This window comes from Diadema antillarum, unplaced genomic scaffold (assembly GCF_040938485.1).
Source record: "Diadema antillarum isolate AM-2024a unplaced genomic scaffold, OU_Dant_1.0 scf00000072, whole genome shotgun sequence".
NCBI lineage: Eukaryota > Metazoa > Echinodermata > Echinoidea > Diadematoida > Diadematidae > Diadema > Diadema antillarum.
Window position 1 is genome coordinate 217,499 of NW_027270961.1, and position 72,089 is coordinate 289,587.

The window sequence follows — 72,089 nt, forward strand, 5'->3', positions numbered from 1 at the left end:
GGTGAATATAAAAAGGTATGAAGGATGTTAACCCAAGGACAAATCCCGAGTATACTCGGGCAGGTGTCTATGAGAAAATGTGTTGTAGCAAAATCAGTCCGTCCTCAACAGATTAATGTGTATGCCCATTAAATGATTCGAAAGCCTCATGAAAATTTCACCATTGTAAAATAATTTGATTTAAACAATGCTATGTAAAAGCGAACTTTGGTACACATTATCAAATTGAAGTTTGCAATTGCATCTAAATGAACACTGTACAACTACTCATGTGCAATGTAAGTATTTTTTTCACATAAGCCCCACTTTCTTTCCATCTCTCTCTCACTCTCTCTCTTTCTCTCCTATCTGTCCACATATCTATTTGCCTTTCTATTAAATACATCATTGCAAATGGCAAGCCTTATTTCCATGATTATTTACAAAATCAATTGATCAGTATGGCTTGGAGTCCCTAAGGAACACCCCACACTCAAAATCAAACTGAAACACTCTACATAACACATAAAACAAACACACTCATATGTACACTAAAACATAGCAATACATAAGTAACACTTATGATTTCAAGCACATCAGTAAATTTGCTGTTAGCAACTAGACCCATCCTACCACAAAATCATTTTCTTATACGCTTTCCACACATGTGGGCCTCATGTATGTCAGTATCTTTGTACACCTACACTGAACATATTAAATACCTATGCCGTCAGCAAACAAGTTACCAGCATATTTCAGACATGTTATCCTAACAATACAGTAAGTACATCTGATAAACTTGTGAAACATTTCTTGTTGATATTACATCCAGAAGCACAAATCTATCACCTTAATTACAGGAGAATATTCCGAGTTACTAAAATCACACATGACTATGAAAATCTCTTTAGAAGTCCAGCTGAAACCAGCACCAAGTATTGAGTATGTGGTTTCACACTGACACATGACATAATTGAGACCAGTCAAGACATGACAATGACTTGACCATACACACCTTTGCTGTTTTCCATACTAGTGCTGTAGTATGGTAGTCACTGAGAAATACACGGAGTGTTATATACTACATTACAATTTGCCACAAAACTTGCTTTTCGTAAAAGTATAGGTAATGGATCATTTGATCATCTTGCCACGGATTTGAAATGATTTTTTCTTCAAAGGTTAAATATCCTTGCTGCTTTTATAGCTACAAAGTGAATGACTTTACCAGAGCTCTTTCCTTCACAGTATGTCAGATACAAAGTCTACAGAAAGGAACCACTGATGGAATTTTAAAGCACTTTTAATATCAAAGCATGGTTGCATGAAACAAACAGGAGTCAGTAAGGCAACCAGGCAATGTGAGCAATGGTCCATTGCACACATAAATCTCGGTCACATATTTTGCTTAAGTTCAGAGAGCAATCTACAATTGGGTGCTGCAAACTCTCTTGCATCGTTGCCCAGGACAACTAAAATTCACTTTGGGGCAAGTTACAAAGTGAATGGGTACCTGCCTCTTATATGATATAGGAAGCTTGCTCAAATGCCTATTTCAGCACGAGGGAAACCATTCTTTTTTTCTTTTTTTTTTTGGTAATATCCTGTAAATACAGATTTGAACATTACAGAAATAAAATTCGGATGATTTTGCCTATAATGTCATTGACCACCATCACAGACTTTTCGAGACAGTCTGCATACTGTAAAGTGAGCAATGTTCGCATGCATTTTAATTTTGCGAATTTCATAAGAGCCAAGATTTGTGAAAATAAAATACATGTGAAAGTTCATGTCTACACTATCTGCATTGAATGTTAGCGGCAACTCGCAAAAAAATTCATGTCACGAAAAAGGCCGTCGGCTCCAATTCGTGAAAATTTCATGCCACAAAAATATTGTGTTCTACAGTAATATTTATCCTACATTCCCCTATTTTTGAAGGTAATCATGTGTTCATTACAGAAGCTGTAAGCTAAATCATCTGATATACTCTGATGAAGAATGTAAGTGTAGCAGCTTCAGTACCTTGTAAAATAAATATCACAGCTTTTGATTTGCTTGGGATTTGATTTGAAAATGATCATCTTTCATCAGAAAACAACATACAAATAAGCAAAGTACTCAAAAAGATAATCACACCACAAAATTCTTTCCATCTTTCCCAGCTTTTACAGTCAGATTCCCTCCTACATGCTCTACATTTACCTCTACAATGCAAGGTAGCTTAATACAGTAAATAAGCTGGTCACATGTCCTTGGTTTGTCAATATCCTCTGTATCAGTCTGTTCAATGTGTACTGTATTAAAAGCCATTTTCCCCTCAAACCACTGTACTTATCTAGCGTCCAACATTGGAGCATCTACTGCAGTGTGCATGTTGAAGTAATGCAATTGTCGGGACCACCGCCTTAGCCCTGTCACTGCAAACTATGCAATGAACTGGAAATTCCTATGAGTAACTGATTCACAATATAACTTGAACAATACTGACCTACACAAATTCAGTACAAACTCTACTTTTGACAGACTCTTGGATATCTGACACCTAATGATTTAAAACGGTAAACAATTAAGAGCTGGTGAATAGCGTTTGATCATTTGATCTATAAATCACAACAGTAATCGTTTTGGATTACATTCTTTCATGGAATGCAGAAATAATGTCACGAAGAGGGTGACATACTGCCTTTCATTTCAGCTCACACCATACATGGCATGGCCCTATGATGACAATAGTTTCTGGTATCCTATTCAACGCAATGTGATACCAGATGTTCATTGCTGATGCCTGGAGATTGTCAAAGGTATTTGTAAATGAGAAAAAAACTCAATCAAAAAATAATAAATTATATCTTAATACTTCCTGGAATGTCATGACAACATGACACACCCCCTTTGTCAGGCAACATCCTTTTACCTTACATCATTTCAAATTAGTGAGTTGTGCCTCCAGGTACAGTCTCCGAATACCGAAAAATGAGCACACATCTTACCCTGATGCACATTTATTTAAGTAGTTGGTATAGTTTTTGGCATACACATTCTAATCTAGTCATTGCACACACTGAGCCTTGCTATATTGTGCATGGCTGCTCCTATCTTCATATTGGTGTGACAATGTCATCATCTAATCTTTTGTCAATTCTCCAAACAATTGTCCTGATTAGCATGACTAATGAATCACTTCACTCCATGACAAAAGACATGAATGAGCCAAAATGTCACTAAGGTTTATAATTTCTACCATCCTGTGGTTTGTCTCCTGTTATAGATATGACATTAGTCTGAGTATCTCATTCCTCAGAGAAGTATGTTCACCAGCTGAGTTGTATTTTGTGCTGCAATCCAAAGGAAGAAACTCTACAATTGTTTCACTGCTACTGTATTGAAAAAGGTCTCTGATGTTTTAATTCATATTTTTTTTGACACAATTTTTGATGGAATGTCATTCAGAGATGACATTTTATAGGCACACAATAACATAACTTAAATGCCTTTTCGTTAATTTCCAGTTTCTTTGTAGCACTATAGACATTCTCACTGTAGTTTTTTTTTTCCCCACTGTTTTTAAGTCTTTGACTTGTGATATCAAACTATTTTGACATCTTCTTTTATACTAACTTCAAGCTTTTGCTTGCACACAGGGAAGTCATCCTGGTCAAAATGAGGAATGGAAGATTTAACCTCAAATGCGCCAAGGTACTTAATAATAACTTGTACAGCTTTTCATTAGTAGTTGGTTAATCCCAGAAAACTAACCTTCAGCTAGACAGCCCACTCAGGCCTAATAATGTCTTAGTCCACCAGGAAGGCCATGGTAAGATTACAAGGATCAGAGGGATTCAGTGATTTTTATTCACTGACAGATAGTTTAGTTTCCAAACATCTGCGCTAATCCACTTGATGTGTCAATCAGTGTATAAAACAAAGTGAGGGTTCACAAACTAAAGGCAAAATGAAAAGTAGGACTGGACCACTCTTCACAAGTAGTCTTTCATTCCATAAAGTTATTCATCAGAATCCACATTTTCATGTAAACCCCAGCTTGAAGGAAAAAGGTGTAGAACTACCCTGCTAAAATGACACACGTAGATCAACTGAGCTTCACTCATGTTACTTGAGGAGCTTCCACCAGGGTATCAGTTCACATCTATACACTGTAGATACACATCACATATTATACACCTACAGAGCCAAAGCCATAGAATGACAGCAAAATGAAATCTGAACTGTGTTTTCATGCATGTGACCAATTAATCTATAATGAGCGGCATTTAGCAGATAAAGATACCAGAAGCAGAGCTTGCCTCAGGCTTTTGCACTTAACTTATCAAAAGAAAGAGACAGGCAGGCAACTAATTTCTCATCCCATTCAAATTTGCTAACATGGGACTACTGCGGCAAATATCTGCAAATTTCAGTCCTCACAGTCCATCACATCCCGGAAAGGAAGAATGTAACTTTTCCACAAAGAAACCATGCTGCTGCCTCCTGGTTCCTCTTGTGTGTGATGTCATCTTGACTCACCTCCAGCAGGTGTGACTGACTGGCTGATTGCCACGGCAACAACCTCCCTGTCTCCATTCATTCCACCACATTTCACTGGCACTTTACCAAGGGTCTCGATGCTGTCAGGCAAAGGAGAGATATGATGACAGATTAGTAGAGAGTTACACACAGACAGCTGAACAGACAGACAGATGGACAGACTGACAGCAACAACAGCCATGGAGAGGAAAGGAGGTAAGACACATGACAGGTATTATGTGGAAACAATTCACCAAACAGTTGCATCTATTACAAAGACATCATCCTAGAGTAGGGAACAGGTGTCTTGAGTGGATAAACAGACATAGTTAAGATTTCTTACACCTGATAGAGGAGAAAAGAAGAGAGCGATGCACTCTGTAGATAACAGGACAAATAATCCTAAGTGATTACTTCATGCCAGCACTTCAAGCTGTTGGAACAAAACTAAACATAAGCATGACTAGCAACTACCTGGCTATAAATCATGACAGCAGAAGAATGGATTAGTGTTGGCTGAAGATACTGTTATCTGTTCATCTGTTGTGGCAACTTACTGAATCTAGCAGCAATCATACCATAAAAGTACATCTACACTAATACATGTAGAGAAGGATGATTACACATGCTTACTTTTTCAGATTAGAATGAATCAAACTGTCTTTTGAATACACAATGCTATCTCAAGGGAGTATTTGGCATTGTAGTCACAATACAAAGGATGTTAATGAAACTCCTGCTAGAAATCACGATTTGCTTCAATTTAACCGATCAGTGCCGTAACAGTCTACACATAACAATGTAATCTCCCACAAAAGTATCAATGGTTGAAAAATGTAAAATTGTCAGCCTCCCAACAATAGCTCGAACCAGCTTAGTAAGAAATCCTGACAGCAGGCACTGCTATTTTTTATATCATACCAGACCATACAAGTCTAATATTAATGAAGCCACTTTTACATTTGTTTGCTGATTTTATCACAGCACCATTTGTTGGCAGCTATCAAACAAACAGCCTCATCAAATTGTATAATTGCTCAGCGGGATGTCACATCATTATAAAAGATATCAAACTGAACATCCCAACTTTTCCTCTAAAGATTCTACACACTCCAGTAAACTACATACTATTTCTTTCACCATACATCAAATCAAATGAACCAGTAATGTACCTGACTTTGAGTGGAGAATCTGTTGTTTCAGGAGTACCCTCATCATGACCGTCAGGTATCCCATGATCCATCAGGTCTGCCTCCACACATGAACGACGATCTCCTTCCACTGTACTACTCTCACTCTCTTGGTCTGTCCCAACTCTCTCTGTCCTACAATCATAGAAGACCAGCACTGTGTGTCAATCAAGTCTCCCAATGAGGAAATATATTCATTATCATAATGGCCCGAATTCACGAAGGTGGTACAATCTTTTCCATGGTTTAAACCATGGACAAAGACAACGGGGCGCCAAGTGTCGCATGGAATATTTCGTTATGAAATGAACACTTTGTCGACAAAATGTTCATTTCGTTGATGAAGTGACTGATTTCGTAACGAAATATTCCATGCAACACTTGGCGCCTCATGGTCTTTGTCCATTGTTTAAACCATGGACAAGATTGTACCACCTTCGTGAATTCTGGCCAATGTGTCTACTCAATAATATTCCACTGGCAACAATAAGATATCATCTTCTGTATCATGACTTACTTCCTGCAACATCATTAGTAATTCAATACTACTTTCAGTTTTGGAAAAAATATGACAATATTTGGGAGACAATTTCCTTTTAATGTGAAAGCACGTTAATACGAATCCTACAAATATGTTCAAAAACATGAAAGGACCTACACTATACTATACACTATCTTCTGTACAGTGAGAGCCAAAGAATAGGTTTCCACTGATTCCCTCTGATGGTAATAAAACCCCTTTACCAATAATGGAATGTTCCTCAGTACTACTTACTCTAATGGAAGTTCTGGATTCTGTAGTTCTTGTAGTCTTGCTTTCAGCCTGGAAATCTCATCATCCTTTTTCTTCAGCATCCTGTCCCTCTCCGCTACATCTCTCCTAAGATTGTAGACTAGTTCCTCCAGGTTGTCTACCATCACCTGGGTTTACAGAAAATGATGAAGACAACATCAACTCCAGGTTTCATTTTCTACACACCAACAAGGCTACAGCCACAGGGTGTTGGACTGACATGGACACACAAAACCATCAATAGGGAGCTTTAGATTTTCACGATAGAGACGTTCAGAGGAAAAAAAAACCTGTTCTGAGCATGCGCAGAATCGCGCATCAAAGTCAATCTATTAATAGCTCGCACTGTCTGAGTTTTCACTACGCGTTCTGTGCTATTTTTACGTCCACTCAATTCACGATGTAGAGAGCTACTTCATGCACCGATCATATGGGGGCGCCATCTTATTTCTTATAGGTTGCGTCTCAGTGTAATCTAAAGCAATTTTTCAACGTGATGCAGGGAAGAGGAGAACATCCAGCTCAAGTTTCATCTCAAACATCCGTGCCGCAAATCTAAAGCTCCCTATTATGAGTAGGAGTTCTCATTTGTATTGCAATGTAGGGTCAAGGACAAGTCCCGAGTATACTCGGGCAAGCGTCTATAGGAAATGCATGTTGCAGCAAAATCAAACCGCCCTCAACGGTTTAAGATCAAGCCAACATGTGATATGCATGTACAAACTAGAAACGTCGCTATGGCGACTGGTATGCCTCCGCCATAATGCATGGTTCTCCTAATAGGTCTACAGTACATGTGGACAATGTGTGATTACGTTTTCACAAAATTGGCAAAATATTAAAATGACAAGTTTGTCACAAATGTGTTGAATGTTCACCTTCCTTGACCTAGGTTTAATTGGATGAATAGGAGAGCATGTATTTGGAGATTTAAGAACTTTAACTTGACTTTGATCCATTCATAAGTTTATGCACTGAGTAATTTTCAAGGTATGGAGAAAAAGTGCAATTTCTGTATTGAATAGTAAATTGTTGCCATTTTCATCTGGGATTTGACCCTAAAATTCATATCAAGATAATCACTGTCAGGCAGAACATGCACAAATATGTAGTACATTTCAAGATAACTTGAACCCTTTCTTAGATATGGAGGAAACAGTTAGTTCAGCACTTTCACTTGATCTTTGACCTTTTGACCTTTGAGGCAAAAAAAGAAAAAAAAAACTTAACAGAGAATCTCTATTGGGTTATACATGCATACACCAAGTGTAAAAAAAAATAATCCTGCTGGCATTGCATAAATATGAGGGAAATAGTAAAATTTTTAAGTGTTGCCCTTGACCTTTGACCCCATGAACCCTAAATTCTCTAGATAATCACTGCCAGTCAGTACATGTATATATACTATGTTCCATGAAGATACCTTGAACAATTTCCAAGGTACAGAGAAAAAAGCGAAATTTTAATATTTTTACTTGACCTTTTGACCTTTGACCTCATGACCCTAAACTTTCACCAGAGAATCTTAATTGGGTAATACATGCATACACTAAGTTTCAAGAAAATATCTTCAGCCAATGCATAGATATGGAGGAAATAGTGAAATTTTACATATTTGACCTTGACCTTTTGACCTTTGACCTTGAGAATGTGCACCCAAAAGTTGATAGGCACAACTTCACCCCCTAATACACATACATGCCAAGTTTCATTAGGATACCTCAAAAGGCTTTTTAGTTACGCTTGCCACAAAATTCATTACGGACGGACGGACGGACGGAAGGACGGATGGACGGACAACCCGAAAACATAATGCCTCCGGCACCATTTCGTGGCGGAGGCATAAAAATCAGTCAATGGTTATAATATTATAAGTATCTACACACCTGTATGTACAAAAAAAAATAGAAAGCGTTTGGTATGAAAATATTACACAACAATCAAGGGGGGTTAACACAGAGCAAGCTGCTCATTTTCATATTCCTTTAAATGCAATTCAAAAGAGCTTGTACTGAATGGATATCTGCGAGAAAAATGATAGGCTTACAATGCCTTATGAATCATATTGTTGTTGTACCAATGTCCCACTCTGCCTAACTTTTTGATATGTTGATGAGCACAGTCCAGACCTAGCTATGGTGCTCTCAGAATTCAATATCAAATCTGCAGCTAAATTTTCCTACAGCATGCCCTGATTGCTCAATGAATGCACATATCCACCTTTTGTGTCGTTTTGATGTCCTGTCATACTTCTTTAGTATTTGTACAACCTAGATATGAACTAATTACCATTATGACTATCATGTGCATACATTTTTTCAGGGGGGGGGGATTGACAAAGTACAGTAATTCATGGCTAGTTTATCTACAATGTAACTCATTGGGTCAATTATGAAAACAAATGTAATTCAATTCAGCAGAAATACAACAAATATTCTGGACATGAATACATTTCACACATAACTATGATTGAATCACATAATTCTATGAATGAAAGGCCATATGTTTTGTTATTATAAGCCACAAAGAAGGCTATCTCTTTCAACATTCACAAAAGATGTCATTATAAATGGGGATTATCTCTCTTTATGTTCATTACTCTGAAAGATTGAATTTGACGTCATCCATGTCTGATCCTAACATCTGGAAGACTCGTCCAGACTGAATGAAAACACAATAATTCTGTCTCCTCAGCAAATTTTGATGAATTTAATTTAGGTTTGGCTTAGCGTGCTCAGTGGTTCAGATGAGTGAACATTGTGGTGAGTGAGAAGGAGTAAGAGGTGACTCGTCACAGGCTGTCGACCTTCCTTTTAGTCTGGAGTGAATCACAAGCTTGCCTGGAGGCCAGTCTAATACCTCAATGGCAACGCTCCATAGAAAAGTTTGTCATCTGTAGATGGAGTCTTATATCCCAACAACCATCTTTCCATGTTCTAACCCTATTTATTCTTTCCCAGTACATGTAGCCTACTGGTGCATAGTTACAGATACACAAAGTAATCCACCACTAGGTATTATCCCAATGTTGACAAAAATCCATCTCAAAACTGCCAACCTCCAGAAATCCACATATTTTCTCGATGAACCCAGGGGAAAGCTATTTCAGATTTATTTTCAATTTGCCCCAAGAATAATCACAGACTGTGTAAGGACTAAGGAGGGAACAAGTCGTACATATTCCTGAGCAAAGATAAGAAAAAGAGATTTAATTCCCATAGTCCCATCAGGTTGCTAAAACAGTGTTTCTTCCTGCCTGGAGCAATAGCATCCGATAGGATGTGATTTCAGAGCTCAGTGACTTGTACTCAAGCATAGAGAGTGGTTAGGGGTGAATTATGTTGCCTAAAATAGCAGCCGGGGTGATTTCCTTGTGGTCTCTGTAAAGCACCTCTAAGGGGTGAACAGATTCCTCCTCAGATATAATCATTTCTGTTCATATTCTCCCAGTTATCTAAAGATCTAAAGTAATGACAAATGATGTTTTTCTTGGACATGGTGGTGATGTTGATAATGTCAGAGGTGTGTGAACCCAAAGACTATACACTTAAAGCAATTTGCAGGGTTAGGTAAGAGAACATGGAACAAAATCATCAAGGAATTCACAGACAGCAGGTGAGAAATTGTTCATATAATAAACTTGATGAAATTTTCTAATACATCTAAGCAATGACAATGAATACATCAATTCACGCTGACCAAATACAGTAATATTTAAAATGGGGGGGGGGGGGAGGGGATTGTGTACTGAGAAACCATAAGCAGCAAGACAGTTAAGAGGTATGAAATATTGTGGAGACTACTACGGTACAGGAGTAAATGTCTTAAAGACATCAGAAGACTTATCGAGGTACAGGTGTATGTCAGGGGACAAGCAGTGGTGTGAGTCACAGGTTGTTGGCAAGACTGAGATCCTGTTTGCTTCCCTCTTGGATATAACATGACCACACTGTGACAGGTTGCTCGACGCTAAACTCTAATATGAGCCCTTCTCAGACAGCAGGGAGTGAATTCCTGGCAAGATTTATCATTTCTCACTCACGTTATTCAGACAGAATAAATCAGACCACCTTACAAAGAGGAGATAGAAAGAGCCACACATATGGACAGTAGGTGGCCTGGGCAGCTTATCGTTCAATATCACCACTAAACAAGTGTATTTGATTTCAAGTGGCACATTTACATGACTAGGGCTCTGTTTTATCAAAAGATAAAATTTATTTTAAATTTCCCATAGACTTACAGTTGAAATCAAATATATAATCAATTCTAACTCTTCATAAAACAGGGTCCAATTGGTGTAATATATATATATAAGATGAATTCAAATCATTTCTCAATTCAACAATCTATTTTCTATGTTTACCAGCCTATATAGTGTATCAGGAGTAGATGGTTTTCAAGTGTATGGATTGGAGAGAGGATGGAGGAAGTGGCTGTCTAAAGCAGGAGAATGAAAATAGGATTGACATTGAGTAGAGCTAACATTTCAGGAGCTCAGACCATGTAAGAGGACAGGAAATAAGACTACACAACATGTCTGAATATTGATTACCAGTAGGTGCTTAATCCAGATCTAGGGAGCTTTGGATGAGCGGACAATGCTGATAGCTAGGGTCAAGTTGACCTTTACACAAGAATGACTTCATTTGAAGAAGAAAACATGAACAAAGAAAGAAGATAAACAGAAGAGATAAGAAGCCAAAGCATAGAAGAGACTGTACCTACACACAACAGCTGACAATAGTGGCCAATGACATGATCAATTCAAATGGTTTGACATGGAATATTAGTAGGAAATAAACCATGAAATTAAAGCAAAAGGGTGTAGTCTAGTGGAAATTGAAAAGGTCAATGTAAAGAGGATTAGCAGAGAAAGGGTGGTTACAGGATGGAAAACATGAGATGATAAAAGAACTGAGTAAGAAGGAAGGGGGTGGGACACACAAAAGATATAATCAGACTGATGTCAAATGTGATGCTATCAGCGACTGGTACCTACCCGACTTTCTTCAAGACTATCATGAGGTCCCGGCGGGTCGTTAAGGCACAGGAACTCCCTGACTGGACCACTGTAACATAAGACATACAACACAAATGTCAACCATGATGTATACAGATTGATTCACTAGACACTCTGAAGAATGTAGGGTACCTACACTATACGTGAGGTCACACAAACCTGACAGCTACATCACATGACTGGATAGGTGCTAGCCTACAGTAAAGGATTCTTGTTATATTCAGAGGGGATATTATAAGATATAAACACTGTGACAGAACTACACGCGAGTGGAGTACCTGTGAGTACTGTGATTGATCGTTATTACAAACCATGAAGTACAAAATAAAGTGCTCAACTATTGTCTTTTATTTCAGCACTGAATCATGGTTTCAAGGAACTTCACATTCACATGACATTTTGGAATCTTAATAAACAGCAATCTATCCACACAAAAAAAGATTTTAAAAAAATCATCTTATACTGTACACATAAGACAGGACACATTAGTACACTTGTATATAGGATACCAAGGAAGACAAAAGAGAAATTAGTGGAAATTTGAACACAACTGGGTTTTGTAGTTGATTTTGGGTTTTTGTTTTGAATGATTTTTTTCTTGTTACAGTTCCACATCTGTGAGTTAACTGATCATGTGAACTGATAAGGGACTTTTGGGGGCATTTTTTTTTTCAGGATCAAATTCAAGTCGGGAGCAAAAAGGTGAACGTTAAAGACCTCACTCCATACAGTGATACTGTTAACAGGTAGGCCTACATGTCATCTGTAGTATTTACTTTATATTCAGTATATGAGCTCCTTTAAGGCAGATAATGAAAGCCTAGATTATATAATCCACACATTGTATTTTAAGAGCTTACTGCTGTAAAGCTTTCACTGGTTGATTCTCCAATGCACACAAAGGATTTCTCCAGTAATGCACAAAGATACACACACACCTCACGTTTTGTAGTTAGCATCATTCCACTCCCATTACTGTCAATAAACTTATCATAACTTGTCCCAGGTCAACCAGAGGAAAGAAAGAGACAGATAGCAGGATGTGATTTCTGTTTTTTTGTGCCCTGGATTATAATGACTTCTCCATGGTTTAAAGTTTAGCTCCGTCAATCCAATTTTGAAAATTGTATGAACATACCATATTGCCTTCATCCAAACAGTGTGTCAAGAAAGAATACCATAGTTAGCCCTGAAAGCAGTCTGGGCAAATTTACTCACATGCTCCCCCACTGAATGCTTCCAAGTTTTAGAGATATGAAGCCAAAAGATTACATCATGGCTTACACGGCAGAGAATTGAACTTTGTCATCAACACTGAAATGACTGGAAAGTCAACAAACACAACTTTAACTTCCTGGGAAGAATAGCATTTAACTCTAATCACTAAAACCTTGACTACATAATCATTATGTACATTAGTTTGTTACAGAATTACATGTAACATAAAAAAGGAAAATGTCTGAGTCATGGTCTCCTTCTTTGTTTCCACCATGATATCCTGAAATCCTCTTCACCCAGACAGAGGATACATCCTAGGTCTGGCTCTAAATCAGGTCTGATCCCTTAGACTTCACTCTTTCTCTGCTTCTTACCAAATTTGGATGAAAGCTGAAACCCACTCCTGATTCTCTCCCCCACATGTTTGACATTCTGATCTCTTTAGTAAAAAGAAGAAAAAAAAATGTACAATAGATTTGAAACCCTATCTACATCATGTACTCTTGATTTTAACCTCATTCAAAGAATCATCAAATGAAAACTGGAACTGAAATATCTTGTCCTAAACATGACTCTCCTGTAAGGTTCCTTGATGTACAGTGCATGGCATTTCATTAGGTAGGGAACACAAAATTATTGTGTCCTCAAATCCTTTATTTTACTTGCTTTTTTTATCTTTTGCATAACTAAAAACAAAAATACATTGATATGATGAATTCCCAGCATTAGAGTGTAGTTAGCAGATTGGGTTTCACTTGAAGTATGGAAAATCTTAATCTTCCTCTACTGACGAGCTCTGGTCTTAAAGGGAAGATATACTATGAAATATTCCTGGTATTTCATCCTTCTGGTTCCACAAAAATCTTTTCTCTCTCTTCACGCTTGAGAGATCTCGTCCCTCATCAAAGCAGGATTTGTATAGCTAAGAAGCTCACTCACATTCCTGGGAAGTTACCCAAAATTTACCCCCTGAATTAAGTACTTCCAACAACTTCTCTCTCAAGATCTGAAAAAAGGAAGTTGAGTTTATGAGAGCAAAAGTGTAGATCAGTCAAAGTTTTTTTCTTTTCCACTGTAAAAGTACTTTTAAAAGTCAATGATTCATGTTCAAGATTAAGATTTATAAAGGCTTATCAAATCAACAACAAACAAAAAAATCCGGTACTTCCTCTATATTTCTTACACTATCTTGTGACGGAAGAAGGTTGGTGAAAGGAAACATTTATCAATATCAGAGTGAAGTGTCTCTAGTTACAAAAAAAAAAGTCTGGAGAAGAGCTCATCTTCACAACACAAACATCAGGGTTCTAAGTTCATATTATCATAAATTGGCCAAAGAAATCCTTAATTAACTAAAGAAAGTATAAGTTTGAGGAGATTTATCATAATGTAAAATGTGGAAAACAAAAAGGGATCCCCAGTAGGTGAAGGAGCAAAATAACCACTTTGTGTACCAGTGGTTCCTAAATCACACACAACTTCACTGATATGTTAACTGGCTTGTTCAGTCAGATAGAGGCAGCAAAACATCACATGATAAACTTCAGTCTATGTATACTTTAGAAACTTCTTTCTATTCATTAATTATTTACATCATCTTTACGGGAAGTTTTCACATATTCTGTTCTAATTGCCCATTTCAAGAATGAAAGACATTCAGGAAATGATTCAATGCCAGCACTGTGAAAATTGATGAATCGCATGACATCAGTTTAAAACATTATCATAAAAATGCTCTGAAAGAACAGGCATGTGTTCTGCCAAGGAGACACAAGAACCTAGAGTTTATATTGGTCTGTGCTAGTGAGCCTTTCAAATTCAATTTTAATCCATGAAAATCAGGGATTACCACACATATTTTGTCTAATACATGAATATTTTTAGAATCACATTGGTGTTCAGAACATGCAGCTAGGCAGAATTTCAAATCTGGGACATCATATTATAAAATACTGTTGCTTTTTTCTCTCATTTGAGTCATCCTGTAGTCATGATTTATCAAACTGAAATCAGTTAATCTAATGAGAGCATGCTTCATAATCTACTTGGCCTTTACCTTCAGCGGCTCTATTTCTCACTTCTACTCCCTAGCCACGTCCCCTAACATGAATCTTTTAGTGTTGGATTTTCCTAGTTTGCTAGATGAATGCTTCTAGATACAGTGTTGGAGCAAAGAAACTGACGGGGCAGAGAGAGTGGTCAGGTGTACCTGGTGCGGACATCCTTGTGACCTGTGATGTTGTTAATGAATGCCTGGAGACCAAGGGTGCGATCCTCTAAGAAGATGGGGTCAAAGTTATTACCAAACCATCTCTTGGGGGGTAGAGAGAGCCGGAACCCAGGGAAGAGGATTTTTAGCTGGATAAAAGAGAAAAATAAATTGGTCAACTGTGAGAATGCCTGCTGTGAGGCCACAGTGCAATGACACACTATCTTCAACAAAGGAGGTCATGAATTAAGCATGTTTCCATTCTGAAATTTTGGCAGACAAATTTAAGCTATGCATAACCTCTAAAGCTCTGGGGTGGATTATAGATTTAAACTGTTCAACTTGGAAATGCAAATACAACTTCTATTTCAGGAAATGCATCAAACTTTGGCAAGGTTATGAAATTTGGCTTAGCACATCATCTGCAATATAGATATTTTTTTTTACTTTTTTTAAAATGAAGAATGAATATGATGTCTAGCACTATGATCATGCTTACTGCTTTAGCTAAATCATACAAACATTTTCCCCTAAAATAATACTGAAATAAGTAAAAAACTAAATTGTAAATGTCACTGCCACAGCATGTAGTAAGTAATGTATACCAGATACTTATTTATGAGTCGATAAAGTACACAGAACATGAAGCATATTGTATGGACGTTACCTTGCTGTTCAATCGAGTGAAATCTGTATATCGACGGAATATGAAGTAGCCCTCGTTTGGTGACTTTTTGACATTGAGTTTGAAGACCTGTAAAGACAAAGAGTAATAAGAACATATCAGCTTCATGTAGCAGTTTTAAAGTATAAAAGTGACATGTGACTTCTCACGAATATAATAACATGCAGAGAGGTGACTGTCATGGAAACACTGTTTGAGATTTGCTACAGTGAGATTCATCTGTTGCTTTGCACCACAGAAAACATATGGACTAAGATATAAAATGTAGAAAACATACTGCACCTTACACCATAATGAATACTCGATTGTGTGCATGATTCACATCAAAGGTAGAATTGAAACAATGAAATAATGCAAGAAAGAAGGGGGAGGTAGAATTGAATTTAAAAAAAATCAATTCAGATAAACTGTTGTTACTAAAGTTTATTTTTCTTAAAGTGAACTGCATATATGACAGAGATAATGTAACTGTCATCATTCCACTATCACTTTCCTAAATTTACTAATCAACTTGAAAATGTGGTGCATTCAACCTAGTAGGTGTAAGATCACAAGTTATATGTAAAGATACAGTCAAGTGTAACAAAGCATCTCCTGAAATCCATTGCTGTATGAAATTTTATCAAGATTTCATGAAATCAAAAATAAATGGAACATTTCCACTCAGGAGTAATGTGTAAACAAATTCTACCTCAAGAAGCAATGTATTATACATACTTATACATTTTATTTATTTTCATTCTTTTATTACTTTTATTGTCTTGTGTGTTTTTCTTCAAAAACATTTACAAGACAAAATCAAAATGACTTCAACAAGTTATGTCACCAATGCACCTTTTCTGCTCTATGTCCAGACACATGAAACTGTGTAAACTCAACAAACTCATATAGCTTTCTTGTGTTCTAAACTGTTGAATCAACTTTTATGTTAACAGAGGTATTCTTAAAACTTTCGTAAGATTCACACCAAAACCCTCCAATGAAGCCCACCATAAGTTGACAGACATCAATTAGTGATCTGAAGATGTAAAAATCAGGATTATTATAGAGGTGTAAGTTATCATGATGGTGCCAAATCTACATTTCATCCTTAAAATAGTCCTATTCTTAGAATTTGATGTATCCCACGCTCAAACTGTAGATCATGTTATTTGCGATGCTGTACATCATTCTTAGAACATCCATAATCCTTGTCAGTCTTAAGGCAAACCCTACATCTCACTCAGCAACGCCTACGATCTCATAGATGAGAGAGGAATCCATGTACACAGCCCATACAGTAATGCTACACTCCAGCACAGTGATTCCTGACATATCTCTGTTGAGGCATGTACCAGCCCACTGTATCAGCTCTATCACCATCTTCCTGGTTTAGTGCCTGGGATTGGATATGGCTGAGATTAATAGAATCTCATTAAAGATCCCCCATAGTGGGAGATGAGGCAACTAACAGGGCAATCTAAAGAAACCAATGATCATGTGTGAAGTGACCTGATATGGTGTGTACAAGGAATGGAGCAAAAATCCTAACAAACTCAACAATCATGATACGAACTCATAAAGTTCAATGGATGTGTTACTGACTGCACTGGGAGAGATGAGGATCAACTGTCATTACCTCCATCCCTACCCTTTACCCCCCCCCCCCCCCCACACACACACACACACAAAGACAAAATGAAATCAAGTGATTGTATGAGGTTCACTAAAATTAAATTAGCATTCATCTATTTAACACTTGACATAGAGTCAATATATGCATACAAATTGAAACAACTTCTGTTTCAATGACACGTTTCTTAGCAAACTGCATGTTCAAATTATGGGTAATGGGTGTACTCTTGAACTTGAGGACACATGCTGAGCCTTTTGGCCATACATGGAATCAGTCTAGAAAACTGGATGTGCCTCAAAAAAAGTTTGACCCATGTCATATAATATCTCACCACAAGCCTTCTGCACTGTAAACTTAGTCCTTCATCATTGAAGCCCCTGTTTCCTTCACGGAACTTTTCATCTAGGACAACAAGCTGTACAAAGACCAATCCAGCCAAACCGCTCATTTCCTTTTTCCTTTTCTACTAGATTTATGCTACTGATAGGATTCACTAACTACATCCTTAAACATTAGTGTGCCCTGACACAGGAAAATTGTCGAAGCAATCCCTTCTGGATTAAATGAAAACAAACATATAAAAAAAGCCTGATTAGATGAAGAAAGCAAAAACAAAAGCAAAGAGCATGCAAAAATGATGTTGAAGTTATTCAGGTTTAATGAATGTTCATCAGAGTATGTCAAAGCATGTGTACAACAAAATAGACTGGTGCATTTTGTCAATTCACTCATGATACCAGTTAATGAAAAATATTGACTTCCTGCTTTTTTGAAGAATGGATCACAATAGACATAAAGTATGTAGTCTGCCAGTGGTATGTGACTCTATGTGACTTTGTTCATTCATGAATCTGGCATGATTGGTCAAATAAGTGATACTGGTAATATCAAAACATCCCTTCTGGTAAGCAGCAAATACTGAATGATGTGTAAACTCATGACATCACAGCCATAGATTCCGTTCTTTCTGATGTGAAGTGCATTAATCTCAGATACATGTGGAAAACACACCTTGACATGTAACTTCCAAATTCTTACGAATCAGAAACTGGACTTGAAACTTATGTCACGCAATGTTTTGCCGATAAACAACTAAATGAATAATAATCTGAATCAGTTTACACCTTGACATGTTTTGCACAGAGAATATTTCACTTTCTACATCATTCAGTGTTGGATATTTCTCACTTTTGAATGAAATTATTAGGCGAAACATAAACACTGATATTATTCAGTTCACTCAGTTTAATCCACACTTTTCTAAAATAATAATAATTTTATTCTTGGATAGCTTGCACTACAGATTTCCTAATGAGTGAAATTAAATATTTGGAAGTTTTCCACGACTACACAAACATATTAGGGCCTATATTTTGTCTCTTCATTCAAGGTTTGATGAGTAAAGTCTAGGTTGAAATTTACTTACTATAAAGGTACAAAATTAAATCAATTCCTCTGGACTTACCGTTTTTAATTTCGAGAATGGTTTCACGTCCGATCCATTTCCATTCTCGGAATTAAAAACAGTATGACCAGGTGAAATGATTTAATTTTGTACCTTTATTGAATGTCACTGGGATGAATCAGAACTTCAACCAAATGTTTACTTACTATAGTTTACTTTTACAATAGCTAACATGTAATTGAGGATGTGTAATATAATTCAACAAACTTTTGATAGGTAGTGCAAAACTGGATATTATACATATCCAGTATGAAATATAATTTTGAAGAGTAGAAGCAGGAAATAACCACACTTTGAGCTGTATAGTGAACATGTCTCAAGCTGCCTATGCCTCAAGTGGTTATTATAATGTCAAATATCCCTGAGGCTAGAAGCTGGTATCAACAAACAGAAACTCTTTCACTTTCACTTTCACAGAATATAATATGACATGCATGATATCATATCACATGCATGATTTACACTTATCTCATATTCTGAAAGTATAACTTGATAAATTTTGTTTTTCCATGGAGTACAAAAACTCTTTATTTTGATTCCTGCCTTGAGTTAACATGTTCCGTATGGGAACCTGATGGCCTGCGTGTTAAGTCTATGGGCATTTCAGAACTTAGTATGGAATGGGTCAAAAAAAATGATCAATGTCATCAAACAATGACAAAGTTGATTGCACTGGTCTATGCAGTTTCAACACAGAAAGGGTAAATACACTGTACACCCTTTCTTTTAGTGTCCTACCCGCTGGATACTTATTAGAAAATATTGGCATCCCATAGAGTCTCCTACAAGCATGGTCTTTAGAGTGACGATATCATGATAGAACTGAAGGAGAGGTTGGGGTGAGGTCACTAGAGGTCAAAGTCAGAAAGACACACAAGAGAGATCAAGGCAGACATGACAAAGAAGATCACTCAGTCTTTATGACCACCTGCTCTGTGCTTTATGTGTGTACACAATGAGTAACTCTGTTTTATTTTCTAGGGGCATGACATGTGTAACAGTGTGCTAAATGGGAGGTCAATAACACAGCCATGAGTGATAGAAGGTCAACAGAAGATCTGTAGTCATACACACGATATCACAGATTTGTGTCAGTTTTGTCACTTTGAATAGACAAAAGACAAAGACTGACTGTGACCTTATAGTTTCCTGTTGACAATTTTAAAAAAAAAAGTTCCAGGAAGTTACTGAGTGGTAATAATCAATCAAAACCTACACAATAACTAACAGAGAAGATCAAGAGAGAGAGAGAGACAGACAGACAGACAGACAGACAGACAGACAGACAGAGACAGAGAGAGAGCTGTGGACAGATATAAATGTAGATGGACAGATGAAAGAATACAAATACATGAACAGATGAACAATAAATGCTATATGAATACTTAACTAGTTCATGTAATGAATAAAACATAATATCACAGATGGCAGACAGGAATGGGAGGCAGACTAATTATAAAGAAAGTAAGAGGGAAAGATGAAATAATCTGCAAAGATGGATCATATATAATTGCTGTACATAGTGTAGAGTGAGAAAAAGAGAGAGAGAAATCCTTAATAAATAGTAATAACACTCAGTCCTCCACCACATAACTCGGTGATCAATCTCTATTACAACATTAGTCATTGAGCTGGACATTTCTCATCACACAAAACAGCTTCAAGATTACTTTACAGACAGACCTCTCTGAAACACATCTCACTGCAAGCATTCCTGTACAAGCCATGTAGAGTCATTCTGACTACATGCAACATTTTTCAATGGTTACAGTATATAAAGTGATAAAGCTTGTAACCATCATTTGTGCTTGAACAATTTCACAGATTTTTTGGCTCTATGCCCCCAGGAAGCTACAATGCTGTGTAGGTGAACAACAATATCAACCAGCTGCTTTTCAAAAATGCATCAAAACTAATGGATGTGGTATCATTCATACCAGCATACAAAGCTACAGACTGGTGAATTTACATGCTGCCAAGTATAATTACAGCTGCAACAGGAAATGGCTGCTCAGTCAAAACAATGGAAGTGTGTGAAGTGCAAGCACTGAACAGACCAGTGGAATAATGCATACAGTCAGAGACAATTAGAACTGGCTCAAAGCACTTTGGCTGAAATCTGTTTTCAGTTTGCTTGATGCACTTTGAAAAGTACTCTAAATATTTTATTAATTCAAACAAATCAAATGGCCTGTTTAGAAAATGTGAGTGTGTATGTCAGTCTACTCCAAAGTCTTATAGCTATTAGACCTCTTTTTGAGGACAAAATAGTTGTAACTCAATTGAAAATCTGTCTTTGTGTGTGTACTATATAGACAATCATATAGAAGGAACAAGATTTACTTGAAAATAACACATTGCCATCATTTTTTCCCCTGAAGTTAATTTCACACTAGACAAACAAAACAGCCATGGACATCATTTCTTTGCCTGGATATAACCCAACTTTCACTTGTGTTTTCTTGTACAGGGGATGCAAAAGTGGATGTTGGAATATAACATCATCTCATTTTCATCAACTGTTAGAGGAAATTCATGTTGTTGGTTTTTTATGGAATCATTACTGTGGTCTACATCCCTGGGAAAGACTTCAAGAGCTCCAAGTGGTTTCACAACATACAAACATGTGAAATTTTTGTAATATAATCACTTCTACAAAGTGATACCTAGTGTTAGGTGACACTTCCTTCTTCCCTTTCTATCTAAGCACACTGACCAACCATAGATATAATGACCAACCATAGATATACGGACCAACCATAGATATAGGCCTACTGACCAACCATAGATATACTGACCAACCACAGAGGGAAGAAAGCTACTAAATAATCCTTTCAATTCACATATTATGTCAACTTGCCAATGAGCCATTTCTCACAAGGTTTCCTCATTCTTGCTTCATTCTGTAGGAATATATTGTATCATGGTATCCCTGCAGCTTTACACAGCCACATAATGACATCATCTTGAGGTAATTTTTTTTTTCCATAAGGTGACTAAAAGACACTTTGTCCTAATTCTGTCCTAAATCAAAATACAAGTATACAATTATAGGTACTCATAATGAAGAGAGTCAAGTTGATATCACACTTTGCTGCATTAAATTATACATGCATTAAATGTATTATGTACTCCAAATAGCAATCCATACATGATACTTTACATTTTGACATACCCCTTTCTTTATCATGATATTGTAACTTGGTGTGGGTACATGGAGGTATCCAGTGATAAGTTGAAAATTCTAAAATCCTGTTTATGAACTCATATGCACAGCTTCAAGTTCATACGCTTCGGTCAGTTCAAAATGTACAAATAGGAGTCTAAACCACAATAAAATATAACCTTCAGATCACGTTACTTCATACATGTAGCTACTATAGATGAAAACTTGCATTAAAGGTTGTGCACAGTTCTGGTTGAGGTGTAGATTTAGCTTTTAACGTTTTGCGAGATATTCAGAAACCACTCTATGAGATGTCAATGAGCATGCAGTTCTAAGGGGTGTCAAAAGTTTATTCGATGTAAATCGGTTTTGAAATGGCTGAGATATCCAAAAACAAGGTGAAACAAAGAGATCCTAATAAAGTTGTGGCATGTCGCTTTTATTATTATCACTTTTTTGGATATCTCAGCCATTTGAAAACCAATTTTCATCAAATAAATGTTGAATCCTTCTTAAAATTACATGCTCTTTCATCTTAAGAGGCTTTTCATTATCTCACTTAGGAATGTTCAAAACATGAATCCCTACCTCAACCAGTACTGTACAGTCCCTTTTAAGCAATGCAGCTGGTTTCTTATGTGATCTTCTATTCCTTAGTCTTTTCAGTGTCATATTTTGTTTTCTGTCGTTTTTTCCCTAAAAGTCTCTACGCCTGGTTCATGCACTCTTTACAGGAAAGATTACTCTCACTTCCTCTCTTTGTGTGTTTTGCTGGTATAACAATAATCAGCAGAGGATGTATCGCAATATACTATTCTTGTTATTTAAACCTGTTAGAGTGCTATAATTCATCTGTATTTGTTTTGACACATTAAACACCTGTCTTTTCTGTAAAGCTCCAAACAAACTTGATATTCACATCTCATACATTGAGTTGTAAGATCAATGCCACTATCTCCCTATCACAAACACAAACATATCTCAGACATGTGTATTCTCTGATTAGACGTGCGAGGTCATCACGTCAAGTATGTATATCCAATGTCAGAGAATACAACACACTTGACATGCCATTAGGTTGCCCATTACAGTCAGTTCACATTAAGTCTGTTTTTATGTTTGCACACAAACATAAAATCTGATATGAGTATAGGTACTTTTCATTACTGCTTGCACAAGACTCACATTACATGAGATAACCAAAAAGAGAGCGGTGCATTCTTTTGAATCAATACAGTGAAGCCATGACAATAAGTCAACAGTAATACTATTAAATGGTAAGTTACCCTAAATATATGTGGATTCAGTGACTATAGAAATATTAGCAGTACACATCAGTATTAAGGTATAACAAAAACATAAGCAATATCAGACAATGCCACCAAAAGTTATGAATTTTCCAAGTTTTGTTTAAGTCTGAGTGTTGTCGTCACTGGATTTAATAGAAAACTACAACAATTCCTGATGTTAAAGTAAATGGAGCATTAGCTAAAAACAAACATTTTATTGCTGTAAGGAGGAGGTGCAAGCAACAGCTATGAGGATTACATAAATAATAATTACAATGTACATCACAGATGCTTATCTCCATGAATTTGAAAACCAAAGTTTCTGTTTTTTTTTTTCAAATGCAATTATGTCCTGCAGTCTCAAATCACAATATATCTAACTGATCACTATTCTAAACTTATTCAAGCAGGAATAACATTGTTTTACATTACAATAGAAAATTGTGAGGTGATAAGATAATTAGCTAAATCACTTAAAGGTAGCTTGAATTAGCTTTAACACATCAGCTGTTTGAGAATCATTTTGCAAAAATTAGCAAAACTTCACAATTTGGTAACTTACTTGATTTCTATCTAATTTTGATCAAATTTTCACTGTTGTGCTTATGAATATTTAAAGATTTTACTCTTTCTCTTCAGACTAACTTTTTAAACTATTCTGGAAAACCCAAAGTAATAAAACATGTCTTACTCCTCTAACAAAAAGCTTACACCAAATATTGTGAAAGGTTATAAAATCTGTCCTTGCATTCACGATTTAAATGACGCTCTCATCATGTCAGTTGAATGCAACTGTCTGTTATCTACCAGTATTGTACACTGACATTGAACAGTAAATGTTATCATACCTTGACTTACACATTTCTCAGTTATTGCAACATGACTGTTTCTATTCCAAACTTGGTATCCAATTGAACATTGTCAACTCTAAACCAAAACCAAATCAGATTTGGATAATTTGTTAATCACTTCTTTTAGCTATGTTCAGATATACAGTTTTCTAAGAATCATCTGACCACCAGTTTGCTCTTCAGTTTGTAATTCATCAACCAATGTGATGATTGTTGATATTTTTGGTTTTTCTGCTTTGATGTGTTTCAGACTACATCATTTAGCCTCAATAAGAAAATATCACAAAGCTTTAACAACACACAACAAGAGACCCGCGGGTCACGCGCTCACCCGAGTATCGCAATTTCACCTTCCATGCATTCTTGCACACTTTTACCTGAGAACATTGGACATTTTAGGTCTGCATATGGATCCCCCCCCCCTCAACTCGGGGGGGGGGGGGGGGGGGGGGGGGCAGCCCTGGATCTGCAATTAACAAACTTGGAACTAAAGTCATCAATGTACAAACTCATGATATTAACTTTGCTTTATCATTTCTGGTTCTAGAGCAGAAGATTTTAAATATTCCTTAATGTGGGGGGAGGGGTGGGCCCCCTAGGGGCCCCCCAAGAGGGACATGGTGCCCATTTGAAGGAATTGAGATTCTATCCCCCGAGGGATGCTACCTGCTAAGTTTGGTCAAAATTCATCATGAGGTTTTCAAGAAGAAGATGAACATGTACAATTCCGGCTCCATTACAACTGTAGGACTTCTTCCCATCCCTCTCCTGGATCCCCAAGGGGGGGGGGGGGGGGGGGGGGTGGGTGGGCACCCCTGAATCCGCCATGAACAAACTTGAAACTATGTGTGTCATCAATGTACTAACTCATAGTATCATCCAAGCCCTATCACTTCTGGTTCTAGAGAAGATTTTTAAAGGTTCCTTAATTTTAGGGGGTTTGGGCCCCCTGGGGACCCCCCAGGTAGGCCATGGTGCCCATTTGAACAAATTGAGATCCTGTCCCCCTAGGGATGCTAACTACCAAGTTTGGTGAAAATCAGACATGGCGATCTCAAAGTGAAGATGAAAATGTACAATTTAGGCCCCATTAGAACCCCTCCCCATCCCCCTCCCCTGGGTCCCAAGGGGGGCACCCCTGATTCCCCCATGAACAAACTTGAAACTACAGTCTTCAATGTACTTACTCATAGTATCATTTAAGCCCTATCACTTCTGGTTCTAGAGAAGAAGATTTTTAAAGATTCCTTAATTTTAGGGTGTTTGGGCCCCCCTGGGGCCCCCCAGGTGGGCCATGGTGCCCATTTGAACAAATTGAGATCCTATCCCCCTAGGGATGCTACCTGCCAAGTTTGGTGAAAATCGGTCATGGGGTTCTCAAGAAGAAGATGAAAATGTAAAAAGTTTACGCACGACGGACGACGCACGACGGACGACGCACGACGCACGACGCACGACGGACGCCGGACGAAGAGCGATCGCAATAGCTCACTTGAGCCCTTGGCTCGGGTGAGCTAAAAAGAGGAGGTAGAGTTACAGACAGACTTTAATTCGAATGTTTGTTTTTCTCTTATGACACCATAAGTTTGCCCTCATATTTACGAGGTCAAAAATGACTAGACTGTTGATGAGGTATATGGACCAATATCAAATCATCAGGAAGGGTTATGACACAAAAGGCCCTGCCATCTACTTAAAATTTTAATCACAATAATATTAAATAGTATAGCCTTATCACTAGACTCCTCATTCAGTTCAGTGTTAAAAGTATGTAAAACTGCCTCTTCATCTCAGGAGAGAAGTAAGAATAATCATTTAATATTACAATTCCTTACACAATTTCTGCTGCAATTGTTATGTCTACTGGAGTGAAGTATGTGTAAGTAAGTTCCCATACTTAAACAAAAGTGCTGGAGTAAACTAAAAAACACACTGATAACAAAAAGTAGGCTATGTGACCGTGTGTTAAAACTTCTGTGGAATCAATACAGATCCCTCAATATGATTAGACAATATACTTCATGATGAGTTGGGGAATACAAAGAATACATCATTGGAAGTACCAGTACTTGCATCACAACAATTTCTTTCTTTACTGTTCAGATATTAGGACATAATAGCACTTCTTTAGTACATTAATCTGTTAACCACTACCATCCACGCACATATCTTCTCCTTTTTTTTTTATGCTGACAAGCATTAATCAATGAAGTAAGCACATAGTCTGTATGAACCCAAAATTGACATTTCATTGGTCTCTCAGAAATATGACAGTCAAACTTTCAAACCTACAGATTAGTATACCCATTGTTCAGTTTTTCTATTAAGTTTAAAACTTGCTCTTACGGAGGCACGAGGAGGCAGAGTGGCTAGTTTAGTGCAATTTCTTTCTTTTTTTTAATGACATGAATATCATGACAAAATATTGAATAAAGAGCAGAAAATAAGAGTGGGTAGCCCAACCTCCTCTGTGTCTATGATACTGTGCCTGCACTTCCTGGGAGGTCCATGTGCTATACTTACAGTGTATTTCACACAATTTTTTATAAACTATATTCTCACACACACACACACACACACACACACACACACACACACACACACATACACAAATGCACAGTATACAGTGCAACAATGCTCAAGTTCTTATCATGTGTGATAATTCCTAGAAATCTGTCTCAAACAAAGTCATAAAACTCTGTGCCTTCCATTGAGAGAGGAGACATGAATCAATGCTTTGATTATGAGTTAAGTTTGCGCCCTGAGAGTCCTGAATGTTTGATACCAGCATCTTATAAAAAGAGCTGCACCATTTCAGAAACAGAGAAAATACAGGGGAAAAATATCTTATATTTTATGATATGTGTGCATTACAGCTGTACCACTCTTTCTCTGACAAGACTAGGAAAGTACATGTAGAAGAGCTGGAAAGGAATAGAGTTCTTTCCCATTCTATTTAGATTCTTTTTTTTTTAAAGGGAGGTGTGACAAAACAAAAACCTTTGACCTAAAGGCCTAGGAAAATTTCCTTGTCTAACATTAATTTTTTTTTCACATTCCTAGCATAATTCATGACCTTATTCACCAGGGTATTCATGATGTACTTTTCACACAATAATACAGAATTGCTTGAAAACTTTATATTCAATCTGATGATTGATCTGTCATTTCAGTTGCTGAGTCTGTTTCACAGCTAGAGGGAAGCAAGAGAGTAAGAGAGAGAATGCTGAGGTGGATGTATCATATAATAAATTTGTTGGCTGAAGAGCATTGACCACTGTATGATTATGCATCTAATTCTCTCTGACTTCACAATACATGTAAATTCTTCACTACAACTTTCTATCACTGCAAACCTTGCAATTTTAAAGCACATCCATGAAATCGTTGCAGAACGTGTGTAATATGTATTTTGCATTTGCTCGTAACACATTGTTAATATATTGAAGTCTCCATAAAGCAACCCCTTTTCACACTATAATAGAGTGTATAACTTCAAAACACAGCTTGGTCTAAGCTTTCACTCAATCACTATGTACACTAATAGGAAACAGATGGCAGAAGATTTTATAATTTTCCATACACCCCCCCCCCCAAAAAAAAAAAGGAGGGAGAGAGACAGAGAGGGAGAAGGAGAGATAAAGAGAGAGGACAAGAAATTGAGGGGGACATTAGAGAAGGGCAAAATAAATTCATAATTGAATAAGCACCAAGTTCTTTACTTCGTGCAAAAAGAGACCACAGCCAACAACAACAACAACACAAGACCAGGAGGAAAGGAGAATGACAAATGAACAGAGCAAAATGGAAAGCAGGAAGGAAGGAAAATCACTTAGGTATATAAAGGACATACAAGAAAAAAGAAGAAACACCAAAGCCACATTAAAAACATCACAAATATGGCAAACAGCACGTATAAGCATAGACACTACACAAGACAAATACTAACATTCAAGTCATTCATGAGTACACAGTTTGGAGAGATATTATGAAACAGAAATCTACAGGCACTAAGCCCACTCAGGTCTCATTTTTCCTTCTAGGATAAAGATGCCTACATGCATGTTTACATAAATATACAGGTTTAACTGAAAACATCACAGCACATCCAAGCAGAAAAGAGTTGCTGTGACCTAAAACAACAACTGATAGGAAGATAAACCTCAGCATTAGCTTCACAGTTCAAACTAAGACATTCACACTGAACTAGAACCAAGAAATATTACTGATCAAGATGTCTCGAAAGCGACTCCAACAATGAAAGATGAAAAAAAATATATTTCTTTTCTCCTTCTGTGCTGCAGCCTGGTTAGTTTTGGGGTACACAGTTTGCCAGGTGATATACTCAGTATGTACATCTCAATACAACCTTGGTAGGACTAGCAAAATGGGACTTTTACTGCTAAAGTGATATCCATAGCACTTGACACAGACACAAACAATGGACATGTGTACAGATAGTCTGAAAGCACATTGTAAGGCTAGTATCTAAGAACAGAAATTAATTCACTCTACAGTGTAGGACAGACTATCCTTGCCCTAAAAATTGTCACCGATTTCACCAACATACGAGATAAAAAGAACTATCACATGTCAGTGTGCAGCCAACCATCTTTACGAAGGACAATATGATGTAATAACTGCATTCCTATAAAGAAGAATGGAAGAGATACGAACAAGGTAAATAGATCTTCTTCTTCTTCTTCTTGTATGGCACGATGTGCTTGGTTGACACATTTGTTGACTATTTCTAGTCACCTGGGGCAAACCATGAGGGGTGGCCTGGGGCAAACCATGAGGGGTGGACATTATTTTCTTATTTTTGGGGTATGTGTGTACAGTGGATAGGAAAAGATAGTAAAACAACAAGAAAGAAAGAGTATACAATACACTCAATAATTTGAGACTGATCAGTTACAGAGTACACAGAAAAACAAATATAACATATGAAATGAATTTATGAACTCATGAGGAAAAATATGAGAAAGATATGAGAGGAAATGGTACGAACATTATGAAATAGCCTCCTGAACTGCAGTAATGTACATTGTATGCTGAGCTATTCTTTCCCACTATCATAATGGAGATACACATGTACCCTGCAGTGTGCCCAAGGATATCACTACAGTGTAATGTTCCATATCATGAACACTATGAACACCATTCTCAATCTGAGTGTGTGTGTGTCTGTGTGTGCCTGTGTGAGTGAGCATGTAAGTACAATTGTATGTTCTTTCTTACTCTATTTTCATAATGACTGGAAGAGAACAATTTTACAAATTGAATAGACTCATAAATTCATCGTCTTTGCAGGAATCAATTTCAGGTGATCGGATCAATCAGCTGCTAGTGAAGTACAATATAAAGCATGCAAACTGAACCTGAAATCGGTACTTATACCTGGGTGGACTGCTTGATTTACATCTAGCAAGTTGTTTGTAGAATGTTATTACAAACAGTTTCATCATCTTTAATTATTATCATTATCACTTTTATCATCATTATTATCATCATCATTAATATCGACATTATCAATAGTAGTAGGAGAAGTAGTATTGGTGGTAGTTGTAGTAGTAGTAGCAGTAGTAGTAGTAGTAGTAGTAGCAGAAGTAATAGTAGTAGTAGTAGTAGTAGTAGCAGTAGTAGTACAATTGTAGTAGTAGTTGTTGTAGCAGTAGTAGTAGTATCACTATCATCATCATTACCAAGTACTGTTCAATTATTTAGTCTTTGGATGATACTTCATCAATATACACACAACATAGAAATATTGACAGATTTTTCATTCTTTCTTTTGATGTGTCCACTCTTATTTGTAAGTAACTTGGATTTCTTTTATGCATATCCTACAGCAGATACCTTCAGATCAATATTCACATTTTATTAAATAACTAGAAATGTCGCTATGATGACTGGTATGCCTCCGCCATAATGCATGGTTCTCCTAATAGGTCTATAGTACAATGTCTTGACAATGTAGGATGACAGTTTCAAATAATAGACAAAATATTGAAAAAAACAGGTTTGTCACAAATGTGTTGAATGTTCACTTTCCTTGAACTAGGTTTGCTATATTGTCTTTATAGCGTACAGGTATGTGTATTTGGGGTTTTGAGGACGTTTACTTGACTTTTGACCCTTTTATAAGTATATGCATTGAGTAATTTGTAAGATATGAAGAAAAAGTGTTATTTCAGTATTAAATGGTAAATTATTCACATTTTAGCCTGGCCTTTGACCCTATGACCCTTAAATTCCAAAGAGAATCACTGTCAGTTAGAACATGCATTAATACTTCCGATGTACTAAGTTTCATAATGTATACCTTGAGTCACTTTTGAGATAATGGAGGAAGAAGTGAAATTTAGCTAATTTAATGTTTGTACATGTCACAACCACAAGTCTTTTAAAGGGGAATTAGAAGGATTTAGAATCATATCTGAGAAGCAGTCATGCTGTTTTACAGCTGCCATAAAATAGCCATGCATGTATTCATGTATACGTAAAATCAAATCAACTACTACACAATGGCGGCACTGCCTCCTTTGTGCCTCACTCTACAGCTTGACATTTGCACACGATCTCCATCAGCACTCTTTCACTCTAATGCTGTGCTTGGAAATCAATACACTCAAAAAGTCAATATTCTTTACGAGGTATTATAACATAAATGTTTCTACACAGAAAAAAAAATGTAAATCTATAAGCTTCATGGCACAACAGAAGAGAAGTATTACCTGAAATCTATGCAGGCCTTGGTGTGTGATCATAGACTTAAGCTCTGTATGATAACATATCAGCTACAGCTTACTTGTAAACAAATCCCACTCTGTGATTTGCTCCAGTGGGAAATAAAGTGAGGAGTGGCAGTATTCCTCAAGAGCTATGAACATGTATTATGTATACATACGTACACATGACTGTTATAGGAACAAGGTATACTGGTTTCTGCGGCTAATCCAATCTTCACTCTGTCTGTACTCAAAGAAAATCATAACATTTCTAATGCTACAGTCTACAGCAGCTGTGCTTGAAAAAAATGTGGTATGTTAAACCTAATGACCAAAATATCAAAGAGGGGACAGAGACAGATGGACAAAAAAGATAGATATCTTATGTATCAGGCACAAGAGAGAAAGCACAAGAAACAGAGATGGAGCAGAGAGGATGGGAAGGAAAGAAGGAGTGACAGAGGGAGAGAGATACTCACTGTGAACTTTGACCTCTGTTCCATGACCTCATAACCAGTAATGGGGACGTAAAGTTCTTCCAGCTCTGCAGGGTCTCCTTCTTCTGTGTTATCATAGATGAGGGGTGAGTAACCCAGGATGGAGCCAGCTACGTTCCCCATCCTGTCTTCCCTCAGTTCTTCCCACCCGTCACTGTCCTCCTCTTCTTCTCCTCCTCCTTCTCCTCTTCCTCCTCTCTGCCTACTACCCTGTCTATCCCGACTAAAATCCTGTGTAAGCTGATTTGGAAAGCGCTGGTTGACTGGCGTTGGAGTACTGTGAAAGACAGGAGTACTTGAAGCAGCAGTAGAAGCGTGAGTAGTACTGGGCCGACACGACTGGTCTGGTAAAACACTTTCTCCTACTTCAATACCAGAGGACAGAATGGGCGTCTCCTGCCCGGTGGTATGGTCACCACATGGTATCTGGCAATCAGTGGCATGAGAGTCAGGAGATAGGGTCGCAGCACTGCTTGCTTGAGTGACATCTGAGCTATGACTGTCTGGGCCAGCAGGAGACACACATGGCTGGCTGGCTGGACTGTCTGTCAGCTGCCCATTGGTGGCGCTGTTCAGTTTGCCTGGTTGGTTTGATTGAGGACTTGTACTCACAGCATGTTGTGTATTCATTTTGTGGTTTGACCCCACCTTGGCTTCTAGACTTCCTGGGGTCACCTCCTGGGCTAGGACTACCTCTTCCTCACTGTCTGACATGGTGAACCCTCTGGAATGCTGGGCATTTACATCTGTGACAAAAAGATACAAAACAAACATGTTTGAAAGATTTCAGGGGCACATCAAGGAATGACTGCTACATCCTAAATATCTCAAACTACAACTGGGTGTTTACATTTTAGCACACTATATAAGTAATCAAATCAGAATGCTACATACAGTATTACACACTTACAGTTAAGTCCACCACAATAAAGGGTGAAGACTATAAAAAAAAGAACTGTAATGGTTTGTTCCTTGCCAAAGAATATGCAAACATTTTACATACAATATACATTTTTAGATATACTTAAAAATGAGCCAGCTTGTTCTAACAGTTGACACAAGCTAGTCTGATGCAGGATGATGTCTACAGATGCCATGATAAAGAGACTACTAGTGTCAGTGTTAGCCAGGCCTCCCTCTAGCCCCACAGAAACCATCATCCTAAAGACAGCTCAGTGATCTGAGGTTAGCTAATTTAGAGAGGAGTGGTCATTGGGGAGGAAGATAATGAGACACGCTGCTGGGAATGACATCACGCTAGACTCCTGGCAGGCACTGATGAGAATTCCTGCTAATGAATTCAACATCCGCCATCCAGACTCCAAACAAAGGTTGCTTCAGAACACATACGCACACATCTGTGTGCATACATTCAGCAAGATGGCTGTGCAAAACTTACAAGAAAACTGTCATTTCGTCATAGACACTGTACATGTATATGTAGTCATTGCAGAGCCAGTACTACAATAACCCCTCTGATACAAAACTATTATGAAACAATTTTTTATTCAATTGTTACTCTTGCACTGGAAGGAAAAAAGAAAAGCTGCAAGAGAGAGAGAAAAAAACAGACTAAGTGATGTGCAGGGATGCCTTAAATACACACATATATATGCGTGCAAATTATGCTTGCAGCCTACAGCATGATATGTGGGCAGATATCTTGTTACAGCTACTACAGCTCACCACCTTCACACACAGCTTGCAGCTGCAGACTACAAAAGGAAAGATCAAGATCCTTCAAGAATAAAAGCATGACACATTAAAGTATTTTATAGTATTTCATAACATCTCTACAGACAGAAATACTGTGGGTGTATAGAGAACCGGAGTGGTCTGTATGTTTATGATATAAGAATACTAGTAGGTGTCGAGAGAGAGAGGACCATCTTTTCTTTCGGGAATTTTTATGTGTAATAGAGTCATTCTTTTCAGGTTAAAGACACACTTCAATCACCAGAGTACTATTTTGGTCATATAGATATTCTAGTTTTTTCTCATCAAAGAAGTGGACCAACAACAAAAAAAGAATATATTCAGATAAAAATATTCTAAAACACTAAGGTATGCCAGTTTGATGCTAATTATCACAGAAAATGCTCTTTCATCTTGAAGTATCAGCTCTAGATACAACTCTAAAGGTTTGCATCACTCAAGCTGGTGTAGATATCATAACAAATTTTCAGCTGTGGTTTAGAACAAAAAAAAAAAAAAAAACCTTTCTAATTGTATATAAAATAGCACTGCAATTTCAGTGTACATTGTCCCTGACATGAAATTTATTCCTACAAATAGATAAACCCATATATTCAAATTAAAGTCTATAGGGGAAAGTTAGTGAGGACTCATGGTAGTATCGGTAGTTTAGCATTACCAATGGAGGCTGCTATCAATCAGGCAGAAGGAAATATTAAAGTGGTTCAATATCATTCTAAACATCCAAACAGCCAAAGGTTTTAAGACTATTCACTTCAAAAATGCTGTATTAGGGTTTCAAATGTGTCCAGAGGTGTGAGAGTACTTACAGGAAAAAAAACAACAAACAAACTAAATTCAAAATTCTGAAACTTGAGAGAAAAAAAAAGTGTGAAGTATATCATACTGTGAGAACTTCAATGCATTTGAACAGCAAGAGAAAAGTTGGTTTTGGGTAGAGTAAAAAAGTCTTACATCAGATTAAAGGGATCGTATAGTTTTGGTTGAGACCTAATTTCAGGTTTCTAACATTTTTTGGTGAGATAATGAGAAACCTCTTATGAAATATGAAAGAACATGTAATTCCATGAGGAATTCAACGTTTATTTGATGAAACTTGGTTTTGAAATGGCTGAGATATCCAAAACAGAGTGATTCAATAAAGTGTGGGACCCACATTTTATTACGATCGCTTTATATTACTTTGTTTTTGGATGTTTCAGTCATTCCAAACCCGATTTTCATCAATTAAACTTTGAATTCCTCAGTCGGTAGCGCATTTGCCTCACGATCACGCGGCCCGGGTTCGAACCCGAGTCTGGACTGAGCAATGTTGTGTGTAAGCACACCGTCCCCTCTAGCAAGAGGCAAAGCACTCGGTCCCTTGGAGAGGACATAAAATGGAGGTCCCGTGTATGAGAGAGTAACAACTAACGCACGCAAAAGATCCCGCTTCATTCATTCATCGTAAAGAGCAGGGTGTTTAACCCGGTGAAGTGGTCCCACCTCAAATCCAACTGGACCCCGTGGAAGACAAGCTTAACGTAGCTGAATATGGGCTATCCAGCCATCTTCTCAGATGGAAAATGAACAAACAAACAAAATGGTATGCTCAGTACTATTTCATAAGTGTTTTCTTGGTATCTCACAAAAAGTTAAAAGTCCAATTCTCATCTCCACCAATACTGTACTATCCCTTTAAACTCCGATCTCACCTGTCCCTGTGTGTTTGATGCGCTTGTTGAACACAAAAAGGTAAGCGCTTATAATATTTTGTACATCTATCCATTAATGATCCTAAAATACAATCAGTTTTTTTTGGGAACATACTTTGAAAGGACTGACAATCAATGACCAGCTCCATCTCAGGACAAACAACCAGTAATAGAGCACCACATTTTGATGAGGAAGAAAAGACAACCATGGAGCACATCATGATCCTTTGTACAGAACATATGTGTACAGGCCACACTGAGAGCATTGGGGTGAGCCAGCACAATATTATTTGGCGCCATTCTGAACTGAGTAAACAATACAGCAAGGCAATGGCCTTGGTGGTATACATCTCACTAAAAGCAAGATCAATGGAGAGACTGTATACACAAAGAGAGAGGAAGATCCATACTATACATGATGTATTCTCTCTAGAATATTACGCATCTTGCTACCTACACCTAAATGTACTGTACATTATCAATACAGCAATGGCTTAGTTGGAACATTTTCTCTATAAAAGCATGACATAACACAGGACATCAAATTCATAGACCATTTACTACTAAAAACAATCTTCATGTACCTCAGTATCGTACCACCTTGATAATAATGATTTCATCGCCTGCAATGGAAAATTACAGGCCTATTTACTACATTCAAGGGTAGATGAGATTTTGTTTATTCTATGTAGGTTATAGAAAGCAAACTCAATATTAATCTAATATTTTGTGGTGATCATTCAATTAGTCTTTGATATGTTCTCTTTCTTTCTTTCTTTCTTTTTTGTGGAATTCATTCATATCCTCTCATTACCTCACTTTATTAAGTAGGCAGTAAGTTACAGCTCTGAAATACCTCAACAGAAAACTGTTGACAAATATGAAACTTTTTTTCAGCTTAGTTAAACAATCATTTAAGTGACTTGTAAAAATGGTTTGAAGTACTTACTGTTATTCTATTCAAGCTGCTAACTACCATAGGCCTTAGAAGTGTCCAAATATGTACATCACCCATGTCGTCTCCTTGTTCATGGATGTGTATCTATGGCTTCTACTTATTTATCACAACAGAGTATACAGGGACCCAAGAATGAAAAGTGAAGTAAAGCATGTCCCACATAAGGCTCCCTCTATCCTCGCTGGGATGCATGGATCTATTTTGATCAGTATGCAGCATATTTCATCCCCCGGGGCCTTCAGTCTAATGAACAGAAAATGTAGACTCCGCTACTGAACTTAATTTCATTAGCCTGGTGCACAAATTTCTTTACCAAATGCCTCCTAATGCAGAATCCTAAATATGATAGATATATGGTGATACTGCCTTGGTCCTTGGCTGGATGACTCTCACAGAATGCTGCAGTTGAATCACATCAACCTGGTTGGATGGGGAGTCATCAATATTACTCTTCTTCTGGTAGAAAATATGGCAAAATGATCTAGAAGCAGCAGGAATTCGGCTTATGAAAATGAATGATGTCAATATCCCTACACATACACAAAATTGGGTCTGTGTGCAAAGTCTTACTAGGTCACATGAAGACCTAAAACTATCAATATCTCAGGGTGGTGAAAACAAAGGCTCATCCAAATTAAAGTAACAAAATAAAAATGGTGCTACACCGCCCAAATAATGAGATAATAATGTACTCATTAGATATCATTGCGTTATATTGCAGTATAGCACAAAAAATAGCGTGAAATAGTACAAAATACAGTCAAACCTGTCTATAGCGGCCACCCAAGGGAGACGGAAAAAGTGGCCGCTATAGACAGGTGGCCGCTATAGACAGGTAATCCAACTTTGTGTGCATTGCTTACATGTACATGTATCATCGGTGTATCCTTACATATTCATGTATGTGTGTACGTATGCACACACTGTGTGTTTCGTGCATTTAACCATGCCGGTGTATATGAAATTGTTACACAGTAGTATGTGTATTGTCGTGAAGATAACTTAACACCAGTGCATTATTATGACTGAATGGGGGATGAATGCAGCGGTGGCGGTCACTGAACGTTGCCCGCACGGCTACAAAGCAGAAAACATGCTGAATTATCGGCTCGGCTACGGTTCCATTGGTTTTTTGGCCGCTATAGACAGGTTCAAATCTACCGCGGGAAACAAAATTTGTGGCCGCTGACCGCGTTAGACAGGTGGCCGCTATACACAGGGTCTTTAACAGGGCTTTTCTCTCGGGGGGATTTTTCAGTGGCCGCAATAGACAGGTGGCCGCTATAGACAGGTGGCCGCTAAGGCAGGTTTGACTGTATTTGCAAGTGTGATCCAAATCCTACCCAACAGCAAGGTACATGTATTTTCATCTGAATGCAATATTTTCCTTGACTTTTGGCAGTCCATTACTGCACACTGAAAGGGCATGATAATTCCTCATCTAGTGCACACCTTTGAGGTGTGGGCAGTAGTGTGCACTTCTCACACAGCTGGCTTGCTAATTTTTAGTAATTGTCAAAATTTCAAACATTTACAGTCAATTTTTGCAACAAATACCATGAACAAGAAAGTTGGTGTGCATAAGGTGTTCTAGAGAAATGTAATGCTGTCAAAGAGCACAACGACAAAACAGGCAACAACAGGAGTAAATATCAATTTTTTGAGGAACTCCAGAATTTTCATTCCCATGTCCTGCTTATAATCTCCCTACAACTCTTTAAGGATCAGTGCTTGACACATCTACACGGCCAAGCAGACATCAACAGCTCCACCACTGCTGACAGTCAAACTATGGACCCTACGTAGGGTCCATAGTTTGACCCTACGTAGGGTCCATGGTCAAACTGACAACAATAAAGGCACAGACTGTTTCAATTTGCCACCCATGCCTATTTGGTATCAGTTCTACAAAATGAATGCAAAGTAATGCATTCTGTAATAAATTCTAAGCACAGCATTTCAGTGGAGTCCAGCATCGACTTCACATTTCAGGATACTTCTATGATCAGCTGGTGCCATCCAAATTATCATGCTAATTTGGAAATATGCTGTGTCCCAACGAATTATGATATAAAATTGTATTTGTTTGGTTTTTTTTCTTCAAATTATCAGGAAGCATGTCGTCATTGAAACATCATTTACTTTTTAAATACCACTGAAACTTGATTGTACAAATGTGGGTAAAATATTAAGGGAATGAAATGGAGAGGTAGGGCCCCTATACATGAAAATTTGGGCTTTAGGACATTAAAGGTCCTGTTTACCTTTGGTAACAGTGATTTCAAAAATTTCTAAGATATGACATTTAATGCATACATGCATGTGTAGGTCTGTCCTACCATAAAACATCCTATCACATAGAATTTTCAAGATAAAGCCTAAAATATAAGGAGATATCTGTATTTTTCTCAATAAACCGTAACTGTAGACAGTTAGTCTGGAAACATTTTTATTATTACTATTGTTCACATTTTGTAAATTAAACAATACTTAATATCGATTTTACCCATTCAAATTTTCACAGTGGTTGTTTCTATCCCTAACTCACATTTTAGAAATATTTTAAAGCACCTATGCTGGGTTTTTGTTTCATCTGCAAATGGTAAATTATGCCTTTAAAATTGAATAATAAGTGTCCACAAAAATTGCTTTTAATAATGCTCTAGTCTTGATGCAGGCATATCAGGAGTATAAATATCTCACACAAACACATGAGTGCACCCATACATTCTATTTCAAAAATCTATAGGGTTTTGAGAAATATTAATCATTGACCAATTATGTAAATATCAAAAGTACTGGGTTACAAATTCTACCTTTTACGTGTGTTCGCCATTTTACAGTATACCCTGGATACAGCGTAGGGATCACCCAAACACGTACGTGTGTACATGTACATTGTAATCGTAAACCAATATTATCTGCACACATTGCCTACGGATCAGTCCTTTCAATGCATCAATTTGGGGTGAAGGAACATTCTGCCTCTCATGAAATAAACATCCAATAAGTTTAATAGCCATCTGACTACTGATGAGTGACTCATGAAAACTAGATCCTAACTATCTGTTCCTATACAAGTTTGCCTCTCATGTTTGGCAGCCGAGTGTTTCATATCTTTAAAAAAAAAATAAATGAATAACAAAATATTCATACTAACCAAAGGGGGTTCTGTAACAATTTGAAAATCTGCTTACCTGACAAGGAAGTGGTTTAAAAACAAAAACAAAAACAAAACAAACAAAAAGTTATGTAGCACCCTGGTAGAGGTTGAAAACCTCCACATTTTGGGCAGCCTGGAATGGTTAATACATGGTAAAATTGGCTGCAGAGTTTATCATCTCATCATTATCATCAAATTGGCACCTCTGACTTTATATGATTTTTCTCATATTGGAGAAAGACTATAGTAGAGAAAACTGGTCAAATTCACTACACAACAAACTCAGACAGGGTGTACTGTATAAATGAATTTGAGAACAAACCAAGAACTTCAGTCTTTTAAGATGTTACGTGCCATGAATTTTATGCTCTGAATTTTGCAACTTAGAGGTTTTTCGAAAATTAGGCAACCAATCCAAGCAGCGTGCATAAATTTACAATAAAAGGTTCAAATTATCAAGCATATTTTACTCTATCTAAATAATAATGTATATAAGATATCTCTATCTCTAAATACTAAAACAGAATAAATAAAATATTCAAAATGTTAGCACACCAACCACATAAATGTGGATTATGGGACTGGATGTATTTTAAGGCAATGTCTTGATCAACAGAACTAAAGGTAACCACTCGAAATGCTTTGCTCAATGTCATGAGATATTCATCAACCAGGTTGACACATTATGTCTTTATGGAGATACAGCATTTAGCCATCAGCACACACAGTGATTTGTGAGTACATTGTTGTTATCAGTGGTTTCCTTCCTATAGGCCATTCTGGGCATTGCTGCATACACACACACACACACAAAGAAAAAAAAAGAGAGACATACAAAGTAAACAAACAAATACACCATAAAAAAGGGATAAAAAATAGAGTTGGAAAATTAATGGACAACTCTCTCATGCATGAATTATACAGCAAGAAAACTGACAATAGGCCCTCCGCTAGCCATCTACTTTAGCACCAACGTGACAATACAGCAGTAAGAGCACGGCATGAATAACACGGGTAGAGTAGATTTGTAGGATTTTATGTGATGAACCTCACAATACTGTGTCACAGCACACAGTACATCTTTGGTCTTGGCATTGTCATCCTGTTTGAATGCACAAGTTGTAATGCAATGCAAACAAACCACAATACCTTGATCACTAAATGGAAAGCCATAATGAATTGCTTTGTGGATGTATGTTAAACTTTTGGTCAGTCTTTGCATTTGTTTTTAAATCTCTTTCTTTCTTGTGCTGTGTCTTATAAACTGTCCTTCATCTGCATTAAACAGGTACTCTACATGCAGTTTGAGTTTTTACATAAATCCGTTTTTTTTACCATATTTCCATTCTTTTCTTCACAGAGAATTTAGACTTCTTAAACCCTATTAATAAATCTCACAGTTTTCATCCTTCAGACATTTGGATTTGTCAGTTCGATTGCCCAAATAACCCGAAAACAAACTTACCTTCATTAAAACTTGTGGTGACATGACTAACACACAATATAAATCTGTCTGTGTACAAAGTGCGAGATTTTTATAGTGAAGATAAAAAATGAGAGTAGCTTACATTGTACACTTATGTATGTAGACTTAGAGGACTTGGATGGTCAGTAAAGCAAATCCTTACAAACGATAATCGTCATGGTCACTGGTCACCACCATTCAACAAAATCACCCAGCAAATCTCCATGTGATCTGTATTCCAGTCTAGCTTCCCATAAACCTTGATTTTTTTGCACTAGTGTACTCCCATATCTCAGACCAAAGAGGAATTGAGTACACAGTGATAGCAAACACTTTCACACCCCTTGTCACACCAGAGTAAAGATCACGTCATCATAAAATCCACCAAGTCATGTGTGTCTGTGAGATGTCCTATTGGTCTTTTGGCATCCTGAACATGCCATTGTTCTGCTGTAGACTCCATGTGTATACTCCCACAGTATATTTTTGTATGCAGACTAGTTAGCATGTACATATTAATATGATTTTTGTGGGGGTGGGAAGAGGCGCAACTCTGTGACATTAGTACACATTGAACTTTGAAGAGCTTCTTAAATGCACACATGTATCTTGATTCGGACATGGCACTAAAAGATACTTGTATTTCAGTGATTTGGGGGTAAGAAGATATTTATAATGACACTATCAGCACCCATGGAAATCCACGGGTCTGAGGGTCTCATGCTTTTTTCGTTCATATTTTTCTGTTCCCACATTTTTATAAGTGGAAAAAAAAATAAAAACTTTAATATTTCCTCCTTCCTTCGAATGCACCCCTTCTATCCATGACCATCCCCCTCCCAGAAATTTAAGAGTACTACGTGCCGACCTGGTCCATGGTTGGGATCTTACCACTGCTTGTGACATTGATACCATTCCCTGATGTGTGCAGACATACATAGATGTTAAAAACCCCTATTTTCTTTCTTGTCACCTACTGTACAGACACTACAATGTTCAATGAAGATCACCTTGGATAATATTATCCTCAATAACATATTTCAAGAATACAATGTACTTTAACTGTTATCTATAAAAAGAAAAAAAACTAGAAATGTCGCTATGGCAACTGGTATGCCTCCGCCATAATGCATGGTTCTCCAAATAGGTCTACAGCACAATGTCTTGACAATGTGTGATGACAGCTTCACATAACTGGCAAAATATCAAAATGACAGGTTTGTCACAAATGTGTTGAATGTTCACTTTCCTTGAGCTAGGTTTAATTGGATGAATGGCTATACAGTCTAAGAGTGCAGGCATTTGGGGATTTGAGGATTTGAACCTGATTTTTGACCCTTTTATAAGTTTAAGGAAGAAGTAAAATTTAGCACTTTCACTTGACCTTTGAACTTTTGACAAGAAACTTCCATGATAATCTCTATTGGGGAATACATGCATACATGTACACTAACGTTTCAACAACAAGAGACCCGGGGGCCACGCACTCACCTGAGTATCGCAATTTCACCTTCCATGCATTCTTGCACACTCTTACCTGAGAACATTGGAAATTTAGGTCTGCATATGGATCCCCCCCTCAACTCCAGGGTGGGGGCAGGCAGCCCTGGATCTGCAATGAACAAACTTGGAACTAAAGTCATCAATGTACAAACTCATGGTATTAACTTTGCTTTATCATTTCTGGTTCTAGAGTAGAAGATTTTAAATATTTCTTAATGTGGGGGGGGGGGGGGGGGGCGGCCTAGGGGACCCCCAAGAGGGAAATGGTGCCCATTTGAAGGAATTGAGATTCTATCCCCCTAGGGATGCTACCTGCCAAGTTTGGTCAAATTCATCATGAGGTTTTCAAGAAGAAGATGAACATGTACAATTCAGGCCCCATTACAACTGTAGGACTTCTCCACATCCCCTCTCCTGGGTCCCAAGGGGGGGGGGGGGGGGGGGGGGGGGGGGGGCACCCCTGATTCCGCCAACCCCATGAACAAACTTGAAACTACACAGTCGCAGCGGACGACTATAATTAACTCCCCCGAAACCCACTAAACGTTTTGAATTTTCAACCGTCACCGAGGCAGTGCGAATCGGGCGTTCTCATTTTCACCAAAATTTCACCTTCTCATATCTCCGCTATACATTGACCAAAATCGCTCAAACTTTCAGTATCAATGCAAAATTATGATTTCTATCCACATACGAAAAATCACGAGAAACGATCAAGGATTTTTAAAGTTATTCAATATTTCATGTTTCTCTGTCTCGGAAAACTACCGTCCGATTATTTCCAGACACATCTGGACGCACCACTTAATATTCATGAAACTTGACATACATATTCATAAGACATGTGCGGACGTAAATGTAGCCCTGTTCGCTTTGCCGAAGACCTATTTTTGAAGTTACAAGTGAAAATAAATGAGGTATCTTGTCAGAAATCTTGGAGCAGCAAACCAGAATAATGACGTCATATTCTAAGAAAAACTGATTTGCGCTTGCGCAATGAATGAACTTTCCCATGCTGCTTCGATCCAGCGAGCTGATTGGTCGATGCATTGCAGCGTACTGTTACTGTGTGATGCGAGGTGGCTGCTGCGGATGCCTAGTAAACTGCACATGCATGCTATGAGAGTGGGACGCGGTGTGTCGATAATGTACAGCAGTGTGCTGGGGACCTCGCTATACCTCAAAGACAAGCACTTACGTTATCAGAACTGTCCTATTAAAAAGAATATAGCAAAAATTTGAATATATATTCGGCTATGATACCATTTATGCAGTTGCAAATTCTTGACATTGGATTATTCAGACTTAACGCAGATTTTACTGCACTATAGTAAGTAACATTACAACTACGAATTCCCGGTACGAGTTACGATCAGAGTACAGCAGTGCCGTACGGCACTGAAGTACAGGTGACGTTAGAGCGACAAAGATGTGGGTACGTGGGACTGTACCCTGTCTTCCCGTATGCGAATGACTATGAAATTTCGTGCTCGGAACGAAGGTAGAAAGTGCACCACTTTCGATTATTTCCAGACATATCCGGACGCATGACTTCTCGAATGTGATATTTTAGAATTCCGGAAAGAAATACATACTTAGTAACATACTTGAAAGTTTTTTGTTGTTCACGAAGTCAAAATGTGAAATTTTAGCAACGATTTCTGACAATTATTTTCCGTTTTGAAAGTGAAGTTATGCCCCATTTTGGATTATTTTCTCGTCGTTATTTAAAAAAGTTAATGTAATGGTAGGTTAAAATGAGGTTGTTACTTTTCATAACCGTTTGAATTATCAAAAAATATGAATAAATAGTAAAGTTACGGCAGTTTTGCTGCGACACTTTCCTAGCGGTTTTCGTGCGAAACGTGTTCATTCAAGAGGAAAGCGAGGTCAGGTCAAAATGAAAACAGTGAGTTAATTGCACCCGTCCGCTGTGACTGTACAGTCATCAATGTACTAACTCATAGTGTTATCTAAGCCCTATCACTTCTGGTTCTACAGAAGATTTTTTAAAATTCCTCAATTTTAGGGGGTTTGGGCCCCCTGGGGGGCCGGCCATGGTGCCCATTTGAACAAATTGAGATCCTATCACCGTAGGGATGCTACCTACCAAGTTTGGTGAAAATCAGACATGGCGATCTCAAAGTGAAGATGAAAATGTACAATTTAGGCCTCATTAGGACCCCTCCCCACCCCCTCCCCTGGGTGCGAAGGGGGGCACCCCTGATTCCCCCATGAACAAACTTGAAACTAAAGTCATTAATGTACTTACTCATAGTATCAACTAAGCCCTATCACTTCTGGTTCTAGAGAAGAAGATTTTTAAAGATTCCTTAATTGTAGGGTGTTTGGGCCCCCCTGGGGCCCCCCAGGTGGGCCATGGTGCTCATTTGAACAAATTGAAATCCTATCCCCCTAGGGATGCTACTTGCCAAGTTTGGTGAAAATCGGTCATGGGGTTGTCAAGAAGAAGATGAAAATGTAAAAAGTTTACGCACGACGGACGACGCAAGACGAACGACGCACGAAGAGCGGTCGCAATAGCTCACTTGAGCCTTCGGCTCAGGTGAGCTAAAAATCCTGCAGGCATTGCATAGATAGGAGGGAAATAGTGACATTTTGATGAGTTGACCGTGACCTTTGATGCATGACCTTTGACCCATGACCCCTAAATTCCCTAGATGATCACTGCCAATTAGTATGCATATGTACTAAGTTCCATGAAGATACCTCTGAAAGATTTGTAAGATATGGAGAAAAAAAAAGTGAAATTTTAACATTTTCACTTGACCTTTGACCTCTGACCTCATGACCCCAAACTCTCTCTGGTGAATCTTTATTTGGTAGTTCATGTATACACTAAGTTTCAAGAAAATACCCTTAGACATTGCATCGATATGGGGGAAATAGTGAGATTTTCAGCATTTGACCTTGACCTTTTGACCTTTGACTTTGAGCATGTGCACCCAAAAGTTGATGGGCACAACTCCCCTCACTCATACATACACATGCCAAGTTTCATTAGGATACCTCAAAGCGTTTTTTAGTTACGCTGTCCACAAAAATTGATAACGGACGGAAGGACAGACGGACGGACAACCCGAAAACATAATGCCTCCGGCGTCACTTCGTGGCGGAGGAATAAAAAAAGAAGAATGCAGGACAATATCAAGCAATTCTATTCCTGTCAATAAACTCTAGAGTAACCTGAGAAACCTTGATTGTAACTCAAACCAGAGAATATAAAAACCTTGATTTAGCCATTCAGAGACAAGTTGAAAGCTGAGCAGGTTTTCATGTTTGCCTTCTCTCCTTTTTATCACAATTTCCATGTTAAAGAGGAAATCCTGTCCAAATATAGGTTAGTCTGGTAAGAAAGAGTAAAATATTACGAGTTCAACAGTAAAATTTTGATTGAAATCGGGTGAAAAATAAGGAGGTTATGACATTTTGAAATTTTGCTAGTATTTCAGAAAACATTTCTTGAACGGTCAATACGAATAAGCAAAATATAATGGCAAAGTGGCCATGTCATTCCCTCACAACTTGCCACACAAGTTTGTATAGTTTGAACATAAAATTTTGAAATTTCCAGTTATTCATTCAAACACAATTATGCCCGAGGCTTAAATCCTGATAAACTATCACTATTCTGAAGTTATTTAACCAGGAGTAATTTTATGTTTCAGACTTCAAGGACAGAAACATTTAATTTCTGTCATTTTTTTGTACACGATCAATGGAAAATTGTGAGGGTATGACATGGTTAGCACACTCATCTGCATATATCCACTGAACAAGAACTGTTTTGCAGAAATTAGCAAAACTTCGAAACGTCATAACTTCCTTATTTTTCCTCCGATTTCAGTCAAATTTTTACCATTGAACTTGTAAGATTTTACTCTTTTTTTATCGCACTAACTTACAAAATTGTATATTTGGACTAGATTTCCCCTTTAACCAAGCAAATACTTCTATTCTGGCAAACACACTGAGTGAGCAGCAAAACTTCTTTTGTCTGTCCACTATAACACTGGATAAGAGCATTTCATATCACACACATTGTACATGGTTGTACAAGTTCTTACATGATCTACATCTTTTATTCATGACCATAGTCACTGACTTTGATACAATACACAATATAGAATCAAAACCCTACAGATGGATCATAAATTGAAGGACAAAAAGTGATTGGCTGAACCATCTGACTTCCTGTCAGAATGCTGGAAGAGCATCAAACAATGCATCACTAGCATGATATAATTTAGGGGTTCTTTCTGTCTGCAGACTGGAATTACATAATGAGGATGAGATTCTCTTTTCCTTCCTCAGATAAGATCTTCTCTTCAATAAATGCATACATGTCATTATGCTTCCAGCTCAAAAAAGATAAATCTCCAAAATTAGTTCTACGCTTTAATACTGAGTGTAAATTTCAAGAAATATTGGGTGTAGACAGTGGTTTTCTCACAAGCATTGGTCATGTGATGGTCACATGATGCCCAGAATAAAACCATGAAATACTGACACTTGTATATTATACAGTTGTACATAAAGTAACAGTGAAAGAAGGTTTACATACAATGTACAGTGTGTATATGCAAAGCAGATCTACACGTAGTACCTGGTGCTACTGGGGATAAATTCCGTCAGCTGATTTCACTATTCAACTCCCACAAAGCCACATCATACATGTTCAATTCACATAACAAACCGACTTAAATATCACATAAACAGTTCCGTTGTTTATCAATTTTTATGAAAATTGGACTTAACAGTAGGACATGCCTACATTGTAGAATTTGAAAGTTTTACAAACCTGTTTTTACAGAATAGCGATATTGACAACAGGTACAAAATGTACATTATGTATAAATAATGGAATAATTTGAGATAGTGTAGTCATCAATTCACAACTCTCCCTTTAGATTGTGTACAAAACAAATCATAAAAATCAAATCATATTTTGACAGATAATGTAACAAGTTCTGCAACCACTATCCCCTAAAGTCATCACTGATGCAGTATTACAGCACTAGAAACAGTGAGGCAAAAAACATAAGGTTTGTTTATTTTTTAAATCATTAACTTGAATTCATGTAACATATAGTGAAGATTTTAGGGTAGGTCAGTGTAGTGCCATCTAAATTTTCATAGATTGCACATTGTATGCATGACTGCTAAATAAGATTTCTATTTTATGAGACAACAAAAAACTTTGAAGTTTCACAACTGTATCACATGATAGGCTGACTATGTACATGACACTTCTACCATTCTCTTTGTTTGATTTCACAATGCTCAGAGGGTTCCTGCAATGTACAATGTACAGTACATTGTTTACCATACAAAAGATTCAATACATAATGGACTATCTAGTTCAAGAAGATAATGTATGGTACACTGAACTGACTTTGCTTGTGGCTAGCACCTTATTAAAGATTGCACTCTAAGAAACATGAACTTTGAGATAATCCTTGAACTCAAGGAAGTGATTGTATCAACATCATTCAGTTCTCATTTTTTCACAGCTAATTACAGTACAGATCAGGAAGTACATCACATTTCTCAAGTATGGCTAAACCACAAATACTCATTAACTGTACTGAGATGCAGCATTTACATTGTACTTGATGTCACCATTTATGAGGTAAAACACTATTGAAGTACAAGTACTTTAGAAGTATGGAACTATTTCAAGTATCAAGTATTGTACATTTACATGTGTTTCCACTGAATAAGAATGAATAACATCACACAAGGCAAGCAGTTTCAAATGCTGGAGGATGTTCTTAGTACTTCACGTGAAATATAAATATGACTTAAGATGAGATTGGAGTACCTGAATTCCCAGATAATTTTCTGTTAGCCTCATATTAGTTCTACAAACTAGCCTTAAAGACTACAGTAAACTGCATGACATATATCCCTTTCTTTCTTTTCTTTGGTGTTTGGAGGGGGTGTTTTGTTTTCAGGCAATAAGAAAGATGAGGCTAGTGTATCATTAAAGCAGGGCAAATATATCTAGGTTTTAATTGATACCAAGAAATGATTCAATACATTATGCATTCCTGAGTAATCTACAATCACTAAAATCTATTCACTTGGCTTAGCCTGCAGATGTAGACTAACTTAATTCCAAAGAACTTTCTTAGGATCCTTTCTCTATACCCTCTGGCAAACATAAAGTTCTTTGTCCAGAACTCACACAATGCTCCCTAGAACATAATCCACAACTCTAGACAGTGTCCTTCATAAGGCTCACATTGTTTGCTTCAGGCTCATGTAATACATTTGTAGTACACCTAAAGAACTGTCTCATGAGGTAGGCTACAGGACAACCCCTGCAATGTCAGTACAATGGTTCTACACTGTACAATGTACCTCTTGTCAATGCATGTCTACAGGTAGAAGACTACGGTAAATGATAATCACATGATGCTTCTTTAATGGTCATCACACAACTAGAGCTCGTCTTAAACTGACTGAATTCTAGTAAAACAAACCAAAAAAAAAAGATACATGTGTATGTTCAATCTCTTCCTCTTTCGTCGTTTTGTTTCCCCAAAGCATGAAACATTGGTAAATCATAATTATGCCTTTTTAACAGTAACATATAAATCTCTGGATGTCCAATTTAATATGAGGAACTCACTTGAAAGAAAATTATATGATGTGGTGCTGCTACAGATATACCATGGAGCTAGCTCCACAGATATACTGCATGTGAATAAAACAAAAATTACCCCCCCCCCCCCCCAAGAAAAAAATAATGAAATGGCTGGTTGACTGTCACTTATACAGAAATAACTAATGCATCTCAGTGATTAATTCAAAATAGTGCATTTTTGACTACCATGTGCCTGTGTATGAGTGAGTACTAGTATGTGTGTGTGTGTGTGTGTGTGGGGGGGGGGGGGGGGGGGGACTACTACTCGTCATGCATGATAGTCAATGCTACACACTGGCACTGGTGTGATGGTCTGGGACCAGTAAAAATCCCTGTCGGACCAGTACCGGTAATTATTTTTTCAGGAATGGACCAGTAAAAAATGGAAAAACTGGGTACCTACTGGTCCAACAGACAGGTTGGATCAGTAGGAAAAAAATGGGTTAGTGTGCAGCCCTGCCCATACAATTGTAGATTGTATAAAAGGACCAAACTATGCTTTTTATAAAATTCTTACACATACAGTGTATGTCAGACATGTTAATGAAAGATAAAATACCAATCATTGTTTGAATCATTGGGGGAAAATCTTCCACGTACAACATATGTATGTGCTATCAGTAATTTGTGCTGGTGTAATTCAAGTGCGAAAGATAAGGTATATTTCCAAGCAATATAAATATTTGGCTATTCAGTATGACTTCTGAAAGTAGCATTAGTTTACTCCTTGGTATTCTCAGTCAAAATCTCACAGAGCAGCTGCCTAAAGTTTTTAAAATTATCTAAATTTTTGAAGACTTAGTAAAAACATTAAAAAATATGACATGAGTAGAAATCAAACAATGTATGAAAGAGCAAGGATGTTGATCCTGCTGTATAATGGTACAGCAAAAACCATACCTTGGTACATGTACACAAACAAATTACATTTTACACATGGGATTTTTCTTACAAACACACTAGATTTATACTTTGATAATAAGGTAACACACAATAACCTTGTTACCTTCCATTTTATGTACATGTGTATGTATCCACATGACACCTTCAACTGTCGAACAGGTCGAACAGACAATGATAAAACAAACACTGAAGGCTTTTCAACCATCAATCGAGGAAAAAAATTTGACATTTTTATCAAACTTGTTGCAAATTCAAAAGTAAAGCATATCAGCCATGAATAAACATTCAGTGAAAATAATAAAAAACATATTGTCAGATACATAGTAATTGCACAAATCACAGACTACCCACTACAGGGTCATCCCACAAGACCAACACCCATGAGTCCTACAACCCAAGAGTCATACAGCCCATAAGTTTGACAGTAGGCAAATAAAGCCCATGAGACCAACACTAGGTAAAAACAGCCCACGAGTTCGACAGATGCAACAAAAGTCAAAAGGTTTAATGTGTCGGTCTCGTGGGCTTTGTTTGCTTTAGTGTCAAACTCATGGGCTGTATGACTTGTGGGATGTAAATACATGTAACTCGTAGGCTGTATGAGGCCCACCTCCCTGGTATGACTCATGGGTGTCGGTCTCGTGACGTGCACCCCCCACTATTTCCCAGGTTCTATTAATCTAATGTTTAATATTCCAAGCTTTGTATTGATCATGATCATAAAATTACGATTTACAGCTGTAGACAGAAAAATCTGTCTGTCTGGAAGAGTTTTATAATTTTTTTTTTCACTTTTAAGGTCCTCCTCCAGGGATTCCCTGAAGCCAGACGTAGTCTCCGTAAATCATATCCCTAACGACCAGATACAGACTGATCTTTCAGTCAAGTACTACAGGATGGTTGAACACACTTTATTTCAAACTAAAAATTATACAAATAATATGATTGGCAATGACAAAGAGATTCTTTCAAGAATCTCTTTGTCATTTGTCATGCTGCAAGAAGTAATGAGTGGTACATTGTACTTAGCAAAAGGATTGGCATTTTTTTGCCACACATTCTCTGAAATCATGGATTATTTTGGTGATACTGGTCGCTGGTGCTTCCACTCTCTATAACTTGTCTATTTATACTCTAGGGATATGTGCTTCTACTTGAACTGTCACTGGAAAAGACTTTCCTTGTTTTAAAGAGGTTAGTAGTTACTTTGTAGCCCGACCAGACACTGTGCTGTCGCGATTTTTACAGTGACTGGGCTGTGTATAGTTACATGTAGTACTTGGGGTAGACAGAAAGATCCGTCTGTCCGGAGGAGTCTCTTATTTTTATTTATTTATTTATTTTTTTTTGGATGTTATTACTCTCCTCCGGAGACATAGTCATAGGAGGGGATCCGTGAAGCCAGACGCAGTCTCCGTAAATCATATCCCCGACAACCAGATAAAGACCGATCTTTCGGTCAATACTTGGGGCTATTTAAGTATTATCATGCAAATGTCATGTAGATTGTAAAAATGAAGTGGAAATCATGAGAAAACAAAAAACAAGTCAATGTCAATGTCTTGGCCATCGACAGATCACGACTGACATCACACTAAACTGAATCGACTCATCTTTCACAGCTTGGTCTTATCTCCTCAATAATCCACTAGGCACTACCTCCACACGCCGACTTCCATCACCATCGCCGCCCACCACTGCACTGGCCGTGTCGTAGCCAGTGCAGTGGTAGGTAGGAACAGGGAGGTGGAATCAATCACCTCCCTGGCAGGAACAAAACACGAGATACAATCAATGGCGAAACTAGAAAACTTCCATTCTAAACCAAATTTACAGACAAAAAGAGATCAACACTCATGTCGAGTCTACTTACATTCCACAAACACAACAGAAGGTTACAGTATATCGCCAGACGAAGAGTAGACAAGATAGAATTCACGGCCTATGAGACTCCTGCTACGTAGTTCATACGCGATCGTGCGACACGGTGTGGATGCTGTTGACAGACCTAGCTCATCTCACAAGTTAGTTGTGGAGATCAATGTTGTGCAGATGGAGACTGACTAGTAGATGCACAGTGGTGGTGATGGGGCCGCGCAAGTGCTAGTGGTAGAAGACGAACGCTGAAAGAAGGCATGTGATCAATGGCTTGCACGTGCACCATGCACGGCCTGTTTTCGGTACGGTACGGTACGGGACGAACGCAAGCCTGCGCTGCATGCCTTGCGCTGCATGCCTTGCGTTGTGCTGCACTGATGACAATCGCAGGGTTTTCGTCACTCGGAGCGTTCAAATCAAAATGGATCTTGAATTTATAGAACAAAAACATCGTAAGGAAAAGAAAGAGCTCCAAGGTATGCCCGTATCTATATTTCAGATAAGACGTTCTTGATCATTACTTTGTGTGTGTTTAAGCTTTGAATATTGATTTTCTTCTTTTTTTTTCTCCCGTCACGATCACAATCACATACAGTACAGTCCCACTTATGCATGTTGATGTCGTGTGTATCCTGTACAGATCTACTAGCCAGATGTCATGTCATGTCACCCGTTTTGTCAAATCATGTCTGTAGTTAGCCCGACCAGAAGCTGTGCGAAACACAGCCTGTCGCTATTTATACAGCGACTGGGCTGTGTATAGGTAGTCGGCTGGTCGGGCTAACATGTCTGCGACTTACACTTGTGTACAGCGACAGGACTGTCTATAATTTATAAACTTAGTTAGATCTAGTCTGTAGACTGTAGTGCATGTGTGTGCAATACATGCAACTATCTGAGCTAAGTGTGCAAATGTGGTGATGGTGCGGTGCATGCGACATAGATCTACTCAGTGACTGTGGTGCTGCTAGTCATAGTGTATGCTGTGCTGTGTGTTTTACTAGCAGCATGAGTCAAGAGCTTACACATGCATAATTATGTGCTAAAATACAATTAAGTGCAGTGTCAGTCCTATTCGAAACACCCTGGCAGTATGGGAGTCGGGAGTCATAGTCATAAATGAAGCATGAGCTATGAGTGACACAAAAAAGTGCGATAGTCTAACGTTAGAATGTAAATCATCCAGAATGACAATTGAAAATATCACTGGTACGAAGGGAGTGCAAACAAAAATACATCATGTCTTTGAATTACACAAGTGGTAGGCCTATCTATCAACAGGCTGCAGATTTTTTTTGCTTTAGTGCATAGTGGACGGGGGGGGGGGGGGGGGGGGGGGCAGCTAGTTGCAGGCCACCCTCCCTCCACCCTGCCCCTCGGAGCTGGAAAATCATTCGTTCCATTGCATTTTTCCCCTTTTTTTTCTGATTTCTTTTTTTGAAGAGCTGGGACTATCATTTCTAGACACCTATGTTGGCTGCAAATTAGTTGCTAATTACATTTATTTTTGCAATGATTTCAAATGACAGCAAAAATTCAAGGGATTAAGAAAGCAGTTCCCAAGGGAGATAAGAAGCGGAAGAGGGAAGCCACAGAGGAGATTGCTCGCTTGGAGGCAGAACTAGAACAGAGACATCAGACAGAGCTAGCTGCCCATCATGCGGAGAGTGGTGCAGAGACAGGAGCAGAAAACAATCAGTCTCAGAATGTGAGTGTCACTGTTATTATTGCAGCTCTCATGTTTGCATCTTATTTTTCTTTGGCACAGCTCAAGTGGGTAAACATGTTTAATGACAAATTTTATAAACAACATTGAACATTATGAAATCATCAGATTTCTCTTTGAGAGAAATCACAAGCGATTTCACGTGTTAATTTTATTGTTTAGTAGTCACATGTAATTCACAGAATTCACAAATCTGATACATGTATTTTTCAACTTGTGAGATGTAGAGGTGCGTGAATAGACTACATCAGGTACTCATGCAAGGCCTTGATTGGCTGAAAATGTGATAAAACTAATTTACAGTATCTAATTGATGTTTTGCATATCTTGCATGTTCCTTCAAATCTGGGAAAATTGATAATTTCTAGTTAATCTTTCTGTTTTATCATTGTTGAACTTTTGAAGTACACATGTAGGTTAAAGAGATGTCTGCTCTGTCTAAATGTATAATCACACACCACTAAGGGTAACATATTCCAGATATCATAGTGTATTTATATCCTAAATCATTTTTGATGGAGTAGTAAAACAGTGATAAATGCTCGCAACTTGTAAGTAATTTTTCCAAGTTGTCATTGTAACAACTGTTCATAAGTGGAGCTTGTTCTATGTATTTCCTCCTTTCATGTAGTCATAGTTATAGTAGTATGATTAGTTCTACCTTTTAAACATCATTTTGTTTTTATATGTTACCCTGAATGTTTCAGGAAAACCCAGAAGATTTGTTGGAGAGGCTTGATATTTCTGACACAGCTGAGGAAAAACCCCAGAAGATCTCTAAAGCTCAAAAGAGGAGGGTAAGTGCATTCTGTATCAGATCATTCATTTTCAAAGCAGCCATGGATAAGAGAGAGAGTGTGGCTAGTCACAGCTAATTAAGTTTAGTGGAGTATTAATGTCAGAACAAGATTATTATCCTTAAAATAGTTTTCAATTTGATTACATTGTAGGTATTCATGACATACATGTAGTAAATGACCAAGTGCTATACTGTCAGAAGTAAAAGACCTATCTTCCAGTATCTTGAAGGAAAATAAAGTTTTGTGTATTAAACTGATTTTATGTAGAATTTGTAACTAATTTCATTTATCTTACAGAAAAAAAAAAATCTTCCACAAGCATTGGAAGCAAATTGAGGGCGAAAAACTGGCATGCAGTATCAATTAACGTTTGTTGTTATCTATTCAAATACAGTTTTGATAAAGTCATTTTATTAAATTGCTTAATAATTGTAAGGTGTCCATCCATTTTTGTAGTATTCTTGCAACACAAACACACTCTTATAATTGCATCCGGACAGAAAGTGATCTTCTCTTCCTGGCAAAGGGAAGGATACAAACAAGCAAATAAACTCAAGTTTTCACCAGTATTGATATTATCACTTGCTCATGTCTATATTTAAATTTTCAGAACAAGAAAGCACAGGAGGAGAAAGAACGAGCTGACCGCATCGCTGAGGCAGAGAAAGACAATGTGAACAGTGCCAGGAATAAAGAAACTAAACAATTTGCTGCTATCATGACAGAGAAAAATATGAGAATCAAACAGGTAGGAGGAGAGCTTCAAAATCATGATTTATATAGGAACATTTAATTCAACAAAATATCACTAAATGGAAGCAGTAAAATGATTGACAGACTCCTAAAATTTTAGATAAAATGGAATGTTTATCACAGAAATGACAGTTCATAAAGGCTTTGAAGATAATGTTGTCAAGCGACTTTGATGTTTGTATTATGGAAATTCTCACTGCTTGTACACAGAAATACCAAAATATTGAGGTGTCTCTTTCTTGGAGAATTTTATATGAAATATTGTTCCTGACAACCTTCGGGCATCTTTATACAGTGATATGTTATCAAAACATCCATTAAAGTTTGGGAAACATTGGACAAATCTGATTTACACCAAAACCTGCATCAACAGAGAAAAATCTGTCATCAAGTACTTGTCATGATGATTAATTTTGAATTGTTAAAATACCACTGGGAGAAGGCTGATAGGACTGATCATCTTTCGATGCTCTGACAAATTGCTATACAAACTGGAAATAAAAGTGAGAACTGTGCGTTTAACAATGTCAGTGCTTAAATACATATCTTCATCATCATGCACTCTCTTCAGATTCCATCAGATGGTCACTGTTTGTACAATGCTGTGGTCCATCAGCTTCTCATCCAGGGTATTGAGGTAAGGATTCTAATCAAATGAAATGAAATGTGGTCATTCTCTCTCCAAGAATGATAATTTACACAAAATCCATAATATGGCCTAAACGTTTAGGACATGAGAACAAATATTGAACAACACTAGGCAAAACATAAGTTTTGTAATTTCCTAATGTTGCATTTTAATGGCATCTTGGGAATAGTTACTCGAATTCATATCTGTGACACTGATTTTGATTTGAATTTTATCAGTTTTGTGAAACCACTTAAGAAGCAGTGGCTGCTTATAAGCAATTATACCAGGCGAGTACCCTCAAAAGAATTCGGCATTGAGGCTAAAGTGCCTTGCCTAGCGGCACAACCACTGCAGCCAGGAGACTTGAACCAGGAACCTTATGATTAGTGGTTTGTGGTCTTATCCACTGAGCTATGACAGCTCCATACAAAACTTGCAGAATATTAATCTGTGTTTATGTGTTTATAGTGTTGACAATTGATTTTTAAATTCCTTGTTCATGACTCTTCAAGATGACTCTACAGGAGAGCACATCTGCCAGGATACAGCACAATCATTTCATCATTCACATTCTAGGAAAAACATATTCATTGTTTCTTCTTTTTCTTTCATGTTCTTTTTTTTTTCTTTTCTTTTTTTTTCTTGTATCATATGAGGATTTAATGTGAATGATAATGAGCCACAAGGTTGAAGCTTTATCAAGGCCCCAGTAGGACAATATGTTTAGTAGCATAATGACATGTAAACCATCATAGCCATTTCCTTATGCCCCGTGTCCCTTAAAATTCTGTTCTACTGCTTTAAACTTACTGACTGTATTTCTCATTAAATTCCAGAACTCTTCCTTTCTAATAGATTGCATCTCAATGGATATATTTCAAGTTAGTGTTGTTTGCCTCGTGAATTGACTTGCAATGTGTCTTCCACATTTGTTTACATTTGAATTATGACAAAGCTGAATTGAGCCAAATTATCATTCGTACATTCCATAATGTTTTGTCGGTTGGGTCACTTTCCCATGGCAAACATTGATTACTCTCTCATAGTTTGAGTTACCACATACCACTTTCAGGGCTGCACACTAACCCAATTTTTCTACTGGTACGACCTGTCTGTCTGACCGGTAGGTACCCAGATTTTCCATCTTTTACTTGTTTATTCCTGAAAAAGTTAATGGTCCGACAGTGATTTTTACTGGTCCTGGACCGTCGGACCAGTGCCAGTGTGCAGCGTTGCACTTTAACCATAGTGTTGTACAGTAATGTTATCTTGAACCATAGTTTGAAATGGTATTCATACTAATTCACCTTGTCCATGAAAATCTTTTCCAGGAGACCATGCTGAACCTGAGGCAGAGGGTATCAGATCACATGAGAGCCAATCTCGAAGAATTTTTATGTTTTCTCACCAAGCCTGACACAGGAGATGTCTTCACTCCTGGTGAGTTTCCATAAGCTGGGTATAGACTTCAGGTAAATGGCAGCACTAACTGATCATGGTGATTGTGAAGATCAAGCATTGTGATGTACATGAGTTGAAATCAATGATTTCGTCATGGCTGTAGGAATCAGTTTTGGATTTTGTAACAGTGGAGAACAAAATGTGAATGTAGAATTCGGTAGTTAATTGATGGCATGAGAAGTTTAAAGGCAATTAGGAAATCGTCAGACCTCAACGTCCTCCAGCAGTTGTTAATTTTAGACATCAGCATATTCAGCCATTTGTCTTGGTGATGATAATTGACAAATCACATCAAAAAATTCTTTCAGAAACCAGTTAGTAAAATCATTGATTGTTCCTAGATTTTAGCGCACTTGGAGTGTCTTGTGACTTATTTGTAGGAAGTAGGTTGGACATTGATCAGATTTAATGATGATTTTGGTTGTAGATTGATCTTTGACTTTCTTGGTTAACTTTCCAGAGGAGTATGAGAAGTACTGTGATGACATTGCTCACACAGCAGCTTGGGGAGGTCACCATGAGGTGAGTCAGGATGCTACTGAATAAGTTGAAATTTTCATGTGCAGACATTTTCATATTTCATTGATTTCACTGTTGTGAGCATGTTGTAATGGTTAGTTCTCCTTTCATAAGATAAACAAGAATGAGTTACAAGTGACAATAATCTTTCCTGAATGTTTTTACTCAATGATTCCCTGTATGTAAACAAGTAGTGGGTTCTGCAGTTGAAATACAGTGTACTGTACTAGCTAGTTGTATACCCCAGATACAGCTACATCATGGCCCATGCAGTATGCTAGACCTTCAGGAGCTACTGACTACATTTTTTGAGAAATTATGTATCCATTCATTGATTTCACGGACGTTTATATTTGCACATTGTTATTTTCCAAGTTCAAAGGTTATTCACAAAATCACAACAATAAAACCACCACAAAAATTTCAGCTCATGCAGTATCACATTTCTCTCTAGCTTGCTCTTTCATGTCTTGATGATCCTTTCAAGATTATGATGGCTTTTCTATTCAATTGTAAGAGACAGGAGGTAAATTGAGAATCTGCCTTTTTCATTGCTTAAGAAAATTAAAGAAATGAGAAATATAAAGGCATAAAGAGAACAAATCAAAATGAAGAGACATAGCTTTCTGATGATATATACTGGTGTCCTCATCATTGTCTTTAGATTAATTTATGTTCACTTGTGGGCAACCATAAGAGGACAACAACTTGATCTAAACAGCCTTAAAAGTAGGAATGAAAGGAATTATAACAAATTATTCATGAGACTGGTCATATTAAACACAGTATGATCAGTTCATTAAAAGTGACTATGGTGATATTACATTTCTGTTGCTTTATCTATTGCTCAGATGAAGGCTATCGCTGAACTGTACAAGAAACCCATACAAGTATGGCAGGCTGAGGGGCCTGCATTGACCATAGGGGAACAGTTTGATGCTGAGGAACCTATCATGCTATCGTAAGTTCACATACTCTACTTCATGAGATGATCTGTTATTAGTCAGTTTGGTTGGATGTTATCAATCAGGATATATTACTGGGCAATAGGGACATCATTGAGTGGCATAGATTTGAGTGAAGGGATGTAAATATTTTAGAGATATTTGCACGTTTTCGTGATTACTGGTTTTGCATTGGGTTAGTTTGGTGTAGTTCAAACTTAGCTAATATTGTGTATGATTTGTAGGTTCATTGACTGAGTATATTTTACTACATACATGATATGCTTAACCCATTGAAGACTAGTGGTAAGTGTACTTGGACAAGTGTCTATAGGAAATGTGTTATAGCAGAATCAGCTCACCCTCAATGGGTTAACAGGAGTCTTTTCCATTCATGCACTGTAATGTCATTGCGTGAAAAGGGTGCTGGTACTCAGATAAAGCCAGATGAGTTGACAAAATTAATTCCAGGACAACGCGTAAATGAAAGGAAGTTCCGCAGATATGCAATTTGTACAAATTAGTAGTCCACAGAGTGTGAGGCCAATCTTTGAATATCTTACCCATTTATTCTTTCACAGGTATCATCGTCATGAATTTGGTCTTGGGGAACACTACAATTCTGTGGTAAAGAAAGAAACCAGTCCGACTGAAGACAAGAGATAACAAAGCCTTTGCTGGGCCCAATCTCAGCCTTTGCTGGGCCCAATCTCTGGCTTTTTGTCCAACAAATTAGGTCCTGTTCAATTTGTTCAGTTTCAAAGCTTTGAATGAATGAGCACCACTGTATAGTATTGTTGATTGTCGATTTGCTAGAGATGGAGCTATCACATAATGTTCTTGCCTTGGTGGTTTTTCAAGCTGATACATGTAACTGCAGTCACCATGGTAACGGAGGTACAGTCTTCTCCATGGTGTGAATGCACTATATCGTCACTGGGGTGACAAGACCTTGTATCTCAAATTTTGGTGAAAATGACTTTTTTAGATTAATGGTCAGATAATCGGTTAAGTGATGTCCTGTCCAAATCCTATCTTTCTTACCCAAAAAATGAAGCCACGATGGTATGTCAAAGGAAAGGCTATCCCATTCGGTGTAGTGCTTTGGCTGCCATGTTTTTTGGCTCTCCTGAACATTTGACATTTTGTAGGTACGAGGTCTTGTCACCTCAGCGATGAAATGTGATGGAGAGAGAAGCTCTCCACATGTCAGCAAACATGGTTACAACTTAAATATATGGCTAAATTTTGTAAATGGAGCCGTATTTTGACACTGTCCCGTTCTTAGTGTGAGCAGTAGGCCTATTTATATATTGCAGTGTTATGAAGTCATTTGAAGGGTGGGATTAAGAGACCAGCTACAAAATTGTCAATGAAATCAAGCAAAATTCTTTCTGAAGACTTGTACAATAAAAGTCAGTTGTGCAGACAGGATGAGCAGGAATGTATACAGCTGGTGAATCATTTCCTTTCACCCAGAGTTCCTTTTCAATAGTACATGTATCATGAAAAAATCTGATTGCAATAGATGTTTATTACAGCAGATTGTAGAAGGCAGTTTGCTCTTCAAATGGAGATACAATTGTATTGTGCGTGGAGTTTTTCAACCCACCCATGATATCAAATCTTTACTTTACAAAATATGACCCTGTCCCCCACCCCCCCCCCCCAAAAAAAAAAAATCCAGTGGATGTTTTCTGTGTCTCCCAGTACCATGTATTTAAAACAGTTTTTATTCATGTGGTCTTGGGCTTTGTTGTGTTTGCCTTTCAGTGATAGGTTGTACACAAGTCAGAAATGATGTGAGAATGCTATGCTGTACAGGCAGTTCACACTAAACCTGTTATATATTCCCTAATGAGATGCATTACTATTACTTAAACTTGGAGACCAAAGTCAAGATGTCTGCACTTGAGAGGGATATGATTCTGAAACTGCCTTTATTTCATAATGCACATGCACAGCATACATGGAAGACATGTCAGTATGTGGTAAGTGATCTGTTGATACATGACAAAACCCTACTTAATCGTAAGACTTACAATTTTTAGAAATATCATCTTTACATATCTCTTATGTGACACAGATCAGCACAATATCTTTATGAGCCCAAGAACCATTGTGTGTTAAAGTGTAAAACATGCCAGTAGCCATTTAATCGTTGCAGTGCAATGGAGTTAATGTAAGTTGTAATGTGTAAGTTACCATGGTAAAGTTCTAGCTCCACTGAATAAAGATGAGCGTCATCAAGTACATGTAATATGAAATTCTTTGTATTTGCTGGTAAAGTGTTGTCCATTCGCTATTCACAATAAGGTTTCATCATATCTTCTGCTGTGTTGTTGTAATGGACATTCACTTTGGACTGAATAACGTACAGTTGTACAAGTACAGTACTTTGTAAATCCTGTTTGCTACCCTGAATACATGATGCAAAGTACATTGTGTTATTATGCAGCTGACTTTGCCATGTTAAATCAATAGATAAAACTCTTGTGATTCAATTGAAAGAAAAATGTATTAAATTTCAATACAGTGCAAATGTTTTAAATTTGAATACAGTGCAAATGTTTTGGCATATTTTCTTGGGTAATCATGTATGATATCATGTGTGATTCTCCACCTACTGTATGCATAACATAACTTCAGAATTTATGAGGATCCAGAAGTGTACAAGAAAATATATAAATCGGTGAATATGTAGCGGTAAAAATGTTTCACCATAAATTATGGATTTTACTTAAGTTCTGTCAAAAATAAATGATTAGATTGTGGTCAAAATGACACTCTCAGAATCCAATATCTGATGTTTTATTGCATATTGAAGATTTCTCCTAAGCTTGTTGTTCTGTTTGTTGAATGCAATACTTCAAAAGCACTGTTAAGAAATGTATCAAACGAAGCATAGATGACGAAATGCGTCATAGAGGTGCACAAGACTGTGTACCAAGGTGACTGTTAAGCCTGGTTGAGTCCCTGCCAGAAGTCTGCTTATTTTGACAGATTGTTCCTTTCCCTGTTCTTCTATCGAATGTTTGGCACATGAGATGTTGGTGGGGGGGAGGGGGGGGGGGGGGGAACAGTAGCCCATTTAGTCTCAATGCTCACCTGAGCATTGAGACTAAATTTTACCTGGACATGTTCCCCACTATTGTGGCAATATCAATACAAAACCTGTACTGGTAATTATATTGTAATGACATGTACCTCTTCAGTGGCTTCACCAATCCATTGTCTTTACCTGTACTGGTTTCTGAACAACTGAAATTTGCACCACAAGTTACCGAGCTGATCATAATTGAAGATGATTCATTGTTTTGGTCCATCAGTTATTGTGCTCTACAGCCGAATTGGAACTGTGTAGGCCTACATTAGTAACTCATGATCACTCCCTTTCCTTGGTTGATTCATGCCAAATCTGATCTTGCATTTGGAATAGAAATACACGTGTATACATGAAAGTAGCCCAAGTGCCAAATAGACTGTACATTGTACAGCCACCCCTGAAATTGTAATTAACTACTGTGTACTAACTTTCTCTCTTACACATATCCACATACATGTACTACACACTATTGCAGTATTACATGTACATTTTACCACTACAGTGTACTTCTTGGACTGGATAAGAAGTTTTATGAGAAGTACGTTAACTACTTGAGAGCCTGTTTTGGGATGCCATACACACTTTGAAAACATACAATGCATTTGTGTACATGAAAAAGATGAATCAAACTCGAAGAAATACCTTGGTTTTTCACATAGTGACTTACACATCTTTATTTTGGCATGTGTACAGAATATGATGTGAAGACAACCTCCATCATCTTTTGCAAGTGGAAGCATACAAAAAATAAATAAACACAGCCTGTACATTCTGTTTATTCTTGGATGGGGTAAGTTTCTTTACAGAAAGTTTACCCGAGCATGAATTATCCATGTATTACACGTACACGCACATAAGAATGGCTATGAACAGAAGTTGATATACAGTGTATGATTATGTGACATCTGCACAATATGTTTTACCCAAGTAATGTTATTTCACAAAGAGATTTATTCCCTTGGTCAGTTTGTCAAATTCAAACTAATCTTGCCAAATGATCTCTGTCGTCACATGACAATGCAAGCATAGTTTCCCTCAAGCATGTATTACATGACTGGAACTCTGAATGGCAGAAATACCTCTTCAATGATATTTCTAACAGTTTGGATGATCCAACTGGCATGGTACAAATACACTTACTGTAAAAGTGGACATTTTTGCGTTTTTGAAATTTTTGTGCACTTCTCACAACCAGAAAATACACGTAGTGCCAAATTAAAAGCACGCAAATATTTTTGCTTTCCATGCATTCCAGTAGTTGATGTCTTGATTCCACGGAAGTAAAAACATGTGAAACTCTTCTTACCGGGCCGAGCGAAAACATCCACTTTTACAGTATCAGTAAGCTGCTTATTACATACACTAGCTAAGACCATTAATTGTGAAATTTCACCTAGTCTATCATTTCTGTGAAACCTGGCCACTGGTTTTGTGTAATACTCCAGTTCCAATATGTCAAACAAAATGAAGATACAGTGGACTCCCATTATAACAAAGTCCTTGGGACCGGTAATTTTCTTTCGTTATAACTCTTCTTCAGACTCTTCTTAACTCTGTTTTTTGTGACAAAGATGAATGCCCCCAACATGACAAGTCACATTAATAATGCATGCAAATCATTAGCTTTGTGCATAGAAAAACACATCACTTTTGAAAGAAATGAAGACACAACTCAAGACATTCTGAAGGCCCATACAATGTACATGTATTCATACACAAGCTTTAGCTTTTGTATCTAGATATTTATGAAATATCCTATCTATTCAGAGTGCTCACTATGTCAGATCAACCCAGCCAGAATTTCCATCATCAATTTAAGGTCAACCACTAAGAAACTTGTGTGAAGGACAAGGGTCTAGCCAAAGTACCAATACCATGGCTGCAATATACAAGTACCAGTAATAATGAAAATAACTTTTTTCAGTACATGTACTTAAAAAAATGCACAGACTTTGACAGATACAAATTTCCGCTGAAAACATGCCTAACAATACATGATTTTTTTTTTCACATACTTGCAAAGAGACCATTTATTTCTGTGTGTGTATTTCTCAGAAGTGAATAATGATATTACAAAAAAAAAAATTCAGTGGTCTTGTTGGTGAATGAAATGAACCACATATCACTTCGTTCTTAATAGAATCATGGGGAAAACAGAATGTTAAATTAACAACTCTGAAAATTGCATCCAGTATAAAATTAAACACGCACACACACACACACACGCATTATCAAGCATCACTCTTTACAAACATGTACATGTATGTTGGCAAAAGAATGTCTCCACATAAACAATGCTGTACAATGTGTATCTCAACAAAACACGTTTCCAAAGCCTTGCTCACTCACAACCAAGAATATGATCTCAACCTGAACTCTCTTTCTCAGAAGACAAAAGGTCCACAAACTATGTACAAGGATCACCCACAGGTTACCTTGATCACATGTTGTTGTCAACATCATGGTACAGTTTGACACATACAGACTTTAAAATCTTTACTCTTGGTCTAGTACAGAGACGGCAACTCTTTCTTTTCAAACAATGTCCTCACAGATCTCTATCAACAGCAGACCAACCTCCACTTTAATCTAGAAATCAAATAGAACAATGCCATTCCACTTGATGTCTGCCCCTTTCAATATTCACAAGGCATATCATCATCACACCAAGTTATGAACAGTGTAAGAACTTTGAACCCAATGGGAAAGGTGAACTAAATGCTGTGTGAAAGTATGTTACCTTTACATGAAACACACAAATTTCATTTACACTCTAACCTGTGCCTTGACCCCTTACTTCTGCCATACAAGGGGGGCATTTCATGAAGTGTTTTGTCCGACAAATTAGTCAGACAAATCTGCCCTCAGCCAATAAGATGCAAGGATTTCAGTAGCTTATAACAGTTGTCAGAAAATATCCGACCAAAATGCTTCATGAAATGCCCCTCTGATGACCTCTTTTACACAAACATACACACAAACATACACACAAACATACACACAAACATACAGAAACAGATACACATACTAGCTATGCATCACATCCCTCCAACACAATCATCACCATCAATTCCACATTTCAATTTCCTGCCATCCTTTGCCATGATGATCCGTAACTCCATCAGTTGAACCTCCGTTCTGATGACAGAAACATTTCAAACTTCTGAAGCAGCGGCCATCTAGACAGCATTTTGCTCAGTTCTTTTCTGTACAATACACGAGTGCAAGCACATTGTCCTATGTGTTCTCATCAGTACTGGTATGTCTTCACATGTCCAGCTGTGGAGGTCAGTTAATGGTCAAGCCCTCTGCCTGTGCCTGTGCCTCATGGCTATGCTGTGTTTGCAAGTCACTAAGCTTTTTCTTCAGTATGGACAGTCCACTAAACACTATATTCTCTGGTGTGAGTGCACCAACCGACTCCACATTGAAGAAGAATTTGTTTGGCTCAGCTCTGGGGTCGAAGTCTCCCTGAGCTGTATGGGGAACAGGAGAAGAAGAAAAACAAATACAGTGTACCACTCTCAGAGCATTTTTCATTGCTTTGGGAAGAGTTCTACACATTTCATTTAAGGTGTACAATCCTATTACCCCTTGACAAGCTCTGTGTAACAAGATCAACATCAAAGAGATACCACTTGCTACGAGGTGCCTGCTGTGGTCCCAGATTTTCAAACGTTCATATGCTAGTAATATAAATGGAATGAGTAACCAGCAGAACATACTATTTGTTATCAGTGGCGGATCCAGAGGGGGGCGCAACCGGCGCATGCCCCCCCCCCCTTTTTTTGTTAAAAACAAAAGAAATAAAAAGAACCCCCCCGGTTATGAATATGTCGTTGTGTATACAAACATTTTCACAGGAATGTGATTAAGTAAGAAGCTTAAGTAAGATACTTCGAGGCATGGTAAGCCTCTAGGAAGCTGGAACATTAACATGGAATGTCATCATAAGGAAAGTATTACACATTATACATGTACACCAAGGAAGCTCTATTGCAGAGACAAGGTGCTGAATTATGGTGAGATTTCAGACTGTATGAAAGTTTAAAAGCACCCAGTCAGAGATTTCAGATCAGTGGCGAAAGTTTGACAGCACTCACCTGTGTCTTCCTCCAACTCTGAATATTCACTCTTGGGCCATTCCTCTGGCTTGGGGTAGATGGTGTGTCTCATCGTATTGTCTGGGTCATACTCAAAGGCTATGGCTGCTGTGGGGATCCACTTGGCGTGGTCTTTGCCAAAACCCTTCTTGGCAAAGGCTCTTAATCTCAGCTCCTGTCCTTTCCTAAGCTTCACAATCAGAATGTCTGCACAGAGTTTGAATTCAGAGTGAAATCTGGGGTCAAACATGGACCATGTTTCATCTACAGACCTGTGATCACTGACAGTTATAATTTCAGTTCCAACAGACAACAAGATATGCACTAATTACTGTCTTGTGATAACCATGACAGCTACAAATGCTCCATATCGTGATGGTTGTGAATGCTTTTGTACAATGGGACTCTGGAATTTTACATAAAAGGGCAATTTCACACCATGTTCAAATTGACTTTACTGAATGAAAGAGAGTCATATGAACAGAATATAGGTTTCATCAAATTCAGGCCTGCAACAGTGCCAGTACTGGCAAATACATAAAAAAACAAAAACAAGTTGACCTCGCATACTGTAAGTCGAATAATCACTTAAGTCTAAGGTCTTTACAAGTCCTCTTCTCTTTATACTCTTTTGATTTTAATCCCTCTTAACTTGAATTTTCTCTAAGTCGAAGCTTTCCTTAAGTCTAAATAGATTTGACTCAGGCAAGGTTGGCTGTATTCTCCTAATAAATATTCATGAGAAATTTATAAGCACCCATGCATCTGATGCTGGCAAATGCCACACGGGCACATTCAAAGACTAAATGAGGTCACTTTTTCAAGATCAAGGTCCCTAGCCTGGAACAGATCAGCTTGTCAGTATCATAACCCCTCTATTTGAAATTGAAACACATCAAACAGTTAGGTTCGAATTCAGATAACATTGAAGTACAACTGTCATTTTGAAGAAAAAGCAAGCAAACAAACAAACAAAAAATTACTCTCCATAATGTCATCCTAACTCCTCTCAACACAGATTTTTGTATCACCATAGCAACTCACCATCAGTTTCACCATAATCACTGGACTCCTGATTTCTTGATGGCACCTGACGAGAAAATCAGAAAGAGTTACACTCAAACTATGAGTAAACTCATCAAAATACCACAACCAAATGGGCATACAGATGTACATATCAAGGTGCAATTGATGACATTTGAAAGAATCCAAACCCAACATGCTAGTATCTTATCATCACAGATGAAACGTTAAAGACATCACCAGTTCACATAAGTTGAATTACATGTACACATACAGAAATATACTGAAGGAAAGCTTGATTATATTTACCCCGTCATAACATTCTCACTTATAACTAGATAACATTTTCAATGGGGTAAATTCAGTGGTCTTAAGTTTTCATTATGGAAGGTGGTATCTTTTTTAGTGCATTTTGTAGGTACTGTTTATAAAGAGACAAAATTGATGGTCCAAGCGCTCTTGTTCCAACAAGATTTTCTGCTACCAAATCATCACAAAATGCAATGGAAATCTTTGTGGCATTAATAATTCTACAAAGGTGTTAGTGAGCATTGTACTGTATGGATGCAAGTATGATACATAACACATATGAAGCCTAAAGTTTTACACCCAAATATGAAATATTACACTCTAAAAAAAAAAAAAGATCCTACTGGTTTCACATACAAAACATCTCTTAGCCCTCTTAACCCATTGAGGAAGGACTGATTTTGCTACAACATGCATTTCCCATAGACACTTGCCTGAGTAAACTCGGGACTCGTCCTCAACGTGTTAAATGGTTTTCAGTCAATTTTGTTTAAGTTATTTCATGTTTGTCCATTGAAGACCAAAAATAAGTCAAATATTAATTCTTCATGCATATAGTTCACACTGAAAGGATTGCATGATAATTTTTCACCCAATCACAAGTTTGGCATTTTGTGTTCGCCCTGAAGGAACTAGCCACTATATTACAATAATCTTATGTATAAATCCAACAAACTGCAGATATCCATAACAATCAAGACACTGTTACTAACTGGAACAACTTTCTGGTTACTGGACATCAGATCCCGAGACGTGACGTGGCGTGTCTGGTCGTCTGTACACTTGACATCGAGTGTCAACTCAACTGAGCAGTCCGCACAAAATTCTTCACATGTGCAATCCTGTAAATAAGAAAGTAACATAGATATGATTTTATAAACTCTAGACAGCCTTATCAACATCATCACTGCTCCTCCTGGCTGCCTTGTCATCATCATTGTCTCAGCATTTGCTAGGTAACTACACTACTTGTATCTACCTTCCTGGGTCAAAAGGAGTATCATACGTAGAACATCTCATCCAATAATATAACACACGGGGCAGGGTCAAAACTTGGAAACTGTCATACGAAAGCTCACTCCTAATTATGAAGTATTACAAGGATAAGAATCCCTTGTTGGGGAGTCTTTGGTTCTTTTTTTTTTAAGTCTTTCTGTTTCCTTTCTCCCTTACTTTTTTTTCCTTCTTTTTCTCCCCCCATCCTCCCCCACCCCCCCCCCCCTTTTTTTTTTGGAAAAGAAAAAAAAATCATTTAGCCTGTAGTGCACTTCAACGCATATCGAAATGAGTTTTTGTGGGACTGCATACTTTCCCAAAACTCAACAGTCAATTTTTTTTTAATACTTTGATTTTATGTTCACTATGTGATCTTGTGCTGCAATTTGTTTCTTGATTCATGAAAGTCATTTCATATTGCTACAAGTTCAGGGATTTTACTTACTCTGTTGAAGTTCATCTTGTCCACCACTTCATCACTTGTCAATGGAATGAGACCTATATGCATATAAAAAAAAAAAACAATCTTATCAATTTTCATTATTGTAATCTATATGAATAACTTTCTGAAGATATTTTATCAAATCATACGATCATTTAGTGTTAGAAATTATGTAAATGTGAGCAAAGAGGAGCTGAATTGTATTTGAGGCCTGAAATGGTATTGTTAATGTAGCTAGGTTTCGGCAGCATCATCTACCTACAAGGAAACATCATACCAAGATGCAACTTCCCCAGCTATCTTTTAAGGTATTACACAGAGGCTCAGTGATGTCCATCAACATCAAGACACTTCATCCACAAAACAGAACTTATGTGGAGCACAGAAACACATCAGATTTGAACATTGCATGCAACTCAACATAAAAAAGAAATGAAATACGTTTCAATGTAGAATTTAGTGCTCCAGTTCCTGCAGACTCACCCACTCTGTGTGAGATAAACTCATCATGCAACACTGAGCTGTTGGCCTGTATCTCCACCCAATCGATGGCTATTGTTGGAACCTCTGCGTACATGATTCTTCGAATGCTGTTGGCGACACTAAAAAGAGACAAATAAAAAAGGAATAGAATTTACATGAACAGAATTGTTTTTTTACTCATTATGGTGTATCCATGTATTGAATAGTCATTCTAACTCGTTAGGCTTCTCAAGTCAGAAACTATAAATTCAAAAGACATGCCACATATACGGTGTAACACGCCACCCATGATTCGACCACATCGCTGTCTAAAATTTGACCGCCTGCCACATGTACAAACCTATGTAGGTACTTTGCATACCAGCACGATCCTTGAACCTTGGTATGGCATGGGAGGTTGAACTTTGATGTGGGTGCCATACAATTGTACCTGTGCACAGGTTCCAAATCCTTCGAGTGCATCAGTATTCTATGCTAAGGACAGGTTTATAATGTTTATGATGGACCAAATCTAAAAAAAAACATGAGAAAGAAAGGGACAAAATCTATCTGAGGAACCAAATTTTGCTTTGTACAGCACAAGCTGTCAACGAACAGTCATTTTGACAATTGAACTAACAGTTAGAAGCTCTACAAACTACATAGGGTAACATCCCCAGTATTCGGTTACTTAAGCTTTTTTGCAATATTTTTCAAACTAAAATAATACATACATACATCATATCTACAGCAATGTATGTGAAATATATCAAATTTCTTTAATCTCAATTTTCATTTTGTTAAATATCACACAGAATTTTCCAAAATCCCAAAATATATCACCTTGAAAATTCCCCAGAATACGGTCACCGCGACCAGTATTCGGTCACGCGATATGTGCATTCAAAGTCCATGGGTGTTCAAGGCAGCTGAAAAATGCGCGCGTGCACTACCTTGTTGGCGCAAAATTGCATAGGCGACGTTGCGGCGCCCGTTGGTGACCGAATACTGGGGAATCGGCACTTGCATTCAACCCTTGTACATTGAGACACTGTATCGGCACATACGGAAATTTTGTTTTTCTTTTGCGTTTTTGAGGATACCATCACACTCCAAGCTTGCGATAAGCCAAAAATCCCGCGAGAGAATGGCCCATTTCTCGATTTTTAGCGCTTTATGGCGACCCACTCTTAACACTGGGCCTCATCCGCGAGCGTTTTTGGAAAGTAGCGCCGATTCTGCACTTTTGACGGTAAAATTTGGGATTTTGGATGGATTTTCGGAGGGGGGCTAAGGGAGTTTCCTGTTGTGAATGAGTGTGCAAGTATGTGAATTAATGTGATTTGCGTGTGTTGTGACAGTTGAACTTACTGGCTGGTGACTAGTGATATTAAATGACCGAATACCAGTACTAGTAGCTGACCGAATACTGGTGCTCTTACCCTATATGTGCAGATCTAAATTATGTATTCTCAAAATAAATCAAATTTTGATGTTGAATTTCACAGGCAAAGTTCAAGACACAAATACCAAATCCTTAGCTTATTCATCCGCAGCCTGATCATGAACACGCTTCGCATTTGGGCTGGTCGCTGTCAGATTTAAGCCAACATCCATTCATGATCTGCAGTCATTCATAAACCCTTTTCTTTTCATATCTTTCACACCAACAAAACTGAGCTAAAAACTAAACTAAAACTTCGAAGTTAATGTAAGTTTTGCCCATCACTGCCAATAGAATACCATAAATTTCTAACTGTAAAGTACAGTGAGTTATCTAGAGGCACTAACCGGGGCGTTAGCATGGTTTATTAGAGCGCGTCTAAATTACTTAGGTCTACTTAGAGATCTAAATTTACTCAAACACAGCCAAGTCGCGTCGCTGTATAGCGCTTCGCACATAGGGCCTACAGCATCAAAGTCATCTAACTATTTAGTAGGTCTACAGTTAACCGCAGCAGCGACCCCATACGGACAAATAGTCTACAGTAAGTTATGGGATAGATTTTATATCTACCGTACCTGAGATCAGTGTCTTCAATGATGAATTTCACATTATCGTCCGTAAGTTCAGTTAGCTGTATAGTTGGCTGATTAGCATACGGCATGTTTTTCGCAGAGAGAGTTCCGAGATCTTCGAAGAATTGCAGTCAATTGCAGTCCTGCTGCCGTATACACTACACCCCCGTTTGTATGATCAAAGACAGCTTACCATAGCCCCGCGCGTTTAATTCTATGTAGGATAATTACAGCATGCAGCTTATGGAAATCTTTGGCACTGCTCCCGCGCCATGCGCCCCCAACGTTGATATGGGGTCAGCGCTGCATAGTCGAGGGATCGATGATCTCATTAGTGATCACTGATGCGTGAGCAACAAGCGTTTCATACCACCCCGCATACTATAAGCGATTTTTAAGCTGAAAACAAAATTTAGTTGAAAAAATTTACGCAGTAGGCCTATTTATCAACTCAGCACCTTGTTTATAAATACATCTATTTTTTTTTAATTCAGTCAGTATACGGGTAATTGTTATTCTCCGATACGTTCTCACAGATGCACTGTTTGCTATACAGTGTAGTAATAAGCTATTAAATTTTAGAGATTTGTTTTCATTTAATTTTGGACAATTAGTGTATATGTATAACAATAACTCTTCCTGATTTTTTCCATTCCATGTTCCTTAAAAGTCAGTCATTTCATGAATATCTAAATCGACGTTCCTCTTCGCAGTACGATTTAGCCATAAGAACACATTTTGTTTATACTGGCCCGAGTTATTGGAATTTCTTGCATCTCGATATCAAAAATGCCCCCTCTATATAGTCATTCAAGAGGAAACTGAAATGTTTGTCTATTGAAATCTTATAATTCTACTGAATTGAATTAACCAGCTGCTATAAAACCTTATCTATATAAGAACCTACGTTATCACGTACTAATTACTACATAATACTCTAGCTCCTATATGTTATTATACTCATAAATAAGACTAGGATATTTCTGCGATTATATCTCTATTACCCAGTTCTTTCTCGCGTCACTTTTTTCCCACTCTCTCAACATACTTCTGACGAGATCACTGTCTCTGCTGAACGTTTTCGTCTGTTCTGTTCTGTTCTTATACTGTAATGTTAGTTTTGTTTCATTTTGTCTCATGTCACTCGTATTTCAGTCCCGTTTCATGTTTATTTGTGTGTATATCTGCCTGTTTTTGTTGATCTCTCTTTCTAAAGTGGGCTTCCAGACTTTTTCTCTGCTCTCAACTGATGGTTTTCTTCTGAGGGGCCCAACATCTTACAAGCTTTGTCTTTTTACTGGGTCCCTCCATTTTTCGAATTTTGCATATTGCTTACTTACTTCTAATCGCTTGAGTTTTATGATAATGTATAATTATCGTAATGTGCTAATATCATTGTACATTCTTTTCATCCTTCATAGTTTTCTATAGGCCCTACGTACCTTATTTTCTGTTACCCAAATAGTGATGTCGATATGTTCTTGTCGAGAAATGAAATAAAAACATTGAATTGAATTGAATTGAATTGAATTGAATTGAATTGAATTAAATTGAATTGAATTGAATTGAATTGAATTGAATTAAATTAAATTAAATTGAAT

The 72,089-nt window shown here is 37.6% G+C and overlaps 3 protein-coding genes across 3 annotated transcripts; 1 reads left to right on the plus strand and 2 right to left on the minus strand.

Moving 5' to 3' along the window:
- Positions 1–4,176: 4,176 nt before the first annotated feature.
- LOC139717175 (uncharacterized) lies at positions 4,177–51,387 on the minus strand. Its single transcript, XM_071628675.1, has 8 exons — positions 51,190–51,387; positions 31,224–31,987; positions 15,610–15,696; positions 14,943–15,091; positions 11,495–11,564; positions 6,475–6,620; positions 5,682–5,834; positions 4,177–4,610 (listed from the first exon to the last, which is right to left on the minus strand). The coding sequence occupies exons 2-8, from the start codon at positions 31,953–31,955 to the stop codon at positions 4,496–4,498; spliced, it is 1,452 nt and encodes a 483-aa protein (XP_071484776.1). The 5' UTR covers positions 31,956–31,987; positions 51,190–51,387; the 3' UTR covers positions 4,177–4,495.
- Positions 51,388–51,574: 187 nt separating this feature from the next.
- LOC139717126 (deubiquitinase OTUD6B-like) lies at positions 51,575–58,694 on the plus strand. Its single transcript, XM_071628626.1, has 9 exons — positions 51,575–51,670; positions 52,724–52,902; positions 53,628–53,717; positions 54,331–54,468; positions 55,045–55,110; positions 56,436–56,544; positions 57,026–57,087; positions 57,936–58,045; positions 58,610–58,694. Exons 1-9 carry the CDS (start codon positions 51,616–51,618, stop codon positions 58,692–58,694), a joined length of 894 nt encoding a protein of 297 aa, XP_071484727.1. The 5' UTR covers positions 51,575–51,615.
- Positions 58,695–64,409: 5,715 nt separating this feature from the next.
- Positions 64,410–70,665, minus strand: LOC139717176 (DNA-directed RNA polymerase II subunit RPB3-like). Its single transcript, XM_071628676.1, has 7 exons — positions 70,492–70,665; positions 68,491–68,609; positions 68,011–68,063; positions 67,283–67,411; positions 66,282–66,327; positions 65,238–65,444; positions 64,410–64,610 (listed from the first exon to the last, which is right to left on the minus strand). Exons 1-7 carry the CDS (start codon positions 70,575–70,577, stop codon positions 64,423–64,425), a joined length of 828 nt encoding a protein of 275 aa, XP_071484777.1. The 5' UTR covers positions 70,578–70,665; the 3' UTR covers positions 64,410–64,422.
- Between the last annotated feature and the right edge of the window lie 1,424 nt (positions 70,666–72,089).

Bases quoted from the DNA above. Each gene is read 5' to 3' on its own strand.
- LOC139717175 (XM_071628675.1), bottom strand. From the start codon at position 31,955: ATGTCAGACAGTGAGGAAGAGGTAGTCCTAGCCCAGGAGGTGACCCCA. The intron at 5,835-6,474 runs GTAAGTAGTACT...CTATGATTGTAG, and splicing joins AATCCAGAACTTCCATTAGA to GACAGAGAGAGTTGGGACAG. The intron at 4,611-5,681 runs GTACATTACTGG...TTTGCCTGACAG, and splicing joins GATTCTCCACTCAAAGTCAG to CATCGAGACCCTTGGTAAAG.
- LOC139717126 (XM_071628626.1), top strand. From the start codon at position 51,616: ATGGATCTTGAATTTATAGAACAAAAACATCGTAAGGAAAAGAAAGAG. The intron at 55,111-56,435 runs GTAAGGATTCTA...AATCTTTTCCAG, and splicing joins TTCTCATCCAGGGTATTGAG to GAGACCATGCTGAACCTGAG. The intron at 58,046-58,609 runs GTAAGTTCACAT...ATTCTTTCACAG, and splicing joins GAGGAACCTATCATGCTATC to GTATCATCGTCATGAATTTG.
- LOC139717176 (XM_071628676.1), bottom strand. From the start codon at position 70,577: ATGCCGTATGCTAATCAGCCAACTATACAGCTAACTGAACTTACGGAC. The intron at 68,610-70,491 runs GTACGGTAGATA...GTCTCTTTTTAG, and splicing joins ATTGAAGACACTGATCTCAG to TGTCGCCAACAGCATTCGAA. The intron at 68,064-68,490 runs GTGAGTCTGCAG...ATATGCATATAG, and splicing joins GTTTATCTCACACAGAGTGG to GTCTCATTCCATTGACAAGT.